The sequence below is a fragment of the Gossypium raimondii genome, chromosome 8 (genome assembly GCF_025698545.1).
Source record: "Gossypium raimondii isolate GPD5lz chromosome 8, ASM2569854v1, whole genome shotgun sequence".
Taxonomy (NCBI): Eukaryota; Viridiplantae; Streptophyta; class Magnoliopsida; order Malvales; family Malvaceae; genus Gossypium; species Gossypium raimondii.
Genome location: NC_068572.1, coordinates 8,960,324 through 9,032,412, shown reverse-complemented (window position 1 = coordinate 9,032,412; position 72,089 = coordinate 8,960,324). Strand labels below are relative to the sequence as shown.

The 72,089-nt window shown below is 32.5% G+C and overlaps 2 protein-coding genes and 1 long non-coding RNA gene across 4 annotated transcripts; 2 read left to right on the top strand and 1 right to left on the bottom strand.

Moving 5' to 3' along the window:
• Nucleotides 1-15,015: 15,015 nt before the first annotated feature.
• LOC105793557 (uncharacterized) lies at nucleotides 15,016-16,862 on the top strand. The gene is made up of 3 exons (XR_008198873.1): nucleotides 15,016-15,147; nucleotides 15,775-15,846; nucleotides 16,622-16,862. It is a non-coding gene; the product is annotated as an uncharacterized LOC105793557 (long non-coding RNA).
• Nucleotides 16,863-32,651: 15,789 nt separating this feature from the next.
• On the top strand, nucleotides 32,652-36,328 carry LOC105790691 (uncharacterized). 2 transcript variants are annotated; one of them, XM_012618416.2, is made up of 8 exons: nucleotides 32,652-33,259; nucleotides 33,335-33,484; nucleotides 33,620-33,769; nucleotides 33,889-33,978; nucleotides 34,624-34,734; nucleotides 34,828-35,079; nucleotides 35,177-35,523; nucleotides 35,613-36,328. In XM_012618416.2, exons 1-8 carry the CDS (start codon nucleotides 32,761-32,763, stop codon nucleotides 36,222-36,224), a joined length of 2,211 nt encoding a protein of 736 aa, XP_012473870.2. In that variant the 5' UTR covers nucleotides 32,652-32,760; the 3' UTR covers nucleotides 36,225-36,328. The 2 variants fall into 2 exon arrangements, with proteins under 2 accessions (XP_012473870.2, XP_012473869.2); XM_012618415.2 differs by having other exon boundaries at nucleotides 35,174-35,523.
• An 11,738-nt stretch (nucleotides 36,329-48,066) lies between these two features.
• Nucleotides 48,067-49,402, bottom strand: LOC105803540 (uncharacterized). The gene has a single exon (XM_052634525.1). It carries the CDS (start codon nucleotides 49,292-49,294, stop codon nucleotides 48,608-48,610), a length of 687 nt encoding a protein of 228 aa, XP_052490485.1. The 5' UTR covers nucleotides 49,295-49,402; the 3' UTR covers nucleotides 48,067-48,607.
• Nucleotides 49,403-72,089: the final 22,687 nt, after the last annotated feature.

Genomic DNA, 72,089 nt, shown 5'->3' with positions numbered 1-72,089 from the left:
GATACGGATGAAGATATTTACGATTTATAATGTAGTAAGCTTTTACGAATATGTATGTATATATTTACGAATGATGATATTTCAACTATTTTATATGTGATATTATTGTTGTAATTGTATACTAAGTTTTCAACTAATTTATTTGTATTGCAGATAAAATGCCTAGAAGAAAAGTGCGATCGCACCGCATTGTTCAAGGTACTCCAAACTCGTGAAACAAACACCGAACAACAGATCGCTATTGGATCTTGAATGTTAGGTTACACGAGGAACCTATAGAAGATCAAAGTAATTTAACATTTAATTTACATGTGTGTTGAATTCTTGTTTGTTTTTTTATAAATTTCGTATATTACAATACTTCTATTTTTCAGATGAATCTGGTGGGACGCGGAGAGTTCGGCGGACGTCTGATGATTGAGCGATTTATACGACCTAGATCCGATCGGCGTGTCCAAGTATCCATAATAGCTTTGGTCACTGTTGGATCGAAGCCCGCTTTTAGCAGGATACATGGGCATTCTAGCACGGAATACAAATATGTTGCCAATTAACTTCGAGTCATGGCATAAAGTGCCCGAGAGTAACAAGAACCAAGCTCTCGATAACATTAAGGTAACAAAACGTGTATGTCATTTATAATACTTGGGTTTAAGTTTCATTTACGATTAATTTCTTAAGTTGTGTTTTTTGTAGGTGAGATTTGCTCTAGAGGTCTCCGATGCTTATGTAAAGAAGGCATTGGGGAAAAGATGGAGAGACCATAAGAGCACTTTAAAGAAAGAATATTTTAAGACAAAAACAACACTCGACGAGAGATTACAAAATGTCCCCCCGGGAATACTGAGGTACCAGTGGGAAGAGGTCGTTAGATTTTGGACTTCGAAGAAAGGAGAGGTATGTGTCCCTTATAAAATTTTGTAATTATTTTGGTGTATAGTATTTCCTAATTAACTAATAATTTCATAATGTCGGATCGTGAAAAAGTTGGAAAACAAAGTAGGCAGCAACAAAAATTCACTCACACAGCAGGGTCGAAAAGTTTTGCGTGTGTAGCTCATGCAGAGGTATTTTGAATTTTTTAATATTGGCAGATATTTATTACTTTCTATCAATTAATATTTTTACTATTGTATTGTAGGAATCGTAAATCCGGTCAAAAGTTGGACGCCTTCAACTTTTTGACATTACACATAGGAAGAAAGATGGAAACCCTATGACTCCTGAAGCTGCAGAAATTATGGTACGTTTGCTTAATACAGTTTCACTTGTTTTAATTATTTATAGTGTTTACTTTCTAATTATTTATTTCATTTATTGTAATGCAAATATTGTTAAGTTATGTTGCATTCGGTTTTTTAATATATATTGCGTTCCTAACTATGTGATTTATTTTTTAGGAAAAATTAAAGGATAAAAAGGTGGAGTACGAAGCGATTGCTTCCAGTGATAGTTCTGTTCAAATTGACGACATTGATAACCGGATTATCACTGAAGTTTTGGGTCCTGAAAGGTATGGTCGGGTTCGGTTTCAAGGATCTTTTGTTAACCCATCACAATATTTTGGATCTAGCTCGCAACAATATATGCCTTGAGGAGTCGAAAAGTGAAGTTCAGAGGTTAAGAGACGAGATGGCTCAGATGCAAGCGACAACAACTGAGCAAATTACACAACTTAAAGCGGAGGCAACATCGAGAGAAGCTGATGTTCAAAGAAGATATGAAGAACTCCAGCTACAACTTAAAGCGGATCAAGAGATGAGAGAAGTGAGGTTCAACGAAAGTATGAAGAACTCCAATGACTTAGAGCAGATGCATCAGAAGAAGAGAAGCAAGAGGCGGCAGAGAGAAGTACAAAGCTACAATGAGGGAAGCAGAGGCTAAAGCGAGGAAGTAGAGGCTGCGGAGAGGAAGCGAGCGGCGTCAAAAGTTCGATGAACTCCAACAATGACTCAGAGTATGATGAAGATGTTTCAAAGATGCATAACCGCCGTCTTAGATTATCGTGTAAATATACTTCAATTTTGACTTTGAATTATCATTTTAAGTTTTAACATTTTTGTAAGAATAATATGAATTTTATTATATTTATTGATATTTATTATATTACTTTTGGCTGGTTTAGATATGATTTCTTCTGATTTGTTTTTTTTACAGGAGGGCTGAAAATATATAAAAATTTATTTTACAAATCTGCCAAATTTAGTGGCGTTTTAAAAAAAACGCCACTAAAGGTGTTGGTCTTTAGCGGCGTTTTTGGTAAAAGCGCCGCTATAGATCAGGGTCTTTAGTGGCGTTTTTGACAAAAGCGCCATAATAGATCAGGGTCTATTGCGGCGTTTGTGGGAAAAACGCCGCTAAAGGTGTTGGTCTATAGCGGCGCTTATATAAAAACGCCACAAAAGACCCTGATCTATAGCGGCGCTTCGCGCACAAACGCCACTAAAGACCCTGATCTATAGCGGCGCTCTTACCAAAAACGCCGCTAAATACCCTAGTCTATAGCGGCGCTTATACCAAAAACGCCGCTAAAGGTGTTGGTCTATAGCGGCGCTTATACTAAAAACGCCGCTAAAGACCCTAGTCTATAGCGGCGCTTATACCAAAAACGCCGCTAAAGGTATTACTCTTCAGCGGCACTTCTACTAAAGCGCCACTAAAGCTCTTACTCTTCAGCGGCGTTTGTGATAGAAGCGCCGCTATAGACCAACACCTTTAACGGCGTTTTTTTTTAAAAACGCCGCTAAAGTTAGCGGCGCAATCTTTAGCGGCTTCTGTTGCGGCGCTTATCAAAGTGCCGCTAAAAGTTTCTGCGGCGCTTTTTAGCGCCGCTAAAGGCTTAAAAAAGCGCCGCTAAAAGCCTGTTTTGGTGTAGTGAATGCAATATGTAAAACAAAATATTAGCACAAACAAAATATTTACAATAATCAAACTAGAAACTGTTATAATAAACGTCGATAATGGCAGTAGAATGATTGCAAAGCAATAATAAAGGAAAAATAAGAACACATATTTTACGTGGAAAACCCTTATCGGGAAAAACCATGAGCAGAGGAGGAGAAATTCACTATATTGAAAAACACAATACAGGAGGAGTTTGACTATATCTATTCAAGGGTTAAACAACCATGTTATAATTAATGTCTAATAGAAGAAGTATAGTCCTATACGTATTCAACTTGTGCGGCATAGCCCGTACCGTGGAGGCTTCACCTGCACACCCCCAGTCACAACCCAATTTCAATTTTCTGCTTAATGGGATCTATGGGGGCAAATCTCTATTTTATTTATTTAATAAATTATAGGATTTGAGTCTCACAACTCTAATAACAAAAAAATATTTCTAAGCAAAAATGCTAAAATTTTAATCAATATTCAAGAAATTCAATATTATAAAGACAATCAATATTAATTTCTTCAAGGTTTTCTTTTCATCAACCTATAAAAACTATTACCCGATCAAGATGTTAAGAATCTCATACAAACTATATTATTCAAAAAAATTCACTTAATAAAATTTAATCTTACAAGTAGACTTTCTTTTAAAATATTTTTACTTGTCTTGTTAAACCTTTATTACAAATAAATCTAGGCCTTAAACATATAAAATTTTTCCTGAACCAACAATATTGGTGTGCATATTGGTGTCATAAAAGTGCAATATGTAAAACATAATGTGAATACAAATACAAGATTCACAATAATCATACTAGCAACAACAATTTCTAAACAAAATGCTAAATCTCTAACCTATATTTATGAAATTTGAGATTATAAAGAATTAAAATAATTGGAAAAAAGAGATCAAATCAAAAGAGAAGAAAAGTTTATGGACTTTGATTACGATTTGAACAAAGTATTTGTTTTTCCTTGCACACTTAATCTTGAAAGCTCGCGAAAGAGAAAACACTTACATATATTTTTTCACTTCAAAAGAGAAAGAAAGAAAGAAATTCGAAAAGAAAGAGATAAATTTATAAAATAAAAAAAATAAAAGAGATGGATAATTTGTTCTGTGAAAATATTAATTAGGATTGAATTTGGACACCTATGAAATCCCTAGAAAATTAAGTCTGATGCGACTAGTTTCTAGAAGTAGAGAGAGAGAGAAAAAAGCAGAAAGCAGCAGATGGAAATGAATGAGAATTTCATTTAGTAACTGAAAGGATAACTTCTTCCCATCTGCCTTTATTGCTAAAAAGCCAAAAGAGGAAGTTACAGGGAAAATTGAAATTAAGTTAAGGTTGTTCTTGTAATAGATATGGCCATGATACATACAGTTTCATTAAATGGTAGCACCCAACACTACACTTCCCATACACACCATTTTGACCTTTAAACAAATCACACCTTTTAACTTACACTTAAACACTAAACATTGTGTTTCACTAACAGAAGTAACAAAATAAAAACAATCCCAATAGCATAAATAAAACATCCCATAACAAGTACTCCCCAGGTAGAAAAGATCTTTGTCTTCAAGGATCAAACTTAAGGAATCATTGTTATAATTCATGTAGAACATCCCATGTCGCATCCTCAGGGAAGGTGTTAGCCTATTCGATTAACACTTCTATGACAGCCTAGTTGCCTCTCTTAACCATGCGTCGATCAAGGATGTGGATCGGCTCATTGAACATAGTTCCATCAATACCTACTAAGGGTAAGGTTGATTGAACTAATTGCTTCCCAACATGGAATTTGAGCTAAGACACATGAAAGGTGGGATGGATTTGAGAACCAGGTGGCAACTAGAGCTTATAAACCACTTCCTGAACTCTGGCCTTCACAATAAAAGGGACAAACAACTTGGGAAAGAGCTTTTGGTTCACAATCTTCCTAATCGAATGTTTCCTATGAAGTTGGAGCTTAAGGTAAACCAAGTCACCAACTTAGAAGGTTTGATCACTCCTCCTGTAGTCAGGAAAGTGCTTCATTCGGTCTTGTGCTCATTTTAAGTAGAAGTAAAGAAATTTTCTGGCTGCTTTACGTTGTTGTTTGCTCTGATCAACACATTCAATAGTGGAGGAGCTTGCCAAGTAAGGCAAATATTGAGGTATGGGCTGACCATACAAAGCCTCATATAGTGTTGTATAGATAGTAGAATGGAAGGTGGAATTGTACCACCTCTTAGCCAAAGAGAGCCAACAACACCAGTTCTCGGGGCGTTCATCTATCATGCATCGAAGGTAGCATTCTAGACATCTATTGAGGAATTTAGTTTGACCATTTCTTTAAGGGTGGTAAGTAGTTGATAAATGCAGGCATGTGCCTAACTTCTTAAAGAGTTCCTTCCAAAGAGAGTGTCCTTCTTCCTTGAAGAAGGTATCCCTTTAATAAAGTCCAAGTTGATAGCAGACCAAGCCCTGCTGGGAATGGGCAATGGCTGAAGGAAACCTAGATGTGTTGTAGTGCCATGCACACCTTTGGTAAACATCATATTCCCTCACCCAACGTCTGACATCAATGTGTTGGGTCTGATACCCTAAGTGTATTATATTCATTTGTATAATCTCTTCATGTGGTTTTTGTATGAAAAGTAAAATAGAAGAAAATATTAACTCATTTTTTATCTAATGTTTAACTAATACTAAACAATATTATGTGATTGGATCATAATACGAAAAACAACTTATATTAGTAGACGAACCTAAACATGTCCTTAGCCTAATCTAAAATGATCAAACCAATTAAAAGACTAATATGTCATCTATCAAGTCCAATTGGAGAGATGCTTTGTCTTAGGCATCGAAGCGGATGACTTTCAGAAAATAGAGACATAGGTGTGACTGACTAGACTAACAATACATCAAACTGGACTCAAGTTAAATAGATCATGAATCCGTTTATGGATTTATTCACTTGTGACATTCATAGACCATGTTGAGTGACTCGCATACTTTGATGTAAGTAAAAGCTTGAATTCGAATAGAAAAGGAACCGAAAGTTGGTGTGTTGGGTATACGATTTCTACAGTATGTAACATCATTCATCATTGTGGAACTGATAGCCTAAGACATGGGTAAATGATATCCTCACATTGGCATTACATGATAAATGAAAAGTAAACGTGGCCACGGGTTGTTTGTCTTTGTAATAAATGACTTAATGACTAATTGATAGTAGTTGACATTTTATAAAGGAAGATGTAATGATTATCATGAGATAAATGGGATCATATAGGGAGAATAAATTAATCCCAAGATATTAAGGATATCCTATGAGGGTAACACACTTATGACAAGGTCATTGGACGAGCGCTGAATAAGTAGTTTTTGTAATGACATGTGAGGAGAGCCCAGTCACGATATAGTGGAATGATTTCATGACTAAATGAGTTTATAATTAATAGGAGAAAAGGTGTAACTTAATTATAAATCATTTGAGCCCTAATTATATATGTCGAACTGATCCCTCTACTAGCTCGTTAAAACTAGAAATGAATTGCTTGTTGGATCAAATGAACATAAATGATAGGAGTGGTAAAGTTAGAGAAATTGGAAACATTTTGAATTGAATCTGGTTTTCTCGCTAAGTATGGAAATGACCTAAGAATTAATTTATGATTTTTTAAATTATTATTTAATTAATGAAATAAATAATTGAAGTTCAAAAATAGAATTAAATTAATTGGTCATAGTGAATCTGTTGAATGTAGAAAATTTAAATATATTTTTTCATAAATTCTTTTATGATAAAGTTGTCATGATTTTAACGGAATCGAATCATGTTGAGAAAATTATTTAATTGAGAAATTAATTTATGATGTTTATTTTGGAAAATAGAAAAACATGTATTTGGTTGGATTAAATTATAAAGTGTTGGGTTAAAAGTCCATGAATCAGTTATAATTGGACCAGATAAGGGAGAGGCCCAAAAGCCCTTCATGTTCATTGTAAGGGACAACAAACCCTAGTATATTTAACTAAGGTTGCTGCCCCTCTCTCTCCTAGTTGAACTAGGAAGTTGTTTTTCTATTAAATAGCCTTCTACTAATCCAACAAGGGTTTCACTTCTTCTCCTTATAAATAGATGGCATCGATGGCGCTAAACACACAATAAGTTTTATATAACTTCGAGATATTGTTATTTCCCCGAAAATAATGAGAATGTATTTTTAAGTATAAATTCTATTTTCCGGAATAAAATTGTACTAGGTTCTATTAAAGAGAGATTTTTTCTTTCCCACTAAAAGTAAAGTAAATAATTTATGGTTCTGTGTTTGACTTGAATTTGCAAGCCCACACTTGAAGTAGTTCATGGTACGAGAATAGCGGAGAAAGTCATTTGGTTGAAAGTTGGGAACGACAAGGATCCATCTAGCCGAAAACACATGTGCGATTTCAGGTAGAGTTTACTGCTATAAAAATCACAAACCAACTCAGTTTTCAAAATTTTAATTTTTCGCTATGCAAGAAAACCATTTTTGAACCAGATTTTTTCCAACAGCCTACATTGTACTTAGCTCCACACCAAAAGCATAATCCTATCCTCAATCTTAGCAAAAGATAAAGGTTGAGTTAGTCCCTTAACTGGACAACCATACCACATGGTTCCACTAGTCTATGTAGTATGAGTTGTCGCCACATTAACCTTGGACATAAGAGAGTTCGATGCTGCCAGTGATAGTGCCCTAGAAGAGGCACCCCATCCTGTTAAAAGACCACGTTTGGGAGAACTATTGAGTATGCTCCCCACCTTTCGTGCAATCAAGAACCATTCCCCCAATGATTTAGGTTTGAACAATTACTAGTATTGGCTAACCTTAGTCTTTAGGTTACTAAGGAAAATACTCACTATATAGGTTTTTGGCAAGTGGAGTTGGTTGAAAAGGCTGAAAAAGGTGTGATGGTATCGTTCCACTGATCCCAATTGCCTTAATGACACGAGATCAACCATAGGCTCTTGGAAGGAATTTGAGCCAAAACGCTCTCGCAAACTGTGGGCATAAAAGTCCCAAGTCAGCATATGAAATCCTCTCTGCCTTTGAGTGTAAAAGTGGTGTTAGTCAAAGGCCTTTCCTTCCAAATGTAACATAATCGTTATGACTCAAACATGGGTAGTAATGCCCTCAGCCTTGAAGTATTGTTCCAACTAGGACCACAACCCCTTAAAATCTGATCCATCAAATTGTGGGCACTCCAACTTGTAAGACCTGGAACTAGATCCATGCTACTCGATTAGTGTGAGGAACTTTGTAACACCCTTCACTCGGTCCGATCATCGGACCTGAGCTACGGAATGCTACTACTACTATCGGAGCAAATACACACAGTTCATATCAAATAATTCAATTAAACATCAATTCATTTCTTAATTTCATGAGCAATATGATTCAAACAAAATTGAGACTTAACTGTAAGCTTTTTTTTCAAAATTTGGTTATATGTATCAATACCCAAGTCAATTACCAATACTATCTTAAGCTTCGATGTTTCAAAAATTAAGTTAACATACACAAGTATCGACACAATTTTGGCATTCATCCATTTTCAAAATTTTGATCACAAGTCAATTCATATCAGTACTAGTATAAAGTATCGATCTTTGAAGATAATTATTGATATTGTATACTGGTATCAATACCAAATTGACATTCTTTCATATTTTAAAATATTGGTCATTAGGTAAAATACTGATGCTTCTGTAACAAACTATACCTGACCCGACCGCTAGGTCTTGGAACTGGATGCTTTTCTAACTCGAAGGGCTTAATGAAATTTCAGTTTTCAATTTAATTACATATTTAAATGACTTAAATTTAAAAATTCTAGTTGCTAATACAACTTGTACAAAACTGTTGATAAATTATTAAGACTTTCATTCTAAAAAATATTTACAATTTCTGAATTGAGGCTCGATAACATGTATAATCAACTTAGAACTCAAGGTGAGGCCTCTGGGTGCCCCTCTATATACATGGATAGTTACTACGTACCACTTAACTTTGGTTGAGTCTGGCTTGGTCCCTCTTAATTTTTCCGAGTCACTATCCATCTTGCATTCAAGTAGCAATATTATAAGTTTGAGAGAACTTAGTGAGATATGTACATATAAGCGTAAAAGATCCCATAAATTTTAAGAAAATGAGTTTTCTGGTTCAAAATTAAACTCATTGGATTTCATAGGAGATGTCGTGAACCTAGTTGGTAAGGCCCATACCCAAGGCGCTTTAAGCCACTAATTTGCGGACTTAGGTCCCTGAGCCGACTATAATCATCATTTCTCATTGGGGTTTCACTCCATTGATCTCTGATCCATGTCCCTAATTATCGTATTCAATTCTCCTAGTTGGTGACTCTCAACGATACCCAAATCATTGTCATAACCTCGGGTCCTTACTAAAATACATTCTCTTTTCCTTGTGGAAATGATGCTTACAATTAACCCCCACAGCACTCACCCTTTTCGTCCATTCCTTAAAATGCTTCATCAAACATATGGCTTTTACCTTAGGTAGAACAACAAGATCTCCACCATTTTTTCCATAGTTCTGATGTACCTCCATTATCCACTATTCTCCATCGGAATTTACTGGCTATTCAACCTTGAGCAATCATTTCCTCCTACGAAGACTCTTATCAGCCTACCCAGCCCTTTTGGTAAACTCTTGTCAACTTACTAATTATGATTGTACTCTAGTATAGCCTATTCTGTGTCTGCTTAAGTCATGTGGGATCCACAGCTTCCCTGACAGACCCGTTTCGATGTACACTATGTATACCTCTTTATTTAAGGAGTCCTTTCCTCTTTTCCCTAACCGGGTTGGGATGTTTTCTTGGCCTTATTCACCATCGCCTTTGGAGAATTCTCTCATTGTCTCGGTGGTTTGTGTTCCTCAAATGCACCAAGCTCATTCATTCTATTGACTTATTGTACCAGTTACACCGTAATTTCTACTTTAAACTTTAGTATCTCTCCGGGTATACAGACTTGTTGACTTCCCTAGCGAGACCCCTTGTTTACATCTTGACATATTTCCCTATGTTTAATGTCTCGGAAGACACCTCATGTTTAGTGTTCCGATGGACTACCTAAGCTGACATGACCAAGTCATGGTCTTACACATTATTTCTCATGTTTTCTGTATTTCCGAACTCCATTGGTTGTTGTAGCCGAGCTATGGTCTTACATCTTGTAACCTTTATTATTTCGACAAAGACCATATATTGACATAGACAAGCTATGGTCTTACATATTAAACCTCTTTTGAAGTGCTGTCCCATACGACCTTATCATTGTTGCGATGTTGCCCCACAAAACTTGTTAACCGTCGTTACAATATTGCACTACGAAACCTAATATCCATCGATATCGATTCATCTTATGTCTAACATTGATGCTTGAACACCGAAGTGTCCCCCATAAGGCCTAGAGCTTTGCACATCACGGTTGCACACAACATCACTGTATGGCGGTATCATAATGGAATTCCATTTGCCTATTCATCCACCCATTTCTATATTTTGTCATTCCTAATATTAATGCTCAAACACCGCAGTTTCCCTACCGCAAGGCCCCCGGAGCTTCACACATCACGATTTGCACTCAGCATTACCGTATGACAGTATCCAAAAGAAATTCTCGTCCCCCAAGTCCTAACTTCATCTGTCCCATTAATAATTTCCCCACCATACTCCACCATTAAAAACATGCAGTTCATGCATTCCATACACATAATACGCCAAATATTCGGACATTGAAATGTATCTATCAGACAGAAAGTAATTGTTCCTACAACATTTGCATACAGTCATAACATTCCCATTTATCAATTTTCATTCACAATCAAAGTCCTAAGCACAATGCGTAACAAACAAAAAGGTATTTCGATCTAGATTTCAGCACCATAAACCACCAAAAAAGGTAGAGTACAGAAACTCACTTGGACTCCTTTATTTTCACCAGCTTATCCAAACACCAGAGCCTTCTTCGTCCTAGCTGCTAAGCATAACAACCATTTTTTAGTTAAACTAAATGTGTTCAACCCTTAAAACCTAGAATCCATCATTGTACTGAAGCTTTTAAGAGTTCTTACTCTCCTTCTTCCTTTAATCCATGAGTTCAGAAGGGTAAGGAAGCTTACCAATTCTCAATTTCTCTACTACCAGACTTCAATTCACATGATTGTTGCAGCATGCATAGCTTCCTTCAACGACTGAAGATTTTATCTTCACGCACTCTTATATATATACACCTTTAGAGTGAAAATTTGGTAAACAAAATTGAGAAAATCATGTCTCCATACACTATTATATATACACCTTTAGCATGATTTTCACCGACCGTCTCTACAATTCATCCTTAATAATTTTGTCTTCCACTTTGGAAACAACCGGTTTCATCCTAACCAAACTAGGATTAATATCCAACTAATCGAGATTTGGCCACTATAATTTCTAAATTTCTCGATGGAGTTTGGCAATTCACTAATCCTTTCAATTTAATCCTAACTTTCCTTAGATTTCAAGTCAATAAAGGTACCCTGGTGTTACAACTTCAACCTATATTCCGGGTCAATATATTATCGATACATTTTAATCTCATTTCATGCCAAAAAAAAACCTAAATTTATAAGGCACTTTTAAACACATTATTACCTGAACAAAATCAATCCAAAACATGCCAAAATACCACAATTCATTCATTCCACAATCCATAATTCTAACATATCATAATTAACATTCAAACATAACACATATATGTTCATTCTATACCAACAAACCATACCATTCATCATCTTATATCACTATGTTTTTATGCCATTACATACACAATTAACATTTAGATGCCATTCACATATATCTCACTATACTATTAACACAATCATCCCATATTTGAACATTTACAAGGACTAGCTCAACCATCATCCAAGTGACAACAACACCTATATACATGTCACATAACCGAACCTGGAATAATTAAAAGACTATTGAATCAAAGGTTGATAGTTTGAACTCCTTAAGGATCCAATCAACACATTTTGAAGTCAAAATCTACAAAAAAAGGAAAAGTGACAGGGTAAGAATTACGAAATGCTTAGTAAGCTCATATGAATATAAACAATTAACTTATCTTATATGACAAGTACTTAAGCTAATCTAATATGTATAATCCATGTTTATCTAACAAAATAAAACACAATCACAATAAGGTGAGTTTAACTCATATTCAACTACTAAGCATAGCATTTCATATCCTTGAACTCCAAGTAATCTATGTTCCAATCACATATGTATACTCAACTTGTCTTTAAATCATATGTTTGCCCCATTTAATCATTAAGCTCACAATATGTAATCCAATTCTCACACTGTTCATTTTATAATTTTACCCGATGAAACATCGTGAAGGAACTCGAATACACTAACATTAATCACATCTGATGCTCGTCTGAGCTAATCATATCCAATTGTGTTAGGTTATCCGTCCGGGCTAAACCTTTTAATGACACATCAATATCTTGGTGAAAGCTATAATGTTAAGGTTAGATTACCCGTCTGGGCTAAACCTTATCGGCACATCAAATAGTTGGCCGAAGTTGTATATACTTGTAAGGTTACCTATCCGGGCTGAACCTATTAAACGACATCAGGTTACTCGTCCGAGCTAACCATGTGTATGATACATTTACAAAGTTTCATCGAGGTAATTCCATCACGTAAGTTCATATTTAACACTTTTTCAATTTAATCCAAATCTCACCATCTAGTACTAAGTTATAATTAATTCAAAGTTTAACAATAAATACATAGGTCCATAATATAACATTCACAAGGATTTAAACATAATTACACCATATGAAATTACGGAAAATGAAAGCGATAAGGAATTAGGGACTAATCCTCAATTTTCCCTTTCCCATGAATATCTCTGATTAGTTTAAATCCCAATCTAAATCATAATTTAATTCAATTATCAATTCTAAACATCATTTAACGACATACTATAACTATATATCAATTCAATTTCATTTATTAGATATTTCCTCATTTTTCATTTTATTCAATTTAGTCCCTAAAATCGAATTTGTCATAACTTTCAATTTTGAGTCGTAATTTTGAAACCGATCTCAATTTCATCCTTCTACAGCCCTATAATATCTGAAGTTACAAAATTTAACCTTAATTTTGAAATATGTACACTTTAGTCCCTATGTTCAAAACTAATAACTTTCACTTTACAAATTAGTTTTTTTCATATCTAAGCTCAAAATCTATCAATTTAGTACCAAAATTCAAGATTCAATAATGAAAACTTTTATAAACTTTAAAATATTTTCAAAATAGTCTTCGAGATAGCTAAATCATGCTCTTGGGATATAAAAAACATAACAATTATAAGAAAAGAATAAAAATCAGCTTACCAATTGAAGAACAAAGCTTGGACGTGAGCTAGGTCTTCCCCCTTCTTTAGAATCAATTTTTTTAGGAGAAAAGATGATGAATGTTTTCTTTTTCTTTTACATTTTAAACTATGTTAATGTTTTATCATTATTTATTAATTAATAATATAATTTACACAAATTTAATCAATAAAAAGGACCACCAACCGTCCACTAGCACTCACAATGATCTAATATCCAATATAATCCGTGATTTAATTATTAAATAATCCCTTTAGCAATTAAAATCTACATGAATTAACTTTTATACTTTTACAATTTAGTCCTTGTACCACAATTTACTATCTATTCAATAAAATTACTATACCAAAATTCAATATAATACTAAAATAGACTCAAAAATATTAAATAATAATATTTATTAACTAAATCATCGGAAAATGGAGTTCGAAAACCACTGTTTCTGACACCACTAAAAATAGGCTATTATAGACTTATACTCCCTATATCCACCCTAGGAAAGAGTAGTAGAGTCTCCTAAGGAGGGAAACCATGTGGAGGTCCACCAAGAATTCCTTTCACTTTATTTGGAAATTGCCCAGTAGAGGAAGAGCAAGTCTGATTGCCCAAATAATGCTCAAGCAGTCTTTGTAGTTCCAACTTAAGGTCCCCTTAAAAATCATCCTTCAATTCCTTCAAGCGACCATCCAAACTAGTGTCCCATTGAAAAAAACTCAATTTGAAGCTTGGCAACCTCCTATTGAATATGCCTAACCTCCTTCCACAATCAAGTCGTAATTACTTCTTCGGTCATTAAGGATCATCTTGTTCTGATACCTTTGATACAACTAGTTTTTAGAAGTTGAGAGAGAGAAAAGAAAAAGAGTAGCAAAGAGCAACAAAAGAAGGAAGGGAATGAGAATTTCATTTAATAACTGAAGGGATAATTGCTTCCCCTTTGCCTTTAATATTAAAAAGCCAAAGGAGGAAGTTACAGGGAAAATTGAAATTCGGTTAAGGTCGTTATGGTAACAACTATGGCATGATACACACTATTTCATTAAACAGTAGCACCCACCACTACACTTCCCAAATGCATCGTTTTGACATTTAAACTGTAATGACCCAAAATTCACAAGCACCAAAAAAGTACATTATCGGGCCTCCGTCTTAGTAAATTGAGTTCGAAAATAATTATTAGAAATATTTATTAGACTAGTTGTGTGTTTAATTAGGTATTAATTGGGTGAATTTAGTTTAATTAAGAGAAATTAAGAAAAAGGACTAAATTGATCTAGGGTAAAAGTTGAATTATAGATTAATAAAAAATAAAAAGGATTAAAATGGCAATTAAGCCATTAATAAGAAATGGGACGGTAAAAGTGATAAAAATCTTAGATTTTTATGTTTTATATATATTATTTTATTATATATTATATTATATTATATTATATTATATTATATTGTATTATATTATATAAGTAAAAAAATAAAAATAAAAATAAAAAAAGATGACAAATGTATGGTAAATATTGAAGACATGTGTAATAGTAATAATTACATGGGTGAACTTGTAATAAAAATAAATATGTGCTTAATTAATAAGTAAAAGATTTTTTTAATATATTATTATTAATATTATTAGTTAAAATAAAAGATATAAAGTAAAAGAAAGAAAGAAACAAAGAAGAAAAGAAGCAGAATAGCTAGAAAAGAAGCAGGGAAAGAGACGAAAACAGGGGAAGATAAGGGGAAAGAAAAATAAAAGGGAAAACTAAGGATTTAAAGCTTCAAGTTAATTGGTAAGCTAAATTTAGCCCTTTCCTCTTCATTTTGATATTTTAAAAGCTTTAAAACAAAATTTTGTTGAAGTTAAGTGGAGGTTATGGAAGTTCATAGGTTTTTGAACATGATTCATTTTGAACAAGTTGTTAAATTAGGGGTTTAGTTGATAGAATTTCTAGTTAGAATAGATAAAAAGAATGATTTGTAAACTAAGTTGTAAGTTTTACATAGTTGGGATTAAGTTATAAAAAGCCTTAAATTAGGGTTTATGTTGAATAAATGATGGAATTGAGGGTTTATTTGATAGAGTTTCTAGTTAGAGTTGATAAAAGGATTAAATTGTGAACTAAACTATAAGTTTTGAATTTTAGGGATTAAATTGAGGAAAATTCGAAATTAGTGAAAATGCTGAAAAATTAGTAGATAAATTTGAGTTTAGAAGAAATTTGAATAGAAATAGAGTGTGAATTAAGTTAGAAAATAAGTAAGCTTAGTTAGAATTAAATTGGGAATAAGTAGGAATTGAATAAGAATTTCATTTTATTATTATTATTGTTAATATAATTATTATTATTGTTAATATAATTATTATTATTATTTTTAATGATTGTAATTAATAGTGAAAATAATTATTATTTTCGTAGCTAACAAGGAAAACGAGGCATCGGCATCTAAAGGAAAAGAAAAGATCGTTGAGGAGTAAACGCGTATTCCGGGTTTGTATTACTATAACTTAATCTATTTAATAAATGCTATATTGAAATTGTATTCATGAGACATTTAAAGGAAGGTAAGTATTAACATTTGAAATTAAGTAAGAATATGTGTGAATATTGAATTATATGTGAATTGAAATAATAGATGTTTTGTATTGATTGAATATTTGAAATTGTTGTGGAAATGAATTCGAAATTGGAAAAGTAAAATAATACCCTATTAACTTATCGGACTAGATTGGATACAAATGGCATGCCATAGGATTTGTGATGTGATGAGGAGATTTGTAGTTCGTGAGAAGATGACTATGTTATTATATGCTTCGGTTTATCCGAAGAGGCATTAAATGCCTTATTGGTGTGTTTGGGAGGATATGATATACTGGTGTGTTATGGAGGATTTAAATTATTCCGGGTGTGTTTAGGTTGGATATTTTGGTGTGTTTGGGTGGAATCCGCGTATCTGTCAGAGTCCGAGCCTTGTTAATAGGGTAAATAATTGAGATGGAAATTTGAAAATGAGATTAGTTGATTTGACATTATTGAAAAATATGAGAAAGAATGTATGATATAAATTATGAATTGATTTAGTATGTAAATATTTAAATATATAAATTTAAGATTTATGGAATTATATATGAATATTTATATTTAGCTTAAAGTGATTTTTAAAGACTATGGTCAATATTTGAAATTTTATTATTATTAAATAGTTTAATTTATAGTAATACCACTGAGTATAAAATACTCAGCGTACGGTTGTTTCCGTGCGCAGGTTGAAAAGGGGTTAGAGTCTCGGTTCAGCATCCAGGACAATCCCGACTCCGACATAAAGATTTTGGTGATGTTTTCTTCCTTTAAGAGAAAGTGGCATGTACATAGGATTTATAATAGTTATTTTGGCATGTTATATAGTTTTGTTGTAAAGTAAGATATTATGTGTTTTGATGATTATATTAGAAAAATGGTATAAGTTATTTTTATAGCATTGGTATCAAGTTGAAATGGCTTAGTTAGTTTTATGTGTTAATTAGAAATGATAATAGGATTTTATTTACTTAAGTTGTTATGTCTATATGTCAAGTAGGATTAAGTATATGAATGCATTGGTTGAAATACTGAAATTAGGTTGGTTATATTTGAAATTTTTGCGGGGGTTTAATGTAAAAATAAGTTAAATGTCTTGAAATTTTTATAAAAAAAATGAATGAAATCAATTAGTACAAATTTATAACAAGTTATGAAATATTTTAATATGTTGGTTATTTATTTCGATTTATTTGTAAATTGTTTGATATGTCCGGTAATGCCTCATAACCCTGTTCCGGCGACGGTTTGGGGTTAGGGGGTGTTACATAAACAAAACACACCTTTTAACTTGAACTTAGACACTAAACGCAACGTTTCACTAGCAGAAATAACAAAAAGAAAACAATCCCAATAACAAAAATAAAACATCCCATAACAAAGTCCTAAAAATGTTAATTTTAGTAATTTCTTAGATTTATCATTTACCTGAAATATGGATAGATCTTTCCAAGACTAATCCAAGGCTTTTTTATTTAAATAATCCAAATAATTTAATTAAGTACCAAAATGACCCACCTTTTTAATTAAACACCAAAATGACCTGAAATCTACAGTAAAAGTTGGTGGAGCCAAATTATATGGCGCCACAACTTGCCACGTCGACAGAGAGCATTAAAAAATTAATTTTTTGGTGGAGCCACGTAAAATGGCGCCACCTATATAAATACTATGGAAATACTGCAAGTTCTGGAAAAATGGGGGACTTCAAAACAATTTTCCATTTTCTGGTGGAGCCAACTTAAATGCCGCCACCAGACCTAACCTGACAACCTTCTTTTATTTTTTATTTTTTATTTTTTATTTTTTACTTTTTTATTAACTTTTGTCTTTTTCTTTAATTTTTTTTCATTTTTTAAGTTTTATATTTTTCTTATTTTATTTTTTATTTATTTTATTTATTTATTGTTATTAATTTTAAAAATTTGAAATGTATATTTGAAATGTTTTATAATATATATTTTTAAAATTTTAAATATTATTTTAAAATTTGAATATTATTTTAAAATATTAAATATATATTTTAATAATATAAAATATTTAAATATTTTAAAGATATGACCTTTCAAATTTATTATTAGTTTTTTAATATTTTAAATATTATTTAATTTTTTATAATATTTAAATTATGATTTTTAAATTATTTTTAAAGATATTTGGCTTTTTAATAAAATAACCCAAAAATTTAATTAATTATCAAAATGACCCATTTTTTAATTTGGCTCCACCAACTTTTACTGTAGATTTCAAGTCACTTTCATGTTTAATTAAAAATGAGTTATTTTGATAATGAATTAATTTTTTGTGTTATTTTATAAAAAAAAAAGCCAGGATATTCAAACCATTTTAAATTCTATTTAAAAGTTAAAAATAATATTTTATTTAAAAGGTGAAATTTGAATTAATTAAAAATAAAAAATTTGTTAAAAAGATTTATTTGTTAAAAATAAATTTATTTAAAATATATATTAAAAAGTAAATTTTAAAATTAAAATTTAAAATATATATTATAAGATCACATCATATCAAGAATGTGACTAGACATGAAATTAAATATTAAATTAAAAACCGATCTTATCTTATATAAGGGTGTTTGGTCCCCTTCGAAGAAAAAAGAGAGAAAAAAAGTTAAGTTAGTTAATTTTTTTATATTTTATAGTTATTGTAATATAATAATTATTTATATTGTATTTATGTGTTTTTTATATTATACAGATATCAAAATGTCTTCGGAGATACGGATCACACTTCATCCAGGATCGACAAAACAAGAAAATTAATTATGAATTAAATAAAAAATCGTTTTAGTTTTATTTCTTTCTTGTTAAGCACTACTTTGTTCAACGTATTTTGATGAATATGATCTCTATTTAGTTATTATTATTCCTTTTAACTATTTTCTTGCATGAAATTAATCAGTATGTGTTGGTTATAATTTTTAATTTTAGCACACATTTATAAATTTATATATTAATTTTTAATTTTAGTACACATTCATAAATTTATGTACTTAATATATATTTTAATAGATAAAGACAAAAAAGATTTTCTTAATAGATTTAAAATGTTTAAAATTTAAAGAAATTAAATACATTAAAAAATGTTATGTATAGCCAATTTTAAAATTTTAATATATTTAATATATTTTAAAAATTAAATATATTAAAAATGTTAAGTATAACCAATATTAAAATTATAATATATTCAATATATTTTTAAAAATATATTTTAAAATGTTAATATATTTAATATATTTTTAATAGGAAAAGAGAAAATGATTTTTAATATATTTAAAATTTTACAAAACGTAAAAATTTAAATATATTAAATTTTAAATATGTTAAAAGAAAATGATGAGTATAAACAATTTTAAATTTTAATAACTGAATATATTTAAATATATTAAAATTTTGAACATATTAAAAAAATTAAGTCTATATATTATATGTAAGATAAAAGTTCTCGTATGTAAGATAAATTTTGAGTTTGAATATGCCTAGTTTATATTATATGTAAAACTCTATATATTATTATGGATATCAATTCAATAAAATAAGATTTTTTTATTTTATATTTACCCATACAACCTATAGTTTTTAGGATATTATTATTATTTTATGTACTTTTGTTGGCATATAGTTGCCTTTAGTTTTAAAGCTTAACTATGATTAATATTTTATGACAAATCTTCATTCTATTATTAATATATTATTACTTATTTAATTTCACTTAAATAAAAATACTTAGAATGGCTACGTTGGTATAGTATAAGTGTGATGTTTTTGTTTTGTCAACCTTTCAATTTTAGTCTTCAATATATAATTTTATGTTTAAATTATATAGATAATTGATTTATCATATTTTTATAAAAAAATTACCATACAGGATGGTTATCAGGTTTTGAGGTCGCGGTTTCATTTTCCCAAGTACGATCCGGACTAGCGAATCATGCCATACATACAGATGGCGGGATTTGGGGACGTCGCATTGATCCGGAGGTTTGACCTGAGGGCGAACTTAATATCCGCCTTGGTTGAGCGGTGGTGTATGGAGACCCACACCTTCATTATGTCGTGCGAGGAGTGCATTATCACATTGGAAGACGTCGCTATGCAAATTGGGTTACGAGTTGACGGTGTTGTGGTCACGGGTCGAAGCAATGTGTTGGAACCTTCAGTACTATGCCACAGATTGCTTGGACGGTCCCCTAATGATGGGGAATAGAATTTCACATGCTTGACATTGAAATGGTTGAGAGAAAGTTTTAAGTAGTTATCAAGCACTGCCACTGAGTACGAGGTGATGTGTGTAGCGCGAGCCTATATTATGCAGTTGATCGGAGGGTACTTATGTAACATCTCGATTTAGGGCTTAGTCGGAACAGTGGTTTCGGGACCACAAATTCGATGAGGAAATTTTCATTCAAAAATTTTGACGTTTGGGCACTCAATTTAGTCAAAAGGACTAAATTGTAAAAAGTGCAAAATTTGAGTTTTATATGTTAAAGGTATTTAATTGTTATGGAACTATAAATTAGGGGTACTTATATGGTAATTATACCATTAGTTAGTGATGGACAAAAATGGACATGAGATAAGTGAAATAGGATTTTTTTTTAAGTAAGAGCATTTTAGTCATTTAGTAAATAAATAGAATTAAAAGGGAAAAAGATGCAAAAACTGTGTTCATCATCTTTTCTTGCTGCCAAAACTTGAAGGAAGCCATAGCTAGGGTTTCTTCACTTTCTCAAGCTCATAGTAAGTGATTCCAAGCCCCGTTTTTAATGTTCTTTATGTTTTTGGAGTCCCGGTAACTTGATTTAGCTTGTTCTAGCAATAATTTAACCTAGGGTTCATATTTGGAAAAATACCCATAGGTGAAATATGTTTATTTTGATGTTTTATGGTAGAATATGAAGCTTGAAATTATGTTAAACAACTTTTTCTAAGTGATTTTAAGTGAAAACGAGTAAAACGACATAATTGGCAAAAATACCTAATGTTCATAAGTGTTAGAGCAAGAATTTGATGTTGTCATAGAAGAGAAAATTGTTTAGAATGTTATAAAACATAAGAATAAGAGATGAAGTTTAATTTTTGAGCTTTGGGGCAAAAGTGTAAATATGCAAAAGTTTAGGGGAAAAACTGTAATTTTGCCAAAATTGAGTCAAGGACTGTTTTGATGAATGTGAGTATTAAATAAGCTAAATTTTCTATTCTAGATCAAGAAGAACGAAATCCGGAGCTAGACCGGGGAAAGAAAAAGATTGAGGACTAAAGTGTTAGATTTGATCACATTTTTGTACCGAGGTAAGTTTATGGTAAAAAAATGCAATATTTTGATAATTATTATTAATTCTGTTATTTTTCAGTAATTATGTATTTATTTCATGAAAATACCTAATGTTAACTCAAGTATGATATGACAGAGAATCAGTGTTAAAAGGCCCTGTTAAAACATGAGGAATGTATTGGATACAAATGTCATGACATTTGGGTAAAGAGATCCCATGTAAGACCATGTCTGGGACATGGCATTGGCATCATTGAGATTATGAGAGGTTCCATGTAAGACCATGTCTGGAACATGGCGTTGGCACCGATATGAGAGGTCCCATGTAAGACCATGTCTGGGACATGGCGTTGGCACCGAGATGAGAGGTCCCATGTAAAACCATGTCTGGGACATGGCGTTGGCACCGAGATGAGAGGTCCCCCGTAAGACCATGTCTGGGACATGGCATGGGCACCTATATTAGAACTCTCATGTAAGACCATATCTGGGATATGGCATTGGCAGTATAAGAAACATCCCATGTAAGACTATGTCTGGGACATAGCTTTGGCATGTTATTATCAAAAAAGAGACCCAAGTATCCTTATTATTCCAATGTGGCTCAACGGGCTAGTAAACAAATTATGTTCCATAAAAGTTCAGGTAAAAGCATAAATAGCAAATTCAGGTGAGTTATAAGAGTTAAGAACATATTATGTTATCAATTGAGAACCAACATTTCAGCAAGAGAAGAGTAAGTTATAATCATAATTTATCTAAGTAAACAAGTAAGTGAACGAGTAAGAGATTAAGTAAAGAAGAAATTAGAGATCATGACACTTGAGTATATTTATTTGTGTTAAATGTTGTTATTTATTTGCTTGTAAACTTACTAAGCTTTATGCTTACTTCTTTTATTTATTTTTCTTTCATATAGTATTATCAAGCATAGTCGGGATCTTGAAGACGTCGGAGAGCGTTCACACTATCAACCTCCACAACTTGGTATTTTAAGACGATAAATGTTTCGAGCTATGGCATGTATAGAGACTTAGTCATTTCGATTGTATATTCTTAAATTATGACCAAAAGATGAGATGTAAATATTTGATGATGAATAGTTATTAAAATGGCTAAGTATGAAGGTGTTTGTTGTTATAAAAGTCTAGGTGATAAATTATGTATAGAAATCATGAAAAAGTAAAAATTGGCAGTGAATCAGTTTTGAGACAGCAGTAGTGACGTGATTTTGAAAAATCACCAAGAATAGTAGAAAATGAATTAGAGGGTGGATAAGATATAGAATTAAATCTTATTGAGTCTATTTTCATAGAAAAATAACATTGTAGACAAAGGAATTATGTATTCTGAGATATTTGTATTTTAGTTAGACAAGGTCAAAGTGGTTTTCGGAATCCCCTGTTCTGACTTTGGAAAATCATTAAAAATTGTAAAAAACTATTTATGAGTTTTAATTTATATTTATGTATGACTTATTGAGTCTATTTTCTTTAGAAACAAGTGATAACACCATATGAAGTCTGTACAATGAGATAATTAAATTTTAGTGACGAGAGGTCAGGACAGTCGATTAGTGAAATAGGGGAGATTATACTAATAAACTGTAATAATTGGCTATGCCAAAAATTCTAAAAAATTTATGGTAAAAAGATATATGATTCTACCTTTAGGGAAAATTTATGGATCTAAATTTTGAGTTTCATAGCTCGAGTTATAATTAATTTAGTAACTGATGTGCAGGTGGACAGCTTTGTTGTGAATAGTGAAATTAATTTCAAAAGTAAAATTTTATGCCCCGAACTTTTAAGTTAAGTCAAGTAACGCCTCATGCTCGACTCTGGAAATAGTCTTGGGTAAGGGGTGTTACAACTTATGCCAAACAACACGTCTAATAGGGTTCACTTAAAGTACTTGCCTCTATTGGAGGATTTTTCTCATGCTGGTAGTTATAGTTGGGGATCAGCAGTACTATGAGCTTTGCCAAGCAACAAATCATGGGGTTAGTAACATGGCTGGTTTTCTGGTTCTGCTATAGTCTTGGGCTTTATACAGGATGTCGTTTTTAGTGGCTGTTAGGCACCAACCATATTCGTGGCCACTTATGAATAGGTAAAAACAAAATTATACTTAACATTTAACGACTCATAAATGTGTATAATATTTTCCAAAGTTTAACTGCAAACGTGTTTGTTTCGGTTTCAGATGGGCCACGTCTCCGGGAATTGGTGCAAGCCAAACGTTAATCATTTACCGCCAAATGATAGAGGCATATGCCGGAGAGAAAGTAATATATATTTATATGGTTTAAGTAACGTTGATTTAACTTATCCACTTGCAGTATGTGATGTGACTTGACTCATTATGTTATATTGTGTAGTTCTTTTGGATGTCGTATTCTGCAATGAACATTGAAACCATTATTCCTCAGTGGGTTCACACTGAAGCCCATATGTGGTGCATTAACATGCCGATGCTCAACTTTTCAACCATTGAGTGGTACAATGATGATCGAGTTATGCGACAATTTGGGTGTAGAAAATTTGTGTCGGTTTAGCCATAATAATTTGATGAAGTCTACGGTAGGACCATGAGGGGGAAACAAACAACAAATTGGAGCGTGGAACATCAAGTCATGTAGCACTATGGAATGTCCGGTAAGACAGGCGGCCTGAGATGCACTCGTGCATGTTTGACTTTAGTCCCTCGACTGAAAACATGCAGTGGTACATGACTCGATCGCGTGTTTATTTATATGGTGAACAACTTATGATAGTACCAGGTCACGGCTACAGACATGGAAATCAACCTATGGGGGAGCTAGAGGATCAACATATGGTGGAGCCCAACTCGGAGGACCAACCTTTGAACACATCGGACCAATGTGTTGACGTTTTTTGTGATGAGTCGTAGAGCAGTTCATATCACTCAGACATTGCTGATTCAAGTACATATCACCCAGACATAGGCGGTTCGAGTTCATTTCACCCAGAGCAACCACCGATATCATTTGATATGTTTGGTAATAACATGTACTCCACCCCGCCTCAGGCTACGTTCGATCCAACTGCTGATCTTCTTGATGTGTACAGTACACCCCAACGTCCACCCCGTCAACGAAGGCCCATGAATGGCTATACCCCGAACGACGATACCACTCCCGGTTCTTTCTAATTTTAAGTTATGTAAAATTCAAGTGTTATGTAATACTTCTTGTATTAGTTTAGGGTTCCACAACTTATATATTAGTCTTTTTATATAATTTATAATATCTTTTAAAGTATTTAAAGTTGTAACTGTTAATTTTAAGTAAAAACTTAACACTAAATAATACAAACTTTATTTCTAAGAGATCATAAAATGCAAACATCAGGTACAACATTTAATTTCTTTCAGACCGTGAAGATTGACCACTGTAGACGTTGCCATGGGCACATTTGCTCCGATTTTGGCCAACTGTTCTACATATGGTGCAACGTTTTGGATCAACTTGTTCTCTTATATCCATGTTGTTCCGAATCCTCATTATTGTCGGTCTACCTTTGATTCTCCTACGTAGTGACCGATCTGGCAACATTTCGAACACAGGTGGTTGCACTTCCCATGTTGATACATCCTTTAATATGGGGAACTCGTTACCCCAATACGCAATGTACGTTCAAGTGTGTACACATCATTGATATATTGTTCGGAATTCAAAATGTAGGTAGCACACGTTGCAACCACATGCACACACGGATAATGTAGTGTTTAGAACATCCCGCACTCACATTACCTGTTTCAGAGATCAACTTCGTAGGACCGTGGCAGGATCCCTGACCGGTGACCAATATACTCTGTCACTCGAAAAGTTTCCAAATTTCGGGAATATAGTTTTGCATTCATCAACCTAACCCTTTGAGCGTTCTCTTTCATGGCATCCCTAATTTTTTCGACGTACACGTGTCCTGCCTCTAACTGTTTTGCTTGTTTCAACCCCATTTTTGGCATTAAGGTTGCTAGCTTATAAAATGTGGCTAAAAAACTGCTGAAATTGGCAAGTGACGCGTACGCCTCAAGACGAAGTTAATGGCCTCAACGAGGTTAGTTGTCATTTGACCATATCGGTACCCCTCGTCAAAACATTGAGCCCATTGCCACGGCTCCATGCTACCTAACCACTGTCTGAGAGAAGGGTTGGACCCTACCATATCAGTCTCTAACCTCGCCAACTTTTGTCTGAAACGGTGTGCTTCCAGCTCGTATCCTACGTATGTATTCCAATTTTAAGTTATGTTACTATTCGAATTAGGAAATAGACTCGAAATAATTACAAATATGAATTTAAATATGATATTTTTACCCATGTTCACAATTTTTTTACGCCAGTCTTTGTTCTTGTACTGATTGTGGAAGTTGACAGCGATGTGACGAATACAATAGACGGACCTCCATGGAACCTCAGATTGTCGAATCGCAGCAACAAAACCCTTCGATCTGTCGGAGATAATGCAAATGTTGTCTTGCCTGACAACACGTCTCCGTAAGTTCTGAGTGAAATACGCCCACGATTCGGAGTTCTCAGACTCCACGATGGCAAAAGCGATCGGTAGTACATTTCCGTTACTGTCTTGTGCAACCGCAATCAGAAGTATTTGCGTGTATTTTCCATAAAGCCATGTTCCATCAACTTGCACTAGTGGTTTGCAGTACGGGAAGGCTCTAACACATGGATCGAAAGTCTAAGACAGTCAACGAAAAACTCTTCTCCCCAGTTCCAATTGTCCATTAAGGCCTCTATAAGGCAATGTTTGCAAGTCCACGATAGTTCTTGGGATGTACTCCACCATCGCTGAAATCCAACCCTGAAGTTCATTGTATGACTCATCTCAGTTGCCGTACAATTGTTGCATAGCCATTTGTTTCGCCAACCACACTTTCCTATACGAAACTTTGTACTGAAATCGAGCTTGCATGTCTACAATCAATGTTGACACATGAATGATTGGACTATCTTTCACTAGTGGCATGATGCAGTTGCAAATACTTTTGGCATCCAATTTCCGGAAGTCTTAAGACATACGTGCGACACTACATGTATGATGCCCTTCTAATTTTCGTATTTGCCACTGTTGAGTCCTCTGTATAAATGCAGCTCGAACTCGCCAACCACACCCATCGCCGGCTCTCCAACATTCCCCAACATATAATGTCGGTGTAGATTTGACAACCTTGTAATCAATCGACAACTTCATACAGTATTGTTTGATGGCAAACACACAGTCTGCCTTGTTCTCGAACTGTTGCCCAACGAATAACTCCTCGAACTATGAATTTATCGTCAATCTATGAGCAGGTACTATATCGGCGTACTCAGGAAACTCGGATGCATGCGTTGCATCTGGATCTACGTTCAACATGTCGCCCCCAGGTTCATTTCGTAAAATAATGCCACGACTTGGGTTACTGAATGAAGGGCCGTGAACATTTTCAACCTCTTCCGGGCTTTCATCATCGATGTCGTCCGGAACCTCATCAACATCGGGGTCACTAAAATCTTCAACGTCTTGATCAAAATCTTCACCATTATTGGTCATTTCTCTGACATTTTCCTCTATGCTTATTATCACCTCTAGATGTATTTGTAAACGGGGACCGGGGGTAGGGTTGTTATACGAACTCCCACCATAATTAGAATTTTTGGGCATCTGTGATGTCCCTTCACATTCTAATTGGTCTGTCCATCCAACATTAAGATTAAAGTCAAATTCGTGATGTTGACATATTGGACTAACATTCTCAACAGGCTCTAAGTTTGCTAACTCGGCAAATAATTCAACTGGTTGAGGGTTCTCACTCCCAGTCGGCCACCATATTTCCATCATAGTGCCTAAGTCATCATCATCTAACAGCTGCATCTCACAAAATTTGAACGGGTCTGTAGAGACGGGAAACTTGTAAAATAATTTGGACATTGCCCTTCCACAACGGATAGCTATTTTCACACTGATATTCCTTTTCATTTCTGCTAGCTCCACATTTTTTTTTGAATCGCAAACCTACTCTTTGCCAATCTTGAAATACACAACCAACATCACTTTCTATAATTTCACCATCAAAAATAACATACACCAAAAACACTTCATTATTCATCTTGAATAGATTTTTTTTTTAACTCTCTTAGTGAACACAATAATTTCACCATTCTATATATGGTAGAGAACCAAGATTAAATATTTTATTATGGCTCCATCAAAATAAAATATTAAATATTAAATTAATATATTAAAAAATTAAAAAAGTACACTATAAAGTGATGGAGCCATTCTAAATGGCTCCACCAAATAAAATATTAATTCTTACAATTTTAAATTTAATTTAAAAACATTTGAATATCTTTAAAATTAATTTTAAAATTAATAATTTATAAAATTATATTTAAAATTTAAAAATATTTAAAATATATATTTAAAATATTATAAAACAAATAATAAATTTGAAAGGTCATATCTTTAAAAATAATATATTTTAAATAATTTAAAATCATAATTTAAAATAATTTAAAAATCATAATTAAAAAATTATAAAACAAATTAAAATATACATTTAAAATATTATAAAACTAATAATAAATTTGAAAGGTCATCTCTTTAAAATATTTAAATTTTTATATTTTTAAAATATATTTAATATTTAAAAATAATTTTAAATTTTTAAACAATAATTTAAAATAATATTTAAATTTTAGAAAAATAATTTAAAATATATATATTTAAAATTTAAAATACATTTCAAGTTTTTAAAATTAATAATAAATAAATAAAGATAAAGACAAAATTAAAAAAATGTCGAGAATGAGGTTTTTACATAAATAATAAAAAATTAAAATAATACTAAAATAGTACAACCATTTTATTATGTACCAAAATGGTACAAACAGTAAAAAAAATAGCTGACGGAAGTGATAGGACCTTGGTCGAGGGTCTGCCACAGACGGCACATAATAAAATGGTATGTCACTTCCGTCAGCTTTTTTTTTTTTTACTGTTTGTACCATTTTGGTACATAATAAAATGGTTGTATTATTTTAATATTATTTTAATTTTTTGTATTATTTATGTAAAAAACCCGAGAAATGACAAAAGTTAAAAAAAGTAAAAAAAAAACAAATTTAAAAAAAATAGAAGCAGGTTGTTCTGGTGGCGCCATTTAAATTGGCTCCACCAGAAATTGGAAAATTATTTTTAAAGTCCCTCATTTTTTAGAATTTTTAAATTATATTTTAAATTATTTTAAAGATATTTAAACCTTTTAAAATAATTTTTATAAAATTTTATTTAAAAATTTTAAATGTTTAAATATTATTAAAATATATTTAATATTTAAAAATAATATTTAAAATTAAAAATAATTTCAAAATATATTTTAAAATTTATAAGAAATAATTTCAAATATATATTTAAAATTTAAAATATATTTTGAAATTATTTTATTTTGTTTAAAATATATTTTAAAAATATATTTAAAATTTAAAATTTAGAAAATTAATTTCAAATATATATTTTAAAATTTATAAGACATAATTTTAAAAATAATATTTAAAATTTTAAAATAATTTAAAATAATATTTAAAATTTTAAAATATATATTATAAAACATTTCAAATATACATTTCAATTTTTTAAAATTAATAACAAAAAATAAACAAAATAAAAAACAAAATAAAAAAACTTAAAAAAAGAAAAATATTTAAAGAAAAAGACAAAAGTTAATAAAAAAATTAAAAAAGGGTGTCAGGTCTGGTCTGGTGACACCATTTAAGTTGGCTCCACCAAAAAATGGAAAATTGTTTTGAAGTTCCCCATTTTTCCAGAACTTACAGTATTTCTATAGTATTTATACAGGTAGCGCCATTTTACATGGCTCCACCAAAAAAATATTTTTTTAATGCTCCCTGCTGACGTGGCGCCATATAATTTGGCTCCACCAACTTTTACTGTAGATTTCAGGTCATTTTAGTGTTTAATTAAAAAGATGGATCATTTTGGTACTTAATTAAATTATTTGAGTTATTTAAATAAAAAAGCCCTAATCCAATTAACTGTTTAATTTTTTTTCAAGAACAACGTTCAATGGGCTTGATAATGAGTTTATGAGAAGGTTGTTTTCATCATTTTATAAATGTTTCAACAAGAAATGTTGAAAAAATTTCAAATTGCAAAATTATCATAATATAAAGTTCCTAAATACAAATGTGAAAGTGTTTTAGTAATATTTAAATGCCAAAGTAATTATTATAAATACAATATAAAAAAATTTTGGTTTACACGCTTTACAAATACATCCCATGCATCACTTTTAATTAAATTTATTTAAATATGTTTTAACTATATTTTAAACAAACAATTTTATAAAACTAGTCTGTTTGATTGCCAAGAAAATATTTTTCAGAAATGATTTCGGAAAATGTTTTACTTTTCAGTAAAATGATTTTGGAAAATATTTTCCGGTGTTTGATTGAATCTGTAAAATATTTTCTACTGCTTTGTGATTTTCTAGAAATATTTTTCAAAAAATTGTTTTTACATATATTGATATATATTAATAAATTTTATATTTTAAATTATTTTTACATATATTGCAATGATTTATTTATAATAATACTCAATTATTAAGCCACATATTAATCGTTATAAATTGAAAAAATTAATATCAAATAAATTATTTGTAATTGTGTTAAAAAACAAGTATTGAATAATTAAAAAACAAGTTCTTGGAAAATCGATAAATAGAAGCAATTTTCACCGGAAATGAAGGAAGGAATGAAGGAGGCGATAGAGAGGAGAGAACGGAAAATGTCTTATGGAAATTGAAAGGGTAAGACATTTTCCCTAAAATGTAACCCATTTTCCCTTGTTTTGGAGTTCATTTTCCAAATGGAAAATGTTTTCCACCAATCAAACGCTGGAAAAGTTGTAAATGATTTTCCGGAAAATCAATTCCTTCAATCAAACAGACCCTAAACTTTTCTAATAATTTGTATACAATTTTTAATATATTTTAATTAACTAATTTATTATAGTTTAAATTAAACATAAATATTTATTTAGTATATTTTATTTTATAGATATAATTAACCCATGCATGGCATGGTATACCAACTAGTAATATAAATAAAAGGCTTAATATAACATTTGGTACCTAAACTTGATACTTTTTTCTAATTTAGTACTTAATTTTTTTTTGGTCCAATTTGGTACCCAAATTTGACATTTTTTTCCTAACTTGACATTTTTTCTTAAGTTTGTACTTAAACTTTTTGGGGGTCCAATTTGGTACCTAAATTTTTTTGGGGGTCCAATTTGGTACCTAAATTTGACTCTTTTTCCTAATTTGATACCTAAACTTTTTTTTGTTCGATTTGGTACTTATCAAACGTTTTACAAATTACTCAAATATCTAACAATATTATTTATTTTATGAGGTAACAAAAATAATTAATGTATGACCGATAATGATACATTATATGATATTTTTGTATTTTATATGTTCAATTACTTTTAGTTTTATTTATTTAATGAATTATTTTATTAATTGAAAATAATGAATTTCTTTTAATTTGAGGTTTTAAAAATCTTTTTTTTCTTATTTAACATTCATTTGTGAAGCATAGCTCAATACCTATTTTTTAACATGAATTTCCTCTAAATCGACAATATTTTTGTAGCATAACAAAAAAAATAACAACGTCAAGATTTTGCATAATTTGTATAACATTTAATAAATTTAGGTACCAAATTAGGAAAATGTCAAGTTTAAGTACCAAATTAGGAAAAAGTGTCAAATTCAGATATCAAATTGGGCAAAAAAATTTAAGAACCAAGTAAGAAAAAAATCTCAAATTTAAGTATCAAATGTTATATTAAGCCTAAATAAAACTTAGTATACACGGTTACAAAACGACCAATTCATAAACTAAAAACATTGATAGAAGCAGATTCACCTCAATTATCCGACATAGGGATGAATCAGATTCACCACAATCAATTAATATCTATCACATAAAATTACATATCATTCATAAAAACATTTACTAATTTATTTTTCTAATTTTTGTGTATTTTTTAATTTTTTAGAATCACTATCAATTTGACACAATGTGTAAACGTTGAAGACTATGTTCATTATTATGCTAATTAAAATTATCACATCATTTTTGCATTATTAACCTACCGTAGGTGACAAAAAAAACACATTGTCAAAAACATGAGTGACCAAATTATACCTTTCATAGTTAGGTAATTAAAATGAAAACTTTCATAATTACTTTTTTTATAAAATTTTAAAAATAATTAAATGACCAACAAGATAATTTATCCAAATAAAAAATGGTCGAGCTCTCAACATATGATTTAACAAAACCTATGAGATGCAAATGGACATGATTCTTTTACCCGTATATAATTGATATATATATATCAAGTGGACATCAACTCAATTGATAATGATCAAAATAATAAATTATATTATTTTAAAGGTATTCTGATTTTTTTATTTTTATATAAAACAATAGAAAATATAAGCTTCAATTTAAAACACTCGACATCTTTATTTTATTATTTCAATTAAAATCACATTTAGTTTTTATATTGATTTTTATAAATATATATTTATAAATATATTTGTCACATAATTATATTTTGTGTCAAAATCTAGTATAAATAATGTATAATAACTTTTTGGCCTCCAACTTGATAAAAAAGTCATTTTAATCCTCCATTTAATTTTTTTTGTTTTTTAGCATTTAAATTTGTATTTTTGTCAAACCACCCCAAAGGGATGGAAAATTAACATTTGTTAACTTCATTGATGTGTGACACATCAACATTTAATTAATTTTTTAAAATTTTAAAATATTGTTTTTTATTTTTTATAAATGTTTAATAATTTTAATGATTTTGAATTTTTTGAATTTTTAAATTTTAAAAATTAATTAAATGCTAACGTGTCATTCACGTGTATGCAGTATCAGCAAAGTTAACGAATATTAATTTTTCTATCCATTTTGGAGTGGTTTGATGAAAAATACAAATTTAATAACTAAAAGAGACGAAAGAGCAAAAATAAGCATTTTTATAAAGTATATAATAAGGGTTATAATCATGGGGACGGTTTTTTTGTTCACTACGAAATTTATACGAGTCTTGCACAGTGGTCCTTTGGTTTTGCAATGTAATAAGCTTCCACGCAAGAACAAATTTGTGGACCATTCAATAAAAATATTAGAAGATAAACGAAGAGTGGGAGTAGCTACGTCCCTTGTACCAATTTTGCTTCCCTCAAGTCTCTAAATTATTCCTTTCTTGCAACTGGAATGACCTTTAACCTTCCATTCTTTCACTTTTGCTGTACATTCCATTGATTTTAATGGACAGCAATATATCCTTTCAAAAGCCAAAAATAATTATAATAATAATAATCAATGCAGTACTTTTCAATCATATTAATGTACCTTTGTCTCTACTTCAGCTTCCGATCCGAAGAGGAAGAAAAGAAATGGAGCCTATTAGTGAAGAGAAAGAATTGTTCAAATGTGCCATGAAAGGTGAATGGAACACTGTTATAAGAATATACAAGAACAATCCGTCAGTGCATGTGGCCAAGATCATTAGATCAGGTGATACCGCGTTGCACATTGCCGTCTCCAACGTCCAAGAAGACATTGTAGAACAGCTAGTGGAGTTGATTTCCGCGCAGAGTGAATGCAGGAAAGCACTGGAAATGAGAAACGGGCTGGGGAATACTCCTCTGCACGCTGCGGCTTCACTAGGGAATGTAAGGATGTGCCAATGCATCGTGCGAGTGGACTCGTCGTTGCTTGAAATCCAAAACAACGTCGGAGAAACCCCGCTGTTCATGGCAGCTCTTTATGGCAAGAAAGAGGCTTTCCTTTGTCTTAACTCTTACTGTCAAAGCCAAGAAGAAGGTTATTCTTATTGTAGAAGAAAGGATGGTGAAAATGTTCTCCACTGTGCCATATCTGGAGACTATTTTGGTAAGAATTTCCCTAACTCTTTTCTCAAACATATTAGCATAAACTACATTGTATTAACTATATTGTGATTCACAGATTTGGCATTTCAAATCATTTACCTTTACGAAGATCTTGTCAACTACGTAAACGAGAATGGGATATCAGCCCTGCATCTCTTGGCTAGCAACCCGACTGCCTTCAGAAGCGGTAGCCATCTTGGTCGTTGCAGCCATCTTATCTATAATTGTAAGTGCTAGTCGATAGTTTTAACTTTCATAAAACATGAAAATAATTCATATTTTTCATTGTTAAAAGCTTAAAATTTGTAACTTCAAGAGACCAAACATTACTACTGTGAACAAATGGATTTTTATTTGGAAGGTATAACTGTGGAACCGCTTAAGGTGGAAACTTCATTCAAACAATCTTCAAGCAAAGGTCAATCCAAGGAAACGATGAGAATTAGTTATCCTGGCAATTACCAAACATGCATGCACTTATTTCACCTACTAAAGCAGCTGGTTCAAGTAGGTAAGCTAAGGAGACTAATAGAACAATGTGACATTGTGGATGCTATTTTTAAGTTCCATTCAAGTATTAATATTTCCATTTCATCTTTTGGACTCTTTCAATGTTATTACATTTTCCAGTGACAAAACGAAGTTCACGGAAGACAAACCGAGGAGGTTCGGATGAAAACATTGAAGCTCCTAATGTCACCTCTGAGACAGTACCGAAAGGTGAGCAATCCCTTGTCTACTCTTTTTCCTGATGGATCTGTGGAATAACAATCATTCGAATCTAATAGTCATTACAGGATGAGAAACGATACATTAAGAATTTGATCCTAAGATCAAAGCGTTTTGAACATGGATATCTAAATTAGACACCAAATAAACAACTCGGAACTGGGATCGTATGTGTTACTTATTAGCTGCATTGCATAGAAATAGTTTTCCGATTTTGACTCCAAATACTATGATGCAATAGGACCTATTGTAGTTTCTAAACCTCCAAATATTTGTTTAGCCTGCCATATGTTGATATTGTGGCAAAAGTCCATAGTGAACATCAATGATGGAGAAAGCATCGAAACCACAAAACAAAATGCATGAGATCAAATTAAGAAACCCAACACCTTGAAATCACCCACACACCTCAGCAGGAAATCACAAAGGAAAGAGATAACAGGCTGTCTTCTAATATTACTCTACTAAAAATTAAATCAACATCATTATGTGGTAGCCATTCTTACCAAAAAAACACGTGTTTAACAGTACCATAACCATAAATCAGCAACATGTACATGTTTAACTCTGTTTAACCAGCCCTGTGGTTTGCAGGTATCTAATGAAATAATCTTGTCTTGTAACTTACTTGTACAGAGGACGGAAGACGCCATGGAGATGGACATCAATTCTTTCCTTCCAATTATGTCACCTTAGTTGATTTTGTCAAATTGTTATCCAAAGCAATGTTGGTTATACTAGGATTAGGTAAGTTGAGCTAGACTGGATGTCGGGTCTCTTTTACTCGTTTACTAATCATAACATCTCTTTGATAATTCATTAATGCTGCCTGTTTATAAGGATCACGGAGAATTAGGAAGTTAAGGGAGAAGAAACGGAAGCATACTTGGGCAGTTCAGGTCATGAATGAGCTTCTACAACATGTTTCTATTTACCAGTATGAAGACAATGGATGTAGACCTCAGCTATCATTATATGATGTCGATGAGATAAAGCCTTATGAATTCACTGAAGATGGTGACATTAAAATGCCTATTGATGATTCAGACCCAGCTAAACAACGTGACCAAAGCAAGGGAAAAACTTTGGAAGGTAAAATATAAAATACTAGTGGCACATGTATCAAGCTTGTAAAGTAATTTATTGATTTCAATTTGTTGAACACTGGAAAAATTAACTAAACTAGCAGGAGAGAAGAAGAAAACTAAAGAAGTGGCAAAACGAGAGACACCCATACTAATAGCCGCAAAGAGTGGAATCACAGAGATGGTTGATCAAATCCTACAACGTTTCCCAGTTGCAATCCATGAAATGAACTCGGAAAACAAGAACATAGTGTTGCTGGCGGTGGAGAATCGGCAACCTCACGTTTACCAGCTCTTGCTTAAGAAAAATATAATGAAAGACAGTGTTTTCCGAGCGGTGGATGAGAAGGGGAATAGTGCATTGCACCTCGCCGCGATGCTTGGTGACCATAAGCCTTGGCTCATCCCTGGTGCTGCTTTACAAATGCAATGGGAAATCAAGTGGTACGAGGTAATGGCTATGTTCACATAAGTTTAAATCAGCAATGGGTAATAATAAAAAACTTACATTTGATTTTTGAACCATGGGTGTTTCTTCAGTTTGTTAAGCATTCCATGCCGGTCCACTTCTTCGCTCGTTACAACACGGAGAACAAGACCCCGAAGGACATATTCACCGACACACACAAACAACTGGTCGACAAGGGCGGCGAATGGCTAACCAACACCTCCGAGTCGTGCTCCGTCGTAGCAGCATTAATCGCAACCGTGGCATTCGCCACATCGACCACCGTTCCGGGCGGGGTGAAATCGGAGAGCGGGAAACCAACTTTGGAAAACCATCCGGCATTCGACGTCTTCGCCATCTCGTCTCTCATAGCTCTCTGCTTCTCTGTGACAGCGGTGGTAATGTTCTTGTCGATATTGACGTCTAGGTACCAAGAGAGGGATTTCGGCATAGATTTGCCGCGAAAGCTGTTGCTGGGGCTGACGTCGCTGTTCGTGTCGATCGCGTCGGTGCTAGTATCGTTTTGCGCAGGACATTTCTTTATATTGAAAGATAAGTTGAAATACGCGGCATTTCCGGTATATGCAGTGACTTGCCTGCCGGTGACGCTGTTTGCCATAGCGCAGTTTCCCCTATACCTTGATCTGGCTTGGGCGCTCTTCAAGAAGGTGCCACAGCGTAGTTACGAAGCTATTCCTCTCTAGTTTCGACTTTCCAGTAAACAATGAAGCTTTAGTAGTATTCTAAAACATTAAAGTATGTTTTTTTGAATTGGAACAAATATAACTATGCTTTAGCTCGAGAGTGATTTTGGCCTTCATCTTACTTGGAAACATATTACACAGACAAACCTTTAATAAAAGTTTTTCATGCAAAAACGTATCAAGAAGGAAGAGAACAGACCAAACATGACAGACGGATTTGAGACCAGGATATCTGGAATTAATAAATCGTAATAGCAGTAATGCTATGCCAAAAACAAGTCCTTTTCCTTTTTGTCCACTTAAACAGGCATTGTCTTTTAGCTATCAAGAACAGTTGAAAGAGGTTAAAAGAATATCAGCTACATATACCAGATCCAAATGAGTGGTTACAAGATTACTTAATATATTGCAGCAAAGCAACACAAAACACACTAACCTGGAAAGATGTGCATAAAGATATATCTGACAAACCGCCTGATGACTTGGAAGAAAAACTTGAATAGCTGAAATTAAAATGCTACAAGGCTAGGGAGGAAAAGAAGAGAAAGATAGAAAAATTAAACATTACCTCTGACATCAGCACAGATTATGACACTGATTAAAGGTTTTCTTGTCCTTTTGTGAATTATTATACTTTACTTTTATTAAAGTTTGTATGAGTCATTGTACTAGGATTTTACTTTTATTAAAGTTTGTATAAGTCATTGTACTAGGACTTTACTTTTGTTAAAGGTTTGTCTGTCTGTAATATGTTTCCAAGAAATTATTAGATTCCTTCTTATCCAGAATTCCTTCTCTATATAAGAAGAAGGAAACTCTCAGATGTAAGATGGAGAACGATAAAAAAAAATACTAGAGTGCTTTTGTAAAATGTCTTGCTAAAAGCCTTTGTTCTCTTCCTTCTTGATTATGATATATCGATAAGAGAAAATTTCCTGTGAGTTTAGAAGTATGTTCTGTACTTGCCATAAAATAGATCCTGTACACCAGAAACTAAGCTTAGACCAAGGGTACTAATCTCAGTTGGATTTGAGGAAGTAGTCTGAATTAATGGTATTAACAGCTAAAAGTCAGTGTCTGTTTAAGTGACTAAAAGGAAAAGGCCTTGTTTTTGGCATAGTATATCTGCTGTTATGATCTATTAATTCCAGATATCCCGGCCTCAAATCCGTCTGTCATGTTTGGTAATTATTAGATGGTTTTCGTCTCCAAAAAATTAAAGAGTTTAGATAAAATATCAAATCTCAAAAATAAGTTTGGATTAGAATTAAGATCCGCTTTCCATATTGTTTGGGATTTTGATAAGATTCTTTTTGTTTTAGCTCATTATTTCGAATATATTATATTATAAAAAAAACATTATATTAATTATATATATTTATATTAAATCACTAATCTAATAACAATTAAACCCATTAGCCAAAACTTAAATAAATAAATAAAAACCTTACTCAACTAAATAACCGAACTCAAAATATAAAATTTTAATACAATAAAATATTTATTATATTTATCAATGTTTTTAGTATAATAAAACATTTATTATATTTATGGTAGTGTTTTTTAATATAAATACTTTTTAACGTATTTTTAATGTGTTAGAAAACTTTATTTTAGTATTTTTAGTACATTTAATGTATTATATTTATTTAAAAATATGTATATTTTAAATAAAACCAATATTTTAAAAATCAAATATGGATTGGTCAAATTGGATCCAGTTTACTTTTCTTAAATTAAACTGGACTTGAATAAAAAAAATTAATTTTAAATTAAATGTGAACTTAAATTCGACCCGACCCGACCCATAAACCTCTCTAATAAATTATGTATTGAGCAGTTACTTGACTCTTCCCATGCATTTTAGTTTCCTTTTCAAGGAAAAAAATTGTTTAGTTGCAAAATTAAACATTAGTATAATCGAAGCGATTTGAACTAGTATATCTAATAAAAGGAAAAATTCAAAGTTTACTTAAAATTATATTTTAATCATTAAATTTTGAAATTTCACTATATAATCACTAACGTTATTAGTTTATTATGGATCGGTTAATCATTAACTCGAGTTAAAAGTATAATGATAAATTGAAGTGTGATTATTGTAGACAATATTTTAGTTAAATGGTATAACTATTAGCTATAAATGTTTTGAGCGAATTAATTTTTTTCCTTTTATTTTCTTCTTATTGTTGCATTGTCCCACAAAGCCCCAGATCTCCACGTAAAATAAATAGTAATTCTTTCAGAACAACTTTAAAATTTTTGAACCCAAATTGAAAAAGAGTGACAAAGAAAGGGAAAAGAAGACGACAAGGAAAACAAATAAAAGAAAGTTAAAAAATTAATTAAATTCATTTAAAATAATAATAACTAGTTATAAAATTTGAAAATTATGGCATTCATCTACCACAATAATTTTATGTTTCAGTTTTAACGGAGTTAACGATAAAGTGATTATAACATAATAAATTGATGATATTAATGATCATATAATAATTATTTAAAGTTTAATGACGAAAACATATTTTTAACAACTTACACCATGTTTGGTTTGGTGTATTGGCTAATCGGTGGGCCCCACCTAATGCGGCTGTATTCCATCGTTTGGTTTGATGTATTGCTAATACGGGTGTAATCCTTTACCTTCCTAATCGGAAAAAACCACCGATTTCTAATCCCTTCCTTGAGCTCAGTTTAGGCGCTGCTTCAGTTTTGGTCCCTGTTTTACCCTCTCCATTCCCGCTTCTGTTTTACCCAAAATCCACGTCTTCTGTTTCTTCCTTCTAGCTTTCTTCTCCACTCTCATCGCCTCTTCTCCTTCTCTTTTTTACCTCTCTTTTTTTATATAGGTTTTTTCACGTGTGGTGGGCATGGCATGGCACTGGTATTTTATTATCTCTCTCCATTTCTAGATCCCCAACACAACTCAAACCTCGACCAACTCTTCGAACAATTTCGAAGGAGCTAACATTCGCTTCCGAGACGCCGACGACAAGGAAATCGCCAGCAACAACTCCAATCTCGATGATTCAATCGTCGCCGTTGACAAAGCTAGTGAATATGTTTCTATGGGAGAGCCCGACGTTTCGTTTTTCGGTTGCGACGGCGAAGATGATAAAACCAGTGCTGATTATTACTTGATTCTTACTCTCACTTGGTATATTTTCTACTTCTCATCCTCTTTTCCAAGATTCAATTTTGAAGTTTTTTTACTAATTTTTCTTGTTGATTAGAAAACAATGAGAATGTGAGGATTTCTTAGTGTTGCCTTTCACATTTTTGTGAAGAAGGTTCGAATGTGAGAAGAAAGTTTCTATCTTCGCAAAAGTTAGAGCTTGTTAAGTTCAATAGTTTATTTATATCTAAGTAATTTGTGGTTCACTGGTTGCATGTTTATGGGGCTAGCATGTCGGTATTAGGTAGGGCATTGGGTTGTTGATGTTTCAAGTCATACATTCTTGTATTTATCTCCAGTGAGCACTTTCCTCTAAATCTTCGTCCCCTCTTTTGTGTATGTGCAGTATTCATGAAGTGAGTGTGCAACAACTTGGACATTTGAATCTTGTTTCGCTTTTTGTCGACTTATTTATGGAATGGTTCTTTTAGTCACCATTATTTTGTGATCTATTGGGTGCGAATATACGTGATTGGAGGGTTGGTTGTAATTTTTCATTTGTTTAAGCTCATACATGAATTAATGCATCACGCTTACCATCCAAAAGCTGTCTTCTTTTTTAACTTAATCTTTTACTTAAATTTCAAAATGATTTACGTGTTTGTTTTCTTGGTTTCAGAGAAGAACTTGATACTGTTGCGTAAGTTTTCATTTCTTCTTTTTCGTGAAATGTTTTTCCTCCTGTGTTAACTTGTCATTCCTTGTATTTGAAATGCTTAAAGATGTAGTCTAACCAAGACATATCAAAATGTTATTTATCGGAATAAGTTTCTATTCCGAACAAAATAGTTCTTGACGTGGGGCTGGATGGAATTTTGTCCGGTTTTGTGCAAAAGCGGTATGGCACATGTTTATGTTGTATGACTTCAGTTTACATCTTCCTTCTTTTCTATTTTATGTGTTGTTAATAATCTGTCGACCAAATTCTTACACTCATGGCGTCTATCTCTTATTTGTCAAATGTTGTTCATATTTTTCCCTTTCCTAGGTTGAATGCTCCCATATAGTGACATGGCTAAACAAATTGTTGAAACAAATGGCTTGCCCGATGGTGAAGTTTTTAAAATTGTTGTGTCTTCTTGTATTGCTTCGTGTGGTTGGGGCGACTAGCTACTTTGTTAGTTAAATTCTTCGTTGCATGCTATGATTTGCGTAAAGTAGCTTAGATTCCTACTATAACTGTTAATTGATTGAGATTTTAACTCCATCATCATGTCAAGCTCTCTTGAGCGCTTTGCTTCCTTATTATTTCAGTATGGTGAACAATTTGGGCCTTTTAAATTTATTTTTACTCTTGCTCATCAAAGCAAAAATTTTGTTGGGTTCTTATAAGCTACATTCTTTACAATCAAAGTTCTTATTCCTTCACCCGTGTCAGTTGGTGATGGAGTTGTGCTACCAGATGAAGCTTCTCTTTACTTGACAACAATTGAGGATGCCGAGTACAAAGACGACAAGATTGAATGTGAGTATAACAGATCGCTAAATTGATATAAAGCTAGTGAATATGTTCATATGTATTTGTATAACTTTCAACGAGTTTTTCTATTGTGTTTCATTGCAATTCAACTTTTGTATTCTTATATATACCCCATCTTTTCTACATGGCATCATCTTGCTACAGCTTTGGAATAATGTTTATGGCTTTGACATGAGTTGTATAAAAAGCAAGCTATGATGGAACCTCTTGTTGACACGGTTGACGAAAACAAATTGTAACAAATTGCCACATTCTCAAGGTGAGAAAATACACAAGCATATTCCTGTATGTATGTATATATCATTGGGTATCTATATATATGAACACTTACTGGAAATTATTTTACAAAATAATGTGTTTGAGTACAACCGAATTATTTATTTTGGTTTTCGGTTTCGCACAATGGATATTTCTAAGATGGTTCACAGGGATGCTTCTTTCATCGCACCTTTCAAGCTTATTGCGAGCGTGATGATTACATCCATGCTTTCGTTGCATATTTTGATGTTTCGTTTACCAAATGCCACAAATTGATGGGTTTCTCTACGTGTTTGTATCTACATCAAAATTCTCCATCCTTTGTCCTTTCCATTTTATCTACGAATAGAAATCACAAGCCACCTAGAAGAACTTTGCCTTGGCTAATGGCAAATACAAAATGCAGGACCAAGATCGCGAGCTACCCATTGGAAGCAAACAGTCCTATAGCTAGAGGATGTGTTAACCATCTGTGAAGGGGAGACAATAATTGGGAGCATGACTTGTAACACCCCTAACAACGTATCCGTCGTCGAATTAGGGTTACGAGGCATTACCGAACAAACACAACCATTTTAAAAACCAAACTGATCCCAAACATGAAAATTAAATCATTTTCGCATAGCTATTTATAATTTACAATCAAAATCTAACCAACATCGTACTCAAACCTATACATGCCATAAGATCAAGTTTAAATATTTAACAAAATACCAAAAGAAGTCGATAGTGTGATAGACTATCTTGATGATCCCCGAGCTCGTAACGCGTCTCCAAAATCTATAAAATCAAATGGACAAAAACAATCAAAGTAAGCTTTTATAGCTTAGTAAGTCTATAGCATATCTAAAATACATATAAAAGAATCACATAATTCTTTAAGTAAATTTATTAAAATCACAAATATCAAATATATTTACTAACCAATCATTGCTATATTAAGTCATTTTGTTTAAATCTAAAAGAATGTATATTTAACTAATATACATAAATGGACAAGGGTATATACATTATATGCATATAATCAAGTTACTAACATAATCATTAATCGCATATACTTGATTACTAGAGTACTTATTGTTCGTGACTTCATCGGATCCATTTATATATAATTGTTCAATTACATATATCAAGAGCAAAATTTTTATACTTATCAACTATAAGTGCCGAATGCACATATACACTTATACCCACCTATGCCGAATGCATACATATATACACACATATATTTATATCCAACAATTTCATGATAACCGATATATATATATATACATACTCACTATTCACAAGGATTCAATGATTATATACTCATCAACCACCTTGAAATAATGTTCATAAAGTTATCCATTTCATATAAACAAAATCATATATATTTATACCCAATGCATAGAATCACTTAATTTAAACAGATTCACGGCACTTCACCGATAGGCTTATAGTTTAATTCCGTTCACCAAGACTTAGCCTGCTAAGCCTATAGCTCGATTCAGATTCATAAGCACTTAGCACTGCTAGGCTTGTAGCTCGATTCAACTCACCGGACTTAGCTCTTTGGACGATAGTCCGATTCAATTCACCAAGACTTAGCTTGCTAGACGATAGTCCGAATAATTTCACGGCAATAAATCCGATAGTCGTTTCTCCGTTGGAATTGAATTATATTCAATTCTACGTAACAATCGTGCACTTAAAACATACTTGTATAATTCACAACAATAATTTTAGTTCAAAGAAGTCGTAATTCATATTCGAACTATATATATATATATATCCATACATAAAAATTCAGCTCAAAATTTATAACCTATATCTTTGAACCACATAGGTACATCAAATTCAAACACCAAATCCAAATCAATATCTTCATGATTCAACCTAACAAATTTATGTATATAACTTTATAACTTGAATCCTACTACTAATATCATACTATTAAATTTATAATATACCAAGTAATATACATTTAACATTCAATTACTTAGATACATACACATTTTATGGCATTAAATTCACTTCAAAGAAAACATATCATACATTCAAATATATTATAAATAATCTAAGCTAATAATTTCATACCTTCAATTCAATTCAAAATTATACATATGTATACATACATATTTGCATCTCATATACATTTATATATGATTTATACTTATAATTCAACTCATGAACTTATATATATATATATATATATATATATTCATACACAATCGAACCTCATGCTCATATATATAACTTCATATCTAATTTCAATACAATAACTTATACATGCTTATTCGAACCCTATTAATATTTTTATAACATTCACAATTCAACTAAATTCAAAACTTATTTTTATATATATACATATATATATTCAACATTATAAATACAAATATAACATCCATACTTTCACTTAACTCCAAAAACTTATAATTATATATACATACCGATTCGAACTTCTTATTTACATATATAAATGCTTATATTAACTAAATTCAATTTATATACTTTTAATTATAGCTCATCAATTATACAATAAATATACACACACACACACACACACACACATATATATATATATATATATGTTGAGTTAATAACATTAAATTGCTAATAGACTTACCTCGACGATGGAAAATCAAGTGGGACGATTACTCGACTAATTTGGCTTTTCCCGATCTAACTCCGATTTCTTTGGTTCTCGATCTAAATATATTCAAAATAAGATAATTTATTTATTAACACATTCAATTTTAATCCAAAAACACATAATTTGGAAAATTACTATTTTGCCCCTAATATTTACACTTTTTGCAATTTACTCCTTATTACATAAAACACAATTTACACAAAATTTGCCCATACCACACAAGGGCGAATATTCATGGTTCTCATACAAGTCCACACATTGCATTTATTTCACACTTTAGTCCCCCAAAATTTAATTTCACAATTTAGCCCTATTTACTCAATTTCACTAAAATTCCAATACAAAATATATTAATCTAACAAATATATTTCATATTTCACCTACAAACATCATAAAACTCAAGCATTCATCAATGGCATAGCTCAAAATATTCATCAAAATCAAAAATTCAAGCATGGGTCAAATAGTAATCAAGCAACGATCTCAAAAACATAAAAATCATCAAAACCTAACAAAATCCCTACCTTAATCAAAGCTTGAAAGTGCCGAATGAAACAAGCTTTAAACCCTTTATTTTCTCTCCAATTCGCCAAAAGATGAAGAACATGGCATTTTGATTTGTTATATTAAACATATATTAACCTTATTATTATTTTACTATATTAACCTTTACTAATATATATATAAAACATATATAATAAGGTTACATTAGTCCTTGCCACCCACTAACTTACATAGTGGGCTAATTGCATAATAAAACCTCTAAATTATAAAGACAACAACAATTAGGTGTTTTAATAATTAACCCCTAAATTTTCATTTTACGCGATTAAGCCCTTTTATTAAATCGGACACTTAAACGACAAAATTAAAACACGAAAATTTCACACAATTAATTGCATACAAAATAAACACACAAAATAATATTAAAATATTTTTCTAATTCGGATTTGTGGTTCCAAAACCACTATTCCGATTAGAGTCAAACCGGGTTGTTACAACTCTCCCCCCTTAGGGATTTTCGTCCCCGAAAATCTTATCGGTGAATAGGTTTGGATAACACTCTTTCATTGTATCTTCTGACTCCCAAGTTGCTTCTTCAACTCCGTGTTTATGCCACAATACTTTAACTAACGGAATTTTCTTATTTCGTAACTCTTTGATCTCACGAGCCAGAATACTAATCAGTTCTTCTTCATATGACATATCAGAGTTAATTTTAATCTCCATCGGACTAATCACATCTGAAGGATCAGATCGGTATCTACGGAGCATCGAAACATGGAATACATTATGAATCTTTTCTAACTCAGGCGGTAACGTCAATCTATAAGCAACCGGTCCAACACGCTCTATAATCTCATACGGTCCAATAAATCTCGGACTCAACTTGCCTTTACGACCGAATCTGAGTATTTTCTTCCACGGTGAGACTTTCAAAAACACTTTATCTCCGATCTGAAATTCTATATCCTTTCTTTTCAAATCCGCATAAGATTTCTGACAATCCGATGCTGATTTCAGACTATCCCGAATCACTTTCACTTTCTGTTCAGTCTCTTTAATCAAGTCAACCCCGTGTATCTTATTTTCACTGAGCTCGGTCCAATACAATGGTGTACGACATTTACGACCGTACAAAGCCTCGTAAGGTGCCATTTTGATACTAGATTGAAAGCTATTATTATAAGCAAATTCAATCAAAGGTTAGTATCGTTCCCACGTACCTTCAAACTCGAGAATGCAACATCTCAACATATCCTCAAGCATTTGAATGATTCGCTCGGATTGACCATCTGTTTGCGGATGAAAAGCTGTGCTAAAATGTAGCTTCGTACCTAAAGCATCTTGTAATTTCTTCGAAAATCGCGATGTAAATCTCGGGTCTCTGTCCGAAATAATAGAAACAGGTACTCCGTGCAACCTCACAATCTGAGAAATGTACAATCCAGCAAGTTTATCAAGTGAATAATCAATACGAACTGGAACAAAGTGAGCCGATTTTGTCAACCTATCAACAATAACCCAAATTGCATCTTTCTTGCTCGGTGTCAACGGTAAACCGAATACAAAATCCATCGTAATTCGATCCCATTTCCATTCAGGTATCATGATCGGCTGAAGTAATCCAGAAGGTACCTGATGCTCGGCTTTTACTTGCTGACATATTAAACATTTCGAAACAAAGTCAGAAATGTCTCGTTTCATACCATGCCACCAATAATGCTGTTTCAGATCGTTATACATTTTCGTGCTACCCAGATGAACAGAAAATCGTCCATTATGGGCTTCATTCAAAATCATCTGAATTAACTCTGGATTTTTCGGAACACATAATCGGTTTCTGAGTCTCAAACAATTCTCAGCATCAACTAGAAACTCTGAATCAACATTTAAGTCACACTGAGCTCGTTTTGCAAGTAAATCATCATCGACTTTCTAGGGTTCACAAATCTGTTGAACAAATAACGATTTTGCTTTCAATTCAGCTACTATCGCTCCATCATCAGACATAGCCATATGCGCGTTCATTGCATAAAGCAAGCAAAGATTTTCGACTTAGGGCATCAAGAACAACATTAGCCTTTCCGGATGATAGTCAATCACAAGCTCGTAATCTTTTAGCAATTCTAACCATCGGCGCTGTCTCAAATTCAGATCCTTCTGAGTCATCAAATACTTCAGGCTTTTGTGATCGGAATAAACATGACATTTTCACCAAACAGATAGTGGCGCCATATTTTCAACGCAAATACAATAGCGGCTAATTCCAGGTCGTGCGTTGGATAGTTCTTTTCATGCGGCTTTAACTGCCTCGATGCATAGGCTACAACTTTGCCTTCCTGCATCAAAACACAGCCCAAACCATTTAAAGATGCATCACTATAAATAACAAACTCTTTACCCGATTCTGGCTGAACTAAGATTGGAGCTTCGGTCAAAAGAACTTTCAACTGATCAAAACTTTTCTGACACTTTTCTGACCACTCGAACTTAACGTCTTTTTGTAATAACTTTGTCATCGGGGTCGCAATCATAGAGAACCCTTTCACGAACCGTCTATAATAACCAGCGAGCCCCAGAAAGCTTCGAACTTCTGAGACATTCCTCGGAGGTTTCCAATCAAGTATAGCTGAAATTTTACTCAGATCAACCCGAATACCCGATGCTGATACAACATGGCCCAGAAAACTGACTTCACGTAACCAGAACTCACATTTACTAAACTTTGCATACAACTGCTTATTTCACAAAGTTTGTAACACAAGTCTTAGATGTTCGACATGCTCAGTTTCGTCACGAGAGTAGATCAAAATGTCATCTATAAATACTACCACAAATCGATCCAGATACTGTCTAAAAATCTGATTCATCAAATCCATGAAAACAGCAGGTGCATTAGTAAGTCCAAAAGGCATAACCAGGAACTCGTAATGTCCGTACCTCGTTCGGAAAGCTGTTTTTGGCACATCAGAGTCTTTAACTCGCAACTGATAGTAACCTGATCTCAAATCTATCTTCGAAAACACTGAAGCCCCTTTTAGCTGATCGAACAAATCGTCAATACGTGGCAACGGATATTTATTCTTTATAGTCACCTTATTGAGCTGCCGGTAATCAATACACATTCTCATCGTTCCGTCTTTCTTTTTCACAAACAGAACTGGTGCACCCCAAGGAGAGAAACTCGGTCGTGCGAAACCTTTATCAGTCAACTCTTGCAACTGTACTTTCAATTCTTTTAATTCGGTCGGTGCCATACGGTATGGAGCTATTGAAATTGGAGTCATCCCTGGTACTAACTCAATACCAAACTCTACCTCACGAATAGGTGGCAAACCCGGTAATTCTTCAGGAAACACGTCTGAATACTCACACACTACTGGCACAGATTCAATCTTCTTTTCGGTCACTTTATTATCAAGAACAAATGCAAGATAAGCTTCACAACATTTTCTCACATACTTCTGAGCCGACGTCGAGGATATTATTACTGGTAAACCATTCAGATCATTAGATTCAATCCGAATAATCTCATCATTCCGACACCGTAGATCAATAGTTTTCCGTTTGCAGTTTACAATAGCATCATGCAGAGTTAACCAATCCATATCCAAAATTATATCAAACTCGTCGAATGGCAACAACATCAAATCAGCGGGAAAACATAAATCTCGAATCATCAACGGACAATTCTTACACACTTTGTCAACCAACACACACTGGCCCAGGGGGTTTGATACTTTAATTACAAACTCAGTAGACTCAACAGGTAAAGTCTTACTTAATACTAAGGTCTCACACACATAAGAATGAGTCGAACCAGGATCAATCAACGCAATAACATTAGTATCATAAAGAGTGAAAGTACCAGTAATAACATCTGGAGAAGAAGCCTCCTCTCGAGCTCAGATAGCATATGCTCTGGCAGGTGCACGAGCCTCAGATCGAACTGCTGTGTCCTTTGTCCCTCTCTGACTACCACTTGCATTACCCAAATGCCTTGGCGGTCTACCCCATACTGACACATTACTCGGTCTGGTATTCTGCACAGTATTTTGATCAGCTACCATCGGACACTCTCGAATGAAATGATCCTTTGAACCACACTTGAAGCAAGACCGATCATGTAATCTGCAATCTCCAGGATGCCATTTCCCACAATGCTTGCACTCTGATCTATTTTTTCGAACACTACCAACGCTAGCAATTGAAGTAGCTCGTGAACTCACAGGGGGTCGATCTCGATCATACTTAGGAAACCCTGCAGTAGCTTTAGATCGGCTATGATCCTCTCTGGATTTCCTTGAGGTCTACTGGAACAATTTACTAAATGATCATTTACGGGAATCTCGAGGTTCATAGTCAGCTCTCCTCTTCTCTTTCCCGAGCTCCTCAGCTTTACAAGCTCGTTCAACAAGTACTACGAACTCCTTTATCTCAAGTATGCCCACTAACAGTTTAATATCTTCATTCAGCCCATCTTCAAATCTTTTACACATAATAGCTTCAGTCGAAACACACTCTCGAGCATATCTACTGAGTCTCACAAATTTCCGCTCATATTCTGTCACTGTCATCCGACCCTGTTTCAATTCAAGAAATTCCTTACATTTCTGATCAATGAATCTCTGGCTAATATATTTCTTATGGAACTCAGTCTGAAAGAATTCCCAGGTCAGTCGCTTTTTCGGAACCACCGATACTAGTGTATTCCACCAGTGATATGCAGTGTCCCGTAGCAAGGATATGGCACATTTCAAGCACTTGTCAGGGGTGCAAGATAACTCATCAAATACTCGAATAGTATTATCTAGCCAGAATTCAGCTCGCTCAGCGTCATCATCATCAGTAGCTCTGAACTCTTCGGCCCCGTGTTTTCGAATTTTATCAACAGGAGGTTTAAGTAATCTCATCGGATCACTTACTTGAGGTATAACAGGAACCGAAGATGGATTAGTCGGGGGTGGAAGTCGTTGTACAACCGGATTTGTTTGGACATATTGAGTAAACCAGTCATTCATTATTTGGTAAAAGGCTTGTTTAGCCTCTCCCTCCTAGTTACTCGAGGTCGGTCGAGAATCTACCGGCTCTGTCCCTTGCGCAGGAGCAGGCGCTATACTCTCAACATCATCGGCTACGACTCGTTCGGGATCCATTACTATACGAAAACACATTTTTAGATGTCAGCAGTCATCACACTATCTCAGTATAAAAATTATGGCATGTATAGCTAGACTCATACACACTATGTTAGTCCGAGAATCGACTAAACCGTAGCTCTGATACCAATAAAATGTAACACTCCTAACCCGTATCCGTCACCGAATTAGGGTTACGAGGCATTACCGAACAAACACAACCATTTTAAAAACCAAACTGATCCCAAACATGAAAATTAAATCATTTTCGCATAGCTATTTATAATTTACAATCAAAATCTAACCAACATCGTACTCAAACCTATACATGTCATAAGATCAAGTTTAAATATTTAACAAAATACCAAAAGAAGTCGATAGTGTGATAGACTATGCTGATGATCCCCGAGCTCGTAACGCGTCTCCAAAACCTATAAAATCAAATGGACAAAAACAATCAAAGTAAGCTTTTATAGCTTAGTAAGTCTATAGCATATCTAAAAATACATATAAAAGAATCACATAATTCTTTAAGTAAATTTATTGAAATCACAAATATCAAATATATTTACTAACCAATCATTGCTATATTAAGTCATTTTGTTTAAATCTAAAAGAATGTATATTTAACTAATATACATAAATGGACAAGGGTATATACATTATATGCATATAATCAAGTTACTAACACAATCATTAACGCATATACTGATTACTAGAGTACTTATTGTTCGCTTCATCGGATCCATTTATATATAATTGTTCAATTACATATATCAAGAGCAAAATTTTATACTTATCAACTATAAGTCTTTGAATGCACATATACACTTATACCCACCTATGCCGAATGCATACATATATACACATATATTTATATCCAACAATTTCATGATAACCGATATATATATATATATACATACTCACTATTCACAAGGATTCAATGATTATATACTCATCAACCACCTTGAAATAATGTTCATAAATTTATCCATTTCATATAAACAAAATCATATATATTATACCCAATGCATAGAATCACTTAATTTAAACAGATTCACTGGCACTTCACCTTATAGGCTTATAGTTTAATTCCGTTCACCGACACTTAGCCTGCTGAGCCTATAGCTTTGATTCAGGTTCACCCAAGACTTAGCCTCGTTAGGCTTGTAGCTTTGATTCAACTCACCAAGCACTTAGCCTCGCTGGACGATAGTCCGATTCAATTCACCAAGACTTAGCACGCTAGACGATAGTCTGAATAATTTCACCGGCAATAAATCCAATAGTCGTTTCTCCGTTGGAATTGAATTATATTCAATTCTACGTAACAATCATGCACTTAAAACATACTTGTATAATTCACAACAATAATTTCAGTTCAAAGAAGTCAGAATTCATATTCGAACTATATATGTATATAAATCCATACATAAAAATTCAGCTCAAAATTTATAACCTATATCTTTGAACCATATAGGTACATGAAATTCAAACACCAAATCCACTCAATATCTTCATGATTCAACCTAACAAATTTATGTATATAACTTTATAACTTGAATCCTACTACTAATATCATACTATTAAATTTATAATATACCAAGTAATATACATTTAACATTCAATTACTTAGATACATACACATTTTATGGCATTAAATTCACTTCAAAGAAAACATATCATACATTCAAATATATTATAAATAATCTAAGCTAATAATTTCATACCTTCAATTCAATACAAAATTATACATATGTATACATACATATTTGCATCTCATATACATTTATATATAATTTATACTTATAATTCAACTCATGAACTTATATATATATATATATATATATTCATACACAATCGAACCTCATGCTCATATATATAACTTCATATCTAATTTCAATACAATAACTTATACATGCTTATTCAACCCTATTAATATTTTTATAACATTCACAATTCAACTAAATTCAAAAACTTATTTTTATATATATACATATATATATTCGAACATTATAAATACAAATATAACATCCATACTTTCACTTAACTCCAAAAACTTATAATTATATATACATACTTATTCGAACTTCTTATTTACATATATAAATGCTTATATTAACTAAATTCAATTTATATACTTTTAATTATAGCTCATCAATTATACAATAAATATACACACACACACACACACACACACACATATATATATATATATATATATATGTTGAGTTAATAACATTAAATTGCTAATAGACTTACCTCGGACGATGGAAAATCGAAGTCGGACGATTACTCGACTAATTTGGCTTTTCCCCGATCTAACTCCGATTTCTTTGGTTCTCGATCTAAATATATTCAAAATAAGATAATTTATTTATTAACACATTCAATTTTAATCCAAAAACACATAATTTGGAAAATTACTATTTTGCCCCTAATATTTACACTTTTTGCAATTTACTCCTTATTACATAAAACACAATTTACACAAAATTTGCCCATACCACACAAGGGCCGAATATTCATGGTTCTCATACAAGTCCACACATTGCATTTATTTCACACTTTAGTCCCCCAAAAATTTAATTTCACAATTTAGCCCTATTTACTCAATTTCACTAAAAATTCCAATACAAAATATATTAATCTAACAAATATATTTCATATTTCACCTACAAACATCATAAAACTCAAGCATTCATCAATGGCATAGCTCAAAATATTCATCAAAATCAAAAATTCAAGCATGGGTCAAATAGTAATCGAAGCAACGATCTCAAAAACATAAAAATCATCAAAAACCGAACAAAATCCCTACCTTAATCAAAGCTTGAAAGTGCCGAATGAAACAAGCTTTAAACCCCTTTTATTTTCTCTCCAATTCGGCCAAAAGATGAAGAACATGGCATTTTGATTTGTTATATTAAACATATATTAACCTTATTATTATTTTACTATATTAACCTTTACTAATATATATATAAAACATATATAATAAGGTTACATTAGTCCTTTGCCACCCACTAACTTACATAGTGGGCTAATTGCATAATAAAACCTCTAAATTATAAAGACAACAACAATTAGGTGTTTTAATAATTAACCCCTAAATTTTCATTTTACGCGATTAAGCCCTTTTATTAAATCGGACACTTAAACGACAAAATTAAAACACGAAAATTTCACACAATTAATTGCATACAAAATAAACACACAAAATAATATTAAAATATTTTTCTAATTAAAATTTGTGGTCCCGAAACCACTATTCCGATTAGAGTCAAACTGGGTTGTTACATGACTGTTGCACCAAACAAGAAGAATCCCCGAGACGTTGATATAATGGTTAAATATTCATTGAGCGGACGACGTTGTGTAGTTTCGAGAGTTCAATTCTATAAGATGTGCTGATTTTGTTGCAGAGTATTTCATCACCACTACTAGCTGTAGGATACCTTGTTTGCATGTTCCTTAAACGTTTCACCAACATTTTTTTAATTCCTTTTCTACTTTCTTTTTTCTCGAAAGGTTTTCCCTGAGAAAGAAAAACACATAAGATGCATGTACTTCATTAACTCAATCCAACTGTTTTCTTCTCATGTATGCTTCATATTGAGTCTTGTGTTTTGTGCTGATGTGAGGGAGCATATATACAAATGACATTGGATGTATGACATAGGACTAAATAGATTTTGAGCTTTGACAAGCTACTTATAAGCATTGTTTCTTATAGAAGAAACACATTATTGGAGAAAGCTTTTAAATCTCCCAACTATTGTATTTGGGTTTCTTTTTGACAATTTGTTTATTGTGCTTTTGTTTAGATGATGAGAAAGGAAAGTCAAGAATTATATTTACTCGTTAAGTTAAATGAAGATATTTGTAATTTAAAAAATAAAATTCAATATAAATTTAAAATAAGAGTTTAACTAAAAATAAGAGTTAGTGGCAAAAATTAATAAAATTTAAATTTTAGTGGTAAAATTCAATAACATAAAAATTAAGTTACAAATTTACTCATATTTTTTAAAAATAACGGCAAATATAAATAAAAATAAAGTACAAAGGACAAATTTCAATATTTATCTATAGTATGATGATAAATTATATATTTTTATTAAATTATATTTAATAATAATTATGTTAAATTATATTTTATAGTATTATATATTATGATTTTAGAAAATTCATATAAGAATATTTAATATTAAGAATTTTATTAAATCATATATTTTAATTAAAATATATTTAATATTAATTATTTCAAATTATATTTTATAGTATCATATATTATGATTTGAGTAAATTCATATAAGAATATTGATTATTAAGAATTTTATTAAATTATATATTTTAATTAAAATATATTTAATAATAATTATGTTAAAATATGATTAAATTATTTATTACTGATATTAATAATCTTATTAAAATTTAATAACAATAACAATAATCATTTATCTAAACAAATTTCTGCTAAGGGTATTCTAGTCATTTTAGTTTTTTCCCTTATGCTATTACACCTCTATTCCATTCAACCAAACACAAGATTACTATTATGCCTCTATTCCATTACATTCAACCAAACAGTTGATTTGCTATTACACCTCTATTCCATTACACCTCTATTCCATTACAGCGAACCAAACGTGCCCTTATAGTTCAGTATAATGAAAAAGAAGGTATTTTAAATTAACTTCTAAATTTTATAATGTCCATATTGTATTTTCTATCAATTTAATAAGTAAATGTAAGTTTAAATTAAACAAAAATATATATATTTCAAATATGTGAATCAAATTATAAACACTTATATGCCTATTAGTTGGACAATTTAAATTTGATACAATAATAAAATACATTGTTAATCAAATTCAAGATGTTATTTGTCGTGTCAAACCTAAGCTATTTTATAAAATAAGTATACATGTATTTATAATTTGATCCATATATTTTAAATATATTTCTCATTAGATCTAAATTATCATTTACCTTCTAGTCTAATGATTGATTGAGTTTTACTTGCTTGGTATTAATATTATTGTCAAGTATGAAGGGCGTAGATATGAGTACCGTGAAGCATATTTATCCTCATATTTAAGGGTTAAAACGGGTTATGGCTTAGTAATTCTAAGCATTGTATAAAAAATAGTCTAGTGATTAGATTCACAAATTAATTAATTAATACAATATTGATATTTTTAATACTCAAATAATCTATACTATTTATGAAGGGTTTTACTAAATTTGTGTTGCCTCAACCAAATCACAAACTCAATTAGAAAATTATGAAAATATCCTTTCGTAATTAAAAAGTTATACGATTTGAGGGTATTTTGATTTTTTTATTTTAAAAAATCAATTAAAATATGCACATGGTGAGATTTGAACCCACAATAATTAAATTAATAAAACTTTAAATTTACCATTCAACTAAAATTGATTTTAATATGGCACAAGTTATTATCTCCATTAGATGTATATATATTAATAATGTTATTAATTCAGTTGGTGTCATACTCACAAGTCAACTCGACACTAACTCACAATTGTTGACAAAACCATGATAAATAATTCTAGTGCATTTAGTATTGTTTATATGATGTATATATGCGCTCAAATTTCGTTTTACTTACGATTTGATTTATTTGTTATTTTAATATCATATGTATTTCACATGTTATTGTGATTAATTAATTTTAAACCATATGTCTCATTATTTATTTTATATTTTTTAAACATATATTTGTATTATAAATTTATGATTTTCACATGCACACGCGTCTAATAAGATTTCTAATATATTTTAAAATTGGAATTATAGTTTGATCATATATGATGTAATTAACCCATAAAATCAAGTGGGAACCGGATAAGTGAGGCTACTTGCCCTGGCCTAAAAGATGTTTAAACGATGAAATGTGGTCCTATGATTTAGTTGATGGGAGTGGAAGACACGTGGAATATTTGACAAGTGGACGGAGAGGGCTGATCAACCGCCCTAAATCATGGGTCCCTCTACTTTTATCATCCGTACCCATCACGTGATTCGGTTCCTCCAGTCACTTCATTAGTGGTAGGGTCCTGCATTTACTTTTCACGTTTCTATCCAGACTCGGTAATTGAGTGCAATTAGAAGTGAACTTCATGCTGTGTTACTAAACTTTAACTGATTTTTCAATTTTTTTTACTCTGATAATAAAAAATAATTAAATCCAAAAATATACTCTACTGGCATTATTTACCAAAATGGGTTAAAGTGAACCATGCCTATTAGCTTATAATTTGTTTAAAATAATAATATTTAAATGGTGGAGGGGTTATATATGATGACACTAGTATGATTCAATGAGTTAAACAATGTCAAACTAAGAGTTAAAAAATAGTTTTTTAATCGGTGGAGGGTGGTTAAAGGTGCTTATGAGCCAGGTCGGATCTAAGCATAATATTAATATACTTTATGCTTGCTCAAGCCCGATCCAACCGGAATCTGAGCCTAAAATTTTACCCAAACCCACCTATATTTGTAAAAAACTAATCTGAGCCCATTTTAGGCCCGCCCCTATTATTTTTTAATTTTTTTAAAATATTTTATTTTATTTTAATATTTAATAATTGTATACATTTTTTATTTATTAAAATTTTTTATATAGTCATCTTAATATTATTTTAATATTTATATTAGAGTGGTATTATATATTTAGTATAGGTTTAATTTTTTAATGTGTTCTAAATTACATAATATAATGTATTATAAACTTAAAATAGGTCGGGCCAGACCTTGAAAATGTTCAAGCCTAAGCCCAGCCATATTTTAAACGGGCCTAATTTTTTATCAAAACCCATTTTTCGAGCTTAATATTTTTGCTCAAACCCTCCTAAATTTAGGGTGGGCCTTCAGGCTTGAGTGGATAACCCAGCCCATAACAGGTCTAAAGGCGGTTCACTGGCGGCACCACTTTGGGAATAAAAACAGAGACCCCCCGTGACTGTCCGGCCACGTCCACCGTACACGATCAGATCGGTGTTGTCTGACCTTAACCCCTCCCCTTCCCTTATCCCTATATAAAACAAGCTGGGACGACGACCAATTGTTGTTTGAGAAAGAAAAAAAAGCTGTTGAGGTTGAAGAGAAGAGGAGATAGTAGGTATAATTAGGGTTTTAATTGGTTTTGTAGTATTATTTATTTGTATGCTTGTCACTTAATTAGTATAAAAAAACTAAATAAATATTGAAATGGTATATGTGAGATTTTCTTTTTGTATTGTTATTTATTTGTATGCTTCTTACTTAATTAGTATAAAAAAATAATTAAATATTATAATGGTATGTTTGAGGTTTTCAGGATTTTTTTTATTCACACAGCAAATATGATTAATCAACCGGTAAAAAAATTGTTATTTATTATTCACGAGTCCCCTTATAAAGTTGCACGTAATTTTTTATTTAATTGAGAAATTTTAATGTTGTATTTTAATCTGGTCAGGGTGAGTACCGCGTATTGAGGGCCCGTGTCAATGGTTCGCACTATCGGTTGAATGACCATATTATGCCATACTTGGAGGCATCCAGATTTGAATCAGTGGCAGTGATTCGCATGTTCGATTTAAGGGTCGACTTGATATCTGCTTTGGTTGAGTGATGGCGCCCGGAAATCCACACTTTTCATTTGTCGTGTAGGAATACATCATCACTTTAGAAGATGTTGCACTGCAACTCGGGCACCTAATTGACGGTAGTGCAGTCATGGGTACAAGTAAAGTGTTCGAACTAACGATACTTTACTATCACTTACTAGGAAGCTTGCCCAATGATATTAGAGATAATTTTACGAGTTTGAGATTTTCATGGTTGAAGGAAAGTTTTGAAACTTTACCGAGTAGTTCCACTAAGCAAGAGATGATGTGTGATGCTCAAGCATATATCATGCATCTGATAGGGGGTGTACTGATGTCAAATGTAAATAAAAATAAGGTTCACTTGATGTACTTGCCCTTGTTATCTGATTTAACGCTTACTCGTTCGTATAGTTGGGGCTTAGCAGTACTAGCAACATTGTATCGTGAGATTTTTCAAGTGACAAAGCATGCAACACAAGACATATGCGAGTGCCTGATATTGCTGCAGTTCTGGGCATTGTACATGATGCCATTTTTAGCATTAGTTAGTCACCAAACACACTTCTTCCCACTTGTAAATAGGTAATAAAATTGTAGCATTACATTAAGAATTTTGTTTTTTTATGAAAATTTGTTCCAACAAGATTAATTTTGTTGTAGATGGTATACTTGTATTGATATCAGAAGGTCTTATCGCTTGTGATTTATCGGTAGATAATTGAGACACACGTCGAGGGGTAATTTTCCTAATATTCATGTCATGTAATTACTTTATTTATGTCATTTGACTCATGTTACTATGATTATGTTATTAATTGTGCAGTTCGTTTGGATGTCATATTCCGCCCTAGACATTGCCGATGTTTTTCCCCATCTGCTCTTATCCACTCACACTTGTGGTGTATTAATGCACCCCTGTTGAATTTCTCAACAGTACAGTGGTACAATGATGATAGAGTTTTGTGACCGTTCGGGTGCAAACAAGATGTTCCAGATGTTCCACAAAATTTTCACAGTATACACGAAATTAACAAAATGGGGAAGAATCAAATAATTTGGTACTATAGCATCAACAATATCTTGCATTGTGGAACCCTGGGATGAATTTTGATATTGATTTACGGCCTTCGTTTAAGTACCAACTTTGGTACATCGAGAATAGAAAATTATTTTCATATGGTGAATAATTGATGGTAATCCCTTCACACATGCACCAATAAAGGCACCAACACCATCGACGAGGTTATTCGCCCCCTGCACTGCAACTCAAGCCCAAACCTGAATGATCTTATACATAGTCTGAGAGTAGTTCTTATCATCTGAATTTGGGGATAGATAATTATTTTCTGGGGTTGTCTAGCTATGTGTATGGGTCAGAGATTCCCAGTTCCAATTCTAATCATCCAGATCCGAGATCATTTATGATTTTTGATATCTTCAGGCCATTACCACCCCAGTACTCCACCCCTCCCAGGTAAACCTTTGAGACAATTAATTTTTCGAGTATGTTTAGCACACTCCAAGGTTCATCAATGGATGCTAAGAGCGATGTGTTGTAACAATGACCGTCGCGAGCACTCTCAATGCCAACGTCAGGCACTACAATGGTTTACCCCACGGACAATACCGTCGAACCATCAATTTTAGCACGTGTATCATTATCTTTATTGCTTATGTTTTGTAAATGTAATTCAAATTTCAAGTTTGTATAATATATAGCTTAGACATTTTCTCTGTATTTCAATGTAATATTCATTAAAATGTATTTTTTTATTTTATAGTTGAACATGTTTAAACAATATTTCATATACATTTGAACATGGAATACATTAATTCATATTCCACTCGATTGAGATGATTGTCGAATATGGTAGGTTCGATGTGGGCATTTAGTATGATTATGACCAACTGTTCTACACAAACCATAAAGTTTGGGGTCGGTTTTCTCCCTCGTGTTCATTTTATCATGAATCTTAGGGACATGTGGGTGACCTTTTGGTTTCCTACGTAACTCATTGTCTAGGACAAGCTCAAAAGTCGACGGAGACACTTTCCATATAGACAAATCAAGTAAGATGGGGAACTCGTTTCCCCAAATACGCAATGTGCATTCTAGATTGTACACATCATCGATATATTGTTCAGCATTGATTGCGGCGCGAGCACAAGCTACAACGACGTACGTACAAGGGTAACAAAGTGTTTGGAACTTCTTACAGTCATACCATATGTTTCAAAGATAAACTCCGTATGACCTATATGGGATACCGAGTCAATAGTTGATAGACTCCATAACTCAAAAAGTTTCTAACTATCGAGAATATATTTCTACATTCATCAACCTTACTCTCTGACGGTTCGCATCCATTGCCTCCTTAACCTCCTCGACAAACACGTATCTCCTTTAATCTGGTTTACTTGTTTTAGCCCCATTCTTGGTATCAAGGTTGCTAATCTGTAGAACGTAACTGAGAAAATAGATGAAATCAAAACATGCCATATTCACTTTAATACGGAGTTAACTGCCTTTGTCAGGTTGGTGGTTATATGACCATATCGAGACCCATCATCGAAACTTTGACCACTCTAAAAAAAGAGTATTCATTTCACCGTGCATATCACTCTCAAGCATGGTCAGCCTTTACCTAAAACAGTGTTGTTCTAGCTTGTACGCTGTATATGTATTCTGAAAAGACACATTACCTTTTTGAATTAATTTGTAGAAGTATTAAGAATATTTAAAAAATATGTGGAAACTGAAATTTACCTATGATCACTACTTGTTTCCGTCAATCTATATTCTTGTAGTCTTTGTAGAAGTTGGTGACGATATGCTGGATTTAGTAAATAGATCTCTACGGAACACCTAATCTCGACAATTAGTCCATTTGATCTATCAAATATAATGCAAATATTATCATCTCTAACAACATACATATGCAAGTTCATCAAGAAAAACGCCCATGATTCCATGTTCTCTGACTCTATAATTGCAAACGCTATCGGGAGAAAGTTTCAGTTCTAGTATTGAGCAATCACAATAAATAGGATCAGCGTATAATTTTCGTATAGACAAGTTCCATCAACCTGCACAAGGGGCTTATAGCGGGGAAAGACCTAAACGCATGGATCAAATGTCCAAAATATCTAATGAAAATTTCTTCTTCTCGATTGTAGTTGGTTGTTTGGGCTGTAATAAGGTCGTGTCTGCTACTCAACAATAGTTCCTAACACATACTACTGCATACCGGCTATCGATATTTGTAGTTTATTGTACAACATATCTTAATCTCCGTACAATTGCTCCATGGCCATCTGTTTAGTTATCCATGTTTATCAGTATGACACTTAGTACTAGAATTGTTCTTGCATTTTAGAAATCAGTACAAAGTCGCCATGTCTAAACTGACATTGTATATTGGAGTGTGTTGGAAGTTGGTAAAAAGGTAAAATTAGCTGGTACGATCTGCATTTATCTAGATGTCACAAATATGGGAGACCTAAAATTTTGTTGAGCCTCACACATCCACTTCTGTAGGTGTGAGACAAGATTATCAAAAACTTGATGTGAAAGGTATCTGCAACTACATCATGCCAATGGTGAAAGACATGCTGACCTCCAACACTCCCCAATATACAATATTGGTTTAGACACGATGACTTTGTAATCAATCGACACATTCATGTTATAATGCTTGATGATAAATAGACAATCTTCCTTGGTCATGAATTTTTGTCCCACAAATAACTCCTCACGTTCAAGATCTGCGATCAATTAGTGAGCAAGTAGTATATCGGGGTACTCAGGGAATTTGGATGCATGTGCCACATTGGGATCTATGATCAATATGTGTGCCTTAGGATCATTGCATATGACAATGCCTAAACTTGAGTTCCCTACTGAAGACGCGTAAACATTTCTATCTCTATTCAAGCATTCGTCGTCGATATCATCTGGGACCTCATCTAGATCGAGATCACTAAAATCTTTAACCTTGTGATTAGAAAGGGCATTATTATCATATCCATCTTCACCATCTGCATCGGTTTCTATCACCACCGGATGTATCTGTAAACGGGTACCCGAGTTAAGGTTCTCAAATGTAAGTGGAGCATTAAAATCGATATCGAACTCGCGTACAAATGATCATCTATCAGCAGACACTCTCGGAACGTCATTACATGGATCTTGAACTCCATATTCTTCACTTAGTGCAGTGAAATCTTCAGCTAGCTCTACATCAGCTAACTCAGGAAACAACTGAATTAGTTCAATATGGCCACTCTTATTCTGGGAATAAAGTGCAACCATTGTCTCCACGTCTTCATCGTCTACAAGTTCTATCTCGGAGAATTTGATGGGATTTGAAGAAACTGAGAGTTTGTAGAAGAGTTTCAAGATCCTCCTTCCATAATGTCTAACAAGTTTTGCACTGATCCTTTCTTTCATATCATCAACCGGTACATTTCTATTAAATCACATTGCTATTTGTTGGCGACATTAAAATTTACAACCAATTGTTGTTGTTAAAATTACTTCATTAAAATAAACGCATACGAAGAATTGATTATTCATCTTCAATACTAAATCTGTAAAAATATGTAAACATAATTATGTTTCTCAATAATTATTTGAAAAACAAAACAAAATTCTACTATAAAAAATATAATAACAAAAATTAATCACTACACAAACCTTATGTCACAATCTGATTTCTAGTGGTGTTAAAATCAGTGGTTTTGAGGCTACAATGGCCACATGTCAATTCGTAAATATGAATTACTTTGTATTTACAAGGTCATTAGGGTCGTATTAAGTTTTGGTTATGAAATTTTAATGTTTAGTTAGTTAAATAATTAAAAAGGACTAATATGAAAAATTTGCAAAAGTTGGTTTCTATAAGTTAAAGGTATTAAAAGGTTAATTTAGTATGGTTGCAAGGGCTTTTATGGCAATTGTGCCAAATCTTGTAGCATGCATGATTATTGCTTTTTTTAATTATTATATATGTTATAATTATACTATTAATAATTAAATAAGAAAGTTAAGGTAAAAGAAAAAGAAACACAAAGCACTTTATTTTTATTTTTATTATTTGTTGTTTGTTTCATCTTCTCCACGCCGAAACCTCCATGAAGACATAGTCGCATGCTACTAAGTAAGTTTGTATTATATAATTTGTGTTTACATTTGAATTATCATTATTATTTGCACTTCAAATTTGTATGGTATTACGAATTGATGATTAGAGAAGTATTTCATAAAAATATTTGGTTGTGCTGGTGTTATTTAGGCTTAGTGTCTAGCAGGCTTTGTGCCGGTGTTAATCAGGTTTAATGCCTAGCAGACTTCGTGCCGGTGTTAATCAGGCTTAGTGCCTAGCAAGCTTCATGCCAGATTTATTCGGCCTTAGAGCCTAGCAGGCTATGTGCCAGTGTTAATCAGGCTTAGTACCTAGTAGGCTTCGTGCCAGTATGGTTATCGAGCTTAATGCCTAGTAGGCTTCATGTAGTGAATCAAGTTGTTTGGTCTATTGATGTTTATAAAACTTTGAAATGAGCTGTTAAGTAATTATGTTAGTTACCGATCTTACTAAGCTATGTTAAGCTTGCTTCGCTGAGTTCATTTTGTAGGTCACACGGAATCGCGTCGTCGGTTGGATCGGTTCAAGAGTTCACACACTATCATCCATACCTTGGTAGCTATCTTGTGTTTTGTTTTAAGTTGGTTAAAAGTGGCATGTAATAAAAAGGTTTTGTAGTATTATGAGATAATATGTAGTTGAACTAGTTAGTTGGAAATGGTCATTTTGATGTGGGTATAATGTGTTATGCATATATAATCTTCACTAATTGATATATTAAAATTGTTGGTGTTTGGGTTTGATTGAATATTTTCACGTGGTACCAATGAAGGTACATTAGTTGGTGAATGGAAATAAGTTGTGTATGTGTGATTTTGGCACGTTTTGGTCTTATTTTTGTGAATAATTGAATAGGTCTAAGAGTTGGCTAATGGTATACTTATGGTCCAAGAAAACATTTTTGGTAAACTTGATTTTTAAGGTACATTTTGGTACACATGGCCTTAGACATGGTTTGCTCATACGCCCGTGTGTCTTTTAAATTTCAGACATAATTTTCACATGGTATGACACACGGCCTGCGACACGACCATGTATTCCAAGTCAGTGAGTTATACGAGTTGAGATACGACCTGCGACACGACCGTGTGTCCCAAGTCAATGAGTCATATAGTTTGGGAGCACGGGCATGTGGATTAGCCATGCGAGCGTGTGAGTTGACACTCGACCATGTTTTTGCCCACACGGGCTGGCCTGTATCACACAGCCTGGCCACATGGCCGTGTGACCCTTGTACCTAAAATTTAAAATTTTTTCAATTTTCTAGTTTGTTTCAAATTGACCCTCGAATGTTTCCAATTTATTATTAGGGCCGTAAGCTCAGTTCAAGGCCTGTAAAAGCATGTTTTGCTTAAATTGAATGCGTTTTGTTATTAAACTTTACATAGGAATACAAATTGTATGTAAAGTTAATTGTTGGTAAGTTTTTCGTAATACTCAATAATCCAAATCCGGTGTCTAAAGTGAGTGAGGGGTGTTACACCTTACAAATCTTTCTGACTTTTCTTTTTTGTTTTCTCTTCTTTTACAAAAAAAAATTCCTTTCTTTTCTTCTTATTGGTTAACTGCTACAACCATTCAACAAAACACAAAATTTACTATAACAATTCAAGAAAACACACAAATTGCTACAACTGTTCAATTCAAATATATAATGGTTCAATGCCACCTGACAATGTCCTTCCTTCCACTGGTGTTGCCTGACAGTCTCCCTTCTCCTACTGGTGTCGCCTGGCATGTGCCCTCCAACCCTAGTACCGCCATGAGTGCCCTTCCACTGTTTTTTACCCATACAAACTTGTATTTTTCCCAGTATAGGTGTATGATACAGGTGCTGTCGTATATGACCCATCCACCATTTAAATATTATTTAAAATAACAAATTACGGGCTAATGATGGCTAAATGATTGGGTAAAAAAATGGATGGTGTCACCACTTATTCACGCACCACCCTTTGACACTGTTCGGTTTAACCCGTTTTGGTAAATAATGCCAGGGGAATATCATTTTGGTATTTTTTTTTTGTATTATCAGGGTAAAAAGCTATTTTTTCAAGCTAAATTATATTAGTAGTTTTTTTTTAATTATAAAAAATTGCGATATGACCATTTGATTATTTAATTATTTTTTTAATCATCCAACTATTTTAGATTTTTTAGTGTTTTCATTTAAAGTTAGCCAACCGGTGACCAAAAACGACAAAATTGAATAGTTAGGCGCCCATTTCGTATCTTTTCATAGTTAAGTGACTAAAAAAGAAATTTACTTATAGTTGAGTGACAATTTTGTAACTTTTCATAATCAAGTGAAAAAAAAACATAATTGGGTGAGTTCTACCATAGTTTTGTTGGGAAAAAATCCGGTTTAAAAACGATTTCTTGCACAACGAAAAATTAAAATTTTGAAAATCGACCTGGTTTGTGATATTTGTAGCAATAAACCTTAACTGAATTCGTACCTATGTTTTCAACTTAGCGGACGTTTATTGTTTCCGGCTTTCAACCAAATGATATTCTCCACTATTCTTGTACCACGAACTGCTTCGAGTATGGGCTCGAACTAATTGAACCGAAACACATAACTAGAAAATGGTTCTCTCCTTTTGGGGTGAAAACGAAATTCACTCTTCTTAATAGAAACTGATTGAGTTGTTATTCCGAAAAAATATATGTAATAGTTGAGAATAATTTTTTTCTATTTCTCAGCAAAATCACAATATTTTAAAGTTGTGTTAATAGCTATACCAGTGCCATCTATTTATTGGAAGAGAAGATAAAACCTTTTTTGAGTAGTTGGTTATTTCAAATAGAAAAAAAAATATCTTACTTAGAATAGGATTACAGTGGATGGCACACCTTAGTATTCTGATTGTCTCCCCCTCCATGTCCATGAAGGGTTTATGGGCTTCTCTCACATCGGGTCCAATTACAAGTATTTCCCAGTACTTTGTAATGTGATCTAACCCGATTCAATTTTTCTATTTCCCAAATAAAATTTAATATTTATATATAAAACAAATTTCTTATCCCTATTTTACCTTTAGTAAAATTTTGATTATTTTACCCCTGATAAAATTTTGGTTATTTTATCCTTGGTAAAATTTCTAGAAAATATGTTCAATATTTCACAAATCAACATGTTCACTATGACCGAATGGTTTATTTTCATTTTTGGGCTTCAAAACAATCAAAAAACATAAACTCATTCTTTTGATCATTTTTTAAGTAATCCGTATAGGATTGCAAATGGATCATTCCTATTTTCCTTTCCATTTCTATTTTTGGAAACATACATTTATTTCCAAATGATTCCATTACTCTATTTCGGAGAAAACCATAATCATTCCTCAATGTTTCTTATTTATCTTTTCCTATTCATTTCGTTCATTTCCATTTTCAACAAGTTAGCGGAGAGACCGATTGGACATAAGTAGTTGAGGCTCAAATGATTTATAATTAAGTTTCGACTTTTCACCTATTAATTATAAACTCATTTAGTAATGAAGTCATTCTACTGTAGTATCGTGCCTGAGCTCTCCCAAATGACATACCATTACAAAAGCAACTACTCAGTGCTCATCCAATGACCTTGTCATAAGTGTGTTACCTTTATAGGATATCCTTGATTTCTTCGGGATCCTATTTTATCTCATGGTAACCATTACATCTTCCTTTATGAAAATCAATCACTATCAAATAGTGATTAAGTCATCCATCACAAAGACAGGCGACCCGTTGCCATATTTACTTTTCATCAACCATATAATACCAATGAGAGAATATCATTTACCCATGTTTTAAGCTATAAATTCCACAATTGTGAATTACGTTACATACTATAGAAGTCATACACCCAACGCTCCAGCTTTCGGTTCCTTATTTATTTGAACTTAGGCTTTTACTTCCATCAAAATGTACGAGTCATGCATGCATAGTTCACCATCCTTTCAAGATTTAAGTATGCCACACTATGAACATTACAAGTGAATAAATCCATAAATGAATTCAGGATTTATTCTGGTTGGGTCATGTCCGATGTATTGTCAATCTAGTTAGTCACATCTATGTCTCTATCTTCTAAAAGTCATCTCCTCTGATGCCTAAGACAAAGCTTCTGCCTAATTAGACTTGATAGACGACATATTAATTTTTTAATCGGTTTACTTATTCCTAATTAGACTAAAGACATGTTTAGGTTCGTCTACTAATACAAACTATCTTTCTGTACTACGATCCAACCACGTAAACCTCTTAGTATTAGTTAAACATTTAGACAACCAATGAACAAAATTTGCTTCCATTTTGCTTTGTGTGCAAAAACTATGTGAGGACAATTTTACAAAGTATATTAATGTAATCAATGAATTTCCTTTATTGACCATTCTGTTCGAAAAAAAATACAAATGTATATTGACGCAAATGTTACACTTAGGGCACTAGATCCAACAGTTTTCTACTTGCCCTAGTGAAGTAGATTTTTAATACCCCAACCTGATCACCAGATCCGAGTATTGTATGTCACAACTTAAAACCATTTGAGTTTGACAAAAACACTTGAAATTTTTATAGCTTTGAGGTCTCGACGTATACTCTTGAATTGATTTTAACCCTAGTATAACAATAACAAAATAATCAAATCAATATTACGCCAAGTAAAATTAAACATAGTTTAAACAAATATCGGACAGAAGCCTTATAAAACTTGACAGGGTTACATAAAATGAAAAATGAGTTATTTCCCATACAAAAGTTTCAAGTGCATCACTTGCAGTTAAATATAATTTAAAACAGTTTGGCATATATGTCTTAAAGATGATCTTATAAATCATAATTCACTAAGATTTATCACATATTGTAGGGGTACGTAAAAATTCTCTTAAAATAGTGATTTTGCGGAAAATGTAAGTTTATTGCAAAACTTGGTTACGAAAAGGATCTACACACCACCTACCCAAATAGTCATGTATGATACAGAAATAATAAAGTGACTCACTATCAACAGTAACTCTAGCATAGTCTCTCTTCTATCGAATCTCTTTCTATTATCTACAAGCCTGAGAAAGAAAAAATAACAAAGTAAGTTCAACGAACTCAGTGAATTCCATACAAAACGAGAAACACAAACAATATATAGGGATATCACCGTAATCAAGTATTAACACTCGTAAAGAGCATCAGACTTTTCGGTGAAACCATGAGTTACTAACAGGATACGCTAAATGGCGTACACAATACTTAGACGAACCCTTTCTGCCAACCATAGAAGGTCATTACCATCCAACTTAATCATGACTTTTCAGAATCATGTACGTTTGCAAATGATCCATTCTTATGCCAGCCACGGACCCAGAACTTCAAAATCATATCATTCAACCATATTCATATACATATACCACCCTAACTCCTCATATCATTTCTATTAAGCGGAACATTTGTCTTCGTGATCTGCCTATCAAGTTTGCAATATAGTTACCCTACCAGAGGTATCACAAATAGATCTCATTCTCATATATTACATATTACGTATCACATATAATCAACATTGGGCTCGTGCAACAATAAGGGTATTTACATTAGAAATGACCATACTCACGTAGAACAACGCTGGTTGATACACACGTATAACCAGACACCACACATTAACTTATTAGGAGTAGAAATACTTACCTTACACAGTTTATATTACTTGATATGTTTATAATACAAAGGAGTAAGAAGGAACTCACCAAAAACTCTAAAACAATAATATACTCTGCAGGTCATTTACCTTTATTTCTCGGACCTTCGCTAGCTTTTTGAGGCAGATGAAAAATAAATATAAATATCATATCATTAGACTATTAAAATTTAACATGCATGCATGAATCGGTAGCATGCAACCTAAAATCAAGAAGTTTCCCTCATTATAACCAATTTTAAGAACCCATGCATGCAAACTTTCAAATACGTAAATGTCTTCAATAATAACCTAAAGGTTTACAAGAAATTTACCAGTAATGTGGTACTAACAATGGTGTCGACTAATTTCTAAGAACCATATTCATTTGAAATTTTCTACCTTAAGGTTTTTCAGAAACTTAGAAGGTAATTCAATGAAGAAGATATAAAAGTAATACATGCAGGCAATCGATATCCTTATATACACAGGCAACTGGGACAAGGTTTAGATGAAGAATCAGAAAAATTCCACTATCATTCTCGATTCTCGTGAATAAACTTACTTAATATTTTAAAATTCTAATCATCTACAATACCCTAGTTCAGTTCTAACTAGGTCTTAACTAAACTCCAACAATACTTACTGAGCCATTGTATTCACGTTAAAACATGAAAGCAAATCTGTCAGACCACGAACTAAAGAGTTCACCCAAAACATCTGAGGTTGTCGGATTGCTTAACAGAAGAGACTGTCAAATCCTAGAGTCTGCCAAATGATGAACCCACATAATACACCACCAGCCAAAAAGAATATTTTGCTAACTTACTGATTTTCTACCCTTAGCACAAATGACTTGAATGCCAAATAGTGACATGTTTGGAAGTCAGAATCAGCACATTCGATAGAAGTAAGGTGTCTTCTAAAATCACAAGCATATAATTCCTCGTTATCCATAAATACTTGAGTATATGCTTAATTACCTATCAGTGTTTTGGTCCTTGATTCGTCTGATATCGACTTACCAACCATACTACAAAACAAATATCTGGGCGTTTGCATAACATAGCATACATGAAACTTCCTACCGCCGAAGCATAATGAACATTTCTCATGTTCTCTCTTTCTTTCGTTATCTTAAAGCAATCATCTAAAGAGAGATGAAATCCCGATATGGAGGGTTAAATTTCTTTCTTCAAATTAGTGATTGTATAATGCTCAAATATCTTATCTATGTATGAAGCTTGAGACAATGCCATCACTTTGTTTTTTCAATCCCTTAGTATTTGAATACCTAGAAAAAAATTAGCTTCTCCCAAGTCCTTCATGCTAAACTGTTAAGTTAACTACAGTATAAGTGATAACAATGTCCCTACATCATTCCCAATGAGTAGAATATCATCGACATAAAGAACGAGAAAGACCATATTTCCACCCCCTAAACTTTTATAAACACAAGGTTTATCTACGTTTTTTTGAAATCCAAAAGTCTTGATTGTTTGATCAAATATTTGATTCTATGACCGGGATGCTTGCTTAAGTCAATGTATGGATCTAAACAGTTTGCAAACTTAATACTCGTTTCCTTTAACTATATATCCGGTGGGTTACATAATGTAAAAGCTCTCTTTTCATTTAAAAACACTATTTTTACATCCATTTGCTAGGTCTCGTAATCAAGAGTCGTGGAAATGGATAGTAATATGCGGATTGGCTTGAGCATTAACCGGAGAGAAGGTTTTTTCGTAATCGGTACCTTCTTTTTAAGTATAAGCTTTTGCTACAAGTCTGACATTATAAGTTTCCACTTTTTCGTCCACATTTCTTTCCTCTTGTAGATCCACTTACACTCTATGGGTTTTATCCCTTTCAGTAAGTCTACAAGTTCTCACACTGAGTTGGAATACATAGAGTTTATCTCAACTATTATAGTTACTTTCTACACGTAATAACATTTATAATTTCGTACTTTAGTTTGAATGAATGTCATATTCTGATTTGAGAATTCAAGAATGTATCTCGGCCAAAATTTTGATGAATCGCAATAGTTATCATGTCAAAATGTCATTGATAGTTTTTGTTATGGTTAAGATGCATGAATCTGTTTGAGTGATGTGGTAGTTTGGGTTTGTGCAAAATATTTCGCCTTACTCTAGGAGCTCGATAAACTTTACAAGACTGACTTGTGGAGGAGAACCGATGAAGATTGGCCTAAATCTCATGCCAATTATATCTATATTTGGGAACATAGGTACGATTTCGTACCTCTACGCAAACCAATTGTTCAACCAAATTTGGTGACATCTTCGAATTACATGACATGGTTTATACTTCACGGTAAGCCATATCTATTGCCAGAGGAGGAAAATAGTAGACAAATTTGTCGTAGAAGGCTAAATGACCCTACATGAGGCCGTGATTAGGAGTACACGCGTCGAGGTTATTATCCTCAACTCCAACCGAAATTCTCTACCAACAGGTGCACCACCTCTCGATCAGTATGGTTCATATTTTTCTGATGCTTTTACTAACCTCATGTTTTTCATACAACCACCACATTATGCACCATCATACCATGCATCTGTCGGAACGTCGGCACCCCTACGGCGCAGCGGGAAAATAAAATATTCGGCGATCCTAACCATAGATCCATGTGTGAAGAACGAATCGGGGTGAAATAAAGGTTTTGAAATTACCGAATCTTTATTCTGAGTAGACAGTAACGTCTCAGCAACGAGTAATCGGATCTACTATCGAACCAAGCCGTAATCTATCGTGACTCCGACCTCTACGTAATCCACCCAGTTGATAATGAACGAAAGGAATCCCCAAAACTGTTTTGGAAAAGACTTTGCTTTGACGGCTGCTAGACCCCAAGCAAAGAAAAGACAAGATTTTTATATCTATTTTTAGGGTTTCCAAAAATTAAATAAATATAAAAATATTTTTAAACCGAAAATTATAATTACATTAATTATAATAATGATTTCGGTAAACTACATGTTTATTTAAATTTATATACTAACCAAATTCATGTTCTCATTATGAGTACAACAACCTTGTACATAATGTGTTCGATATTTGATTACCTAATTAGATTAATTCTATAATTAATTTAATTCAAGCGACAACAAAGCACAATACCAACTATGTTTTATTCCGTTCATTTCAACTATAGGGTGTGACCCTGTAGGTTCTTGTAACGTTAGCAGTAATACTAGAACGATTCCAATGTTACAAACAATAAGTGGCACCTAACAATGCATCATTGCTACCTAAGGCACAAGAAATCATGATTCGACATAACCTTTTTATGATTAACCTTTCATGCAATAATCCTTAAGTCTTTTATCTCTGGATTGGACACAAGTCATGGAATAGTCACACTTGCATAGTCCATTCCATGTTCCTTGATATATTAAGTAGACTATGATATACAAATAAGTATAACATCTTATATCAGCTTATTTGAGCATGGCCATGCATTTCTAATCTCACTCAATCAAGTGGCCTAAGATATTACTCCCATTATGTAGGAGGGGCTTATCCTATATCGATCAACCATATCCCTCTACATAGATCGTGGTATATCCAACATCAGCCTTTATAGAACAACCAGTTACGGTGTATGTTTGACTGTATCAAAATATACAACTCACGATGTTGGGATTATAATGATCTCAAGTCTGAGGATCATATACATATTAATCACTATGAGTAATGTTGTGACAATTACATAATAATCTAATAAACATACTCATAACGGGTCAGTCCAATATGTTGTTCTCTAACACATATTCATGCATCGATTTTGACATTCCATATCAATAACAACTCTTTATCATCAATCAACTACATGTTAGTCTTAATGCATTATTGTTGTCCTATCCAACAATAATACTTAACTAAGGACCTTTAAGAATAATCATATTATTCTCAGGACATTATTATAAACAATTTATTTATACACACAGAAAAGAAACTGAAATAATAATGGTAACGCCTTATATTAATAAACATGATAAATTAAGTATGTTATAACAACCATCTCATGATTGATCTTTGGGCATACTATAACAGCATCAACACCTTTTTCCAGGAATAATTTCTGTACCACCTCCATCCATAAGAGCATATTACATGTTGTCGTCAATAATACCAATGTATTCACCATTGCCTACAATTTCAGCAATCTATGCACAACTAGGTTATTCAATATCATATACTTTTTCACCAATAGTGTCATAAAAGTAAT

Bases quoted from the DNA above. Each gene is read 5' to 3' on its own strand.
- LOC105803540 (XM_052634525.1), bottom strand. From the start codon at position 49,294: ATGAATGACTGGTTTACTCAATATGTCCAAACAAATCCGGTTGTACAA.
- LOC105790691 (XM_012618415.2), top strand. From the start codon at position 32,761: ATGGAGCCTATTAGTGAAGAGAAAGAATTGTTCAAATGTGCCATGAAA. The intron at 33,979-34,623 runs GTGAGCAATCCC...TTACTTGTACAG, and splicing joins CTCTGAGACAGTACCGAAAG to AGGACGGAAGACGCCATGGA. The intron at 35,080-35,173 runs GTAAAATATAAA...TAACTAAACTAG, and splicing joins CAAGGGAAAAACTTTGGAAG to CAGGAGAGAAGAAGAAAACT.